We start from the raw sequence: 58,478 nt of genomic DNA, 5'->3' as shown, positions 1-58,478 counted from the left end.
TTCCTCAGTTGTATTGTCAACACCGACAATCTTTAGTTTACCTTGAAGAACTACATGTCTTCCCTCATTATTTCCTAGGTCTGGTGCATAGAATACTTGGACTACATCTTTTGCCCATACAAAAGGTTCTTCTCTGTAACCCATGCTGTTGAGATCCATGGTAGTAACACCATTCTTGTTCTTAGATACCGCTCTAGGTCAAACCCACTTGCACCGGAAAAGTGGGACCTTAAATTCTCCATATTCTAGCACCCATATTTCTTCAAGGATTCCATAGTAGTCCATTTGCTTATTTTGTTCATAACAATCATCGATTTGGACACTGCTATTTTGGTTTGCACTCTTTTTGTCTTGTTTTCTAGTGTAAATGTGTATGCATTTATGTCATAACCTTGGTACATCACCACTGAATTGTTCGGTCCCATGGCCAACGCATCAAGGTTAGGGTCACCGGATGTAACCTCTAGCAAATGTTGATGTAGCCATTTGGCAAACTTTTCTCTGTGTTGCTTGTCGAGCCATGCCTAGGACCTAGAAATGTTAGTTGTAGCTAATTCTTCCTTGTGCTTTTCGACATAGGGCAAAACTACATGTGCTTGTTGCAGGACTTTGAAATAAACTTGCATTAGAACACTGTACTCACGAGCACGGAGATGCTTCTCCCCGATAACCCCCTTTCCTTGTAGCCATCCCTCATGCCATGACATAAGAATGCTGAGCCCAATGTGACCCAAATACTGAATGCAGAACTCTAGTGCTTCCTCTATTGACCATCCTTCTGCCATGCACCCTTCAGGCCTGTATCTATTTCAAACATACTTCCTAAGAACGCTCATCAACCGCTCGAAAGGAAACATCTGGTGCAAGAAAATGGGTCCAAGCAGTTTTATCTAGCGAACAAGATGAACAACGAGATGCATGGACATATCAAAAAATGTTGGTGGCAAATGCATCTCGAGCTGAGTCAGTGTGTGGATCAGATCGTCCTGTAGCTTTTTAAGCTCCATCGGGTCTATGACCTTGTGTGAGATCGCATTGAAGAATGAGCAGAACTTGATGATCAGCTCCCATACCTTCTCTGAAAGAACACCCCTAATTGCCATAGGAAGGAGTTGCATCATGATAATATGGCAATCGTGGGCCTTCAAGCAGCTCATGTTGAATTTCAAATCTTTCATGTTTGCTATCCTCCTTATATTTGATGAGTATCCTATAGGCACTTTTAGTTCATGGAAGAACTGTAAAAGCCTCACTTTCTCCTTTGTTTCTAACAACCATGATGCAACTGGTACTTTCTTTTTGTCATTAGGTAGTGTTAAGGGATGCAGCTCCGCCCTCACACACATAGCTTCTAAGTCTATACGACATTGAAGTGAATCTTTCCCCTTGCTCTTTGATTGCATTAAGGTACCCAACAAGCTCTCTGTGATGTTTTTGGTAATGTGCATCCCACCAAGTGCGTGTCGAACATGCAACGTCCTTAATAAGGTAGTTTCCAAAACACAGATTTTTTTCCATGCAGATTTCACCAGAAGCATGTATGCTTCCTAGTGCCCTTTCCTAGGGCGACCTTGAGTTTGTTTATGATTTTGATGATCTGCCTTCCAGTTTTGAACTTAGGTAGTTCTCGATTTTCTACTATCCCATCGAAGGATTTTTTTGTTCTTGCTGGTACGGGTGCATAGATGGTAGGAACCTACGATGACCCACAGTAAACCATCTTCTTGCTATGTTTCAGAAATTTAGTGAAGTGCCATCCAAGCAAACCACAGCATCCTTTGTAACCCTTTGTCACTTGTCTAGATAATGAACCAAGGCCTGGTAGGTCAGGTGAGTGTTACGAACAGCAGGCACTTTCAATTTGAAGTGCTCTTTCTTGTACTCGTCCCACACTCTCTCACCTTTCATCCATAATTGTAGTAGCTCCTCCATCAATGGCTACAGGAAGGCGTTGATGTCAGTTTCCATGTTGCCTTGGCCCTTGGATCAGTATCAGCATCATAAGGTGCATTGGTTTCATACACAGCCAAGGCAGGAGGTTGTATATGCAAAGAGTCACTGGCCAAGTGATATGATTGCTGCTAACCATGTTAAATGTGTTCATCCCATATGTGCTCAAACCAAACCTTATGTTCCTTATTTCATTAGAAAATGACCACTTATAACTGTGATTAATAGCTCTCCACTAGGCGCCATCAGCCAGGTGCCACAACTTTCCATCATTCACTCAATCTTTCGCATGCCACCTCATCAGTTTTGTTGTCTTTGCTGTGGCAAACAAACGCTTCAAGTGAGGAATGATAGGGGAATACAACATCACCTTCGTGGTCAATCTTTTCTCGTGGCCACCTTGCATCATGGCATCATTGCTAGTTTTGTATCGTGAGGCACGGCACCGAGGACACGAATCCAAGTCTATGTAATCTCCATGAAACAATATACAGTCATTGGTACAAGCCTGTATTTTCTATACTTCGAGTCCCAATGGGTAGATCATTTGCTTGGCCTAGTACATGTTCTGAGGCAACTCATTCGGGGTTGGAACAAACTTCTGCAACAGGGATAAGACATCATTGAACCCAGTGTCTGACATTCCATTCCTTGCTTTCATCTCCAGAAGCAAAATATCAGCTTCCAACTTTGTCACAGTTGAACCTTTGTACAGTGGAGTTTTTGCATTCTTCCTCATGTCCTCCAACTTCTTTCTGTTTTTTTTCATCAAGGAAATCTAGATTCCCAGCATCAATCATCTGGTCTAGAGCATCTACCACTTCATTATATGCCAAACTCTCATTCCCTGGGACGGTGACAGTTTCTTCGACACCTTCATTCACGGTCTATAGGACTGTCTCATTCTCATTCACGTGCCCTGTTTCTCCCACATTTGTATCCTTGTTGTGATTCCGTATACCCGCTGAAGCTTGTTCGTCAGGTGGGTTCTCGCCTTCTTCCCCATGTTTCGTCCAAACCATATAGTTTGTCATGAAACCCCTCAAAGCAGATGACCCCTGATCAGCTCCATGCTATCCCACTGCTTAAGATTTTTGCAATCCCTGCATGGGCAGTTTATGAAACCAAGAGCCTCAACATTATGCTCCTATGTAAGCACTCACGACATTGATAAACAACTCAAGGCCTTGCACGAATGCAACTAAACTACGCTTCATATACATCCATCCATGATCCATCTGTGTACAGCAAAGGTAGATCTTATAGCATGAAGAAATCAAAAATGAACATGCGGAGGTCCCGTTGAGCAAGAACATTGATAACATAGTAAAAAGCACAATAGCAAGAATCAAGTAATTGAATCTGTGAAGAAAATTTTGCGGACCTCGGATTCAGTTAAGTGATGACCCAGGCTTCGATTAGAACACAACCTTCAAAAGATATTAGGGGAACTAGCAATGGTCGAGGAAAGGGGAATAATGGGATTCACTTTGGGTATGACTATGGCAGCGGATGGCTTTAAGTAAGGCAACCTACTGCCATCGACCCTGGTGGTGGAAATCAGCCTTTACCTCCACCTAGATATGCAGTCTAGCGGGGAAATACTCTTTACCATTGGCTTTTGGCATTGGAAAGAACGAACACCACACTAAATGCCATTATATCAGGCATAGGGAATGTATGGAAGTGTGAGCAGCATGGCCCATCAAGCACTGGTCCGTTACAACCCTATTTGGACCAGTTTCGAATTCTTAAAAACTGGCCTATTTGGATCCCACCCAGTTTACAAAGCCAGATTCTTAAAAACTGCCAAAAACTAGAGGGATCCAAATAGGGCCACCAAAAACATTGGTCTAGCGACATGACATAGCACTACGAGTGATGACAGCAAAAGAAAGAAGCATTGGTCGGACTAGAATTTTTGTTTATTACTTTATAAAATATATAGATACATTTCCAACGAGTGGTTGTACTCGTCCACAAAGATAATACACCTAAAAATAATCCTCTTAGAGCAAGGATGATGGTCGCCTTGGTCGCTTTGGAGGAGGCCCATCATCATTCGTCGACATCATCATCCTTGGGCTCATCGTCGTCGTCCTCCTCCGTGGTGTCAGAGCTTCGTCAGGAATCAAATCAGGATCCATGTACTCCCTAGAGGCCTCCTTAGACGATGAGTGCTGCTGGACCTCATCCTCATTGGAGGACGAGTCGTAGCTAGGAATATTGAAAAAACTATCCACTGACATGGTTCTAGTCTGATGGAAGAATGGGATGAACATGGAAGAGGGGTGGTTTTAGAGGGCAGTGGGCTTGAAGAATATGTAGAGCGGGCCAGCGGGGGTGTTGGTAGTTGGGCATTGGGACACACTCTCATTTACTCACCTTCAATATTTACCGCAGGTACACCAAACAGTCATGTAGGTGCGGCGGCCATAACGCATATCTCAATCGACTTAGCGTTCCAAATGATAGTGGAATTCAACCCCACTACCACTGCCGCATTGATGATTTTTGACTGTCGGTTTCATTCCTTATGAGGCCTCCCTATCGGTCCAACCGACGGTGGAAGTATAACACGGACAGTTATATCGCTACGGCAATGAAAGTGGCGATAGTGAAAGATCAATCTGTAGTAGTGAGATAGAGTTGGGCATCCTTGTCATTCATCTCCTCCTCGGTTGGGTGTGCCCAAGAGGAGAAAACCTCAAGTTCTGCATGAGTCAGATCAAGGTCATCGATCCCCGTCCACTTGAGATTGAAATCTCGTCATGCTTGAATACAAGACTTTCAAAGTGAATAGTTAGTGGCATGTTGCGAGATGGTGAATAGATCTAAGGCCCTAAGTGGTAGCCACCCATGATCTCAGATTTGGCTAAAGTAGGCAGTGCCTCGACATCGGAGCATGTCAAATCGGCATACCAAACTCCGCTGATGATCGGCATGATCACTCTTTGAGCAAAACCCCCCTACCAAGCGCACCTCTATCGGTGTTTTAACTAGCAGATATTCAGTTCTTGGAGGAACTCGCTTGATGCAAAGAACACCCACAGTTAGGATACAAGATTTATACTAGTTCAGGGCCCTCTGAGAAGCGAGTAAAAGCTTGTGCATCCAGTTGCTACTTGTTTGTATTAGGATCTTAGTCGAATAGCGAGATGGTGATTACAAGATGGCTATGCCTATGAGCGTTTCAATGATTACAACAGGGCGGATCGCTAGCTATTTATATTCGAGGCCTATTTGCCCTACAAGTTACATAGTCATGCCATTGTCGGGAGTCTTGGCATGATCTTGAGATATCCTTCCTTGAATAGGCGAGCAGTGGACCTTCAGGTCTTCTTCGGTACGGATTCGATAGCCAGCATATCCGATAGATTGGGAATCCTAGGAGTATGGCACCATCACTTTTGGTGTCAGCAAATAAATTCTAGAAAGCAAACACACAAGCATTCGAACACACACCCAAGCAAACATTCAAGCATTCAAGTCAACACACAAGCAGTCAATCAAACATGCAAACATTCCAAGTACAAATGCAAATAATGCGAAGCATTTTTCTAATCTTAGAAAATATTTCTAGTGCTACAACTAAATCCTACGAGGCACAACAATGCATATGGTGGATTTATAAATGTAGAGTTTGGAAATAGACTTTTCAAAAGGGTTATGTCTAAATTTACTAGTCAAGTTTTAATTTGTAGTAAAGTTTTAAAAGTTCAAAATTTTTTAGTGGTTTTTATTATGATGCAAAACACAGGGTGTTACAGCCAATAAAAGACATAGGTCAAAAGTGACATTCAAACAACATATTCTTTACTTATAAGACCCTTGATATAATCTATGGTCCTAAGAAAATATTATTTACAACATCTTCTGCATGGACGATCACTGTGATAGTCTCAGCAGCATCAATGAAGTCTTCAATCAGGTCATCTTGATCTTCTAGCCGACCAGTGTCCAAAAACTAGGTTCCAGGTGATAGCGCTCGTACCCTGAACATAGTTGCGCTACATCTAGAGCGACACCAGCACCATAGCGGATCCCATGAGTTACCACTTCTCCAGGAAATCCTACAGGCGATCTTCAAGGGAAACACCCCAGGCGTTGACTGCTCCAACTGCTCCAAGTGTTGCCCATTGGAGAATCTCTTGGTGATTCTCTAGGTCAATCTCTCAGCGATGAGCCTCCTCGATCTCATGACGAGAAGTAGCTAGTTGTTCCTCAAGATCTAATGAAAATGAAGGGCTATCGGATAAAGTCACGAATATAAAAGCAAAGACTATTCAAAGAAATTTTACCCGCTGCCCTAGCATGAGCTTCATCAGCCTTCATCCGAGCAACATTGGTCTCTCCTTTAGATGTAGAGAGGGCTATTTGAACGACATTGAGACATAGCTTGAGCCAACCTACCTCACTCCTTTCATGAATAAGATTCCGGGCATCCTAACTATCATATGACTCAAAGTATGAAGATGAAGATACCATAGACCTAGCAAGATGTGCTTTGATAGCACACACATTCGAGGGTTCTCCAACCTCCGTCGAAGTTGGCCGATGTACCACAGCATGAGAGATAGCCCTGCATATTCAAAGGATTAATGCAAGGCAGCCATAGAGATAAGAAATCATTCCCTCTAACCCTTGGCGACGAAGAGGGACACAAAGGCACGAAGGTGGAATCATGACTTCTAGAGTTTCCTCCCTTGGACGCTTGCCATGATCCATTGTTCAAAGAAGACTGGAAGGAGGAAAGGAAGAAGAAAAGATATATGTGACAGCACAACAAATGAACACAAGTATTCCTTCTACTCCTCCTTGCCTCCAAATTTATAGCCCAGGGGACCTCTATAGTGGATTCATTGAGTTACGCACGAGATTATTGCAATCAATATGGAATGCCAACCAGCCGAGAGCACAGGAAAAGTATATTTTATACCAAAATTGGGGGGCATGTATTTACACCAAAATTTGGAAAGATGCACAGGAAGCCCAAAACTCAGGGAAGCTTTTGAAAACTCAAGGAAGCTTTTGAAAACTCAGGGAAACCAAGTGAACATGATGAAGCAGCCCTCCATGTAATAAAAAGACTAGTAGACTAAGATACGCGTTATGGCTGTCAGTCCTACACGACCGTTTGATCTATTAGCGGTAATTCAGTGTGAGTGTTCAATGCCCCAACTTCCAACACTGTCTCACCACTACCACCGGGAATCGGCGTACTACCTCATATTTCATGATGCGTATGCGTATATCATGGATCTACTGCTCCTTTTCGCTTCTCCATCTTCAAGGTTGGTCTATTTAAACCGGGTCTAGAGGTACTTCTTGGGCTCATTCCACACACTCTTCCTCCTTCAATCTTTTAGAATAGATACAGAATAGATTCACTCTTCCTCGTCCCCTCCCCCAAATCCCTTAGCATTAGACTGAGTGAGACAGTGGCAACTCCTTTCATCCACCATGGTTCATGGCGTACTTCGGTGGCTCCGCCATGGCTGGGAGAAGGCTTTCAAGATCAGGTTTTGCAGTGGCCTACTAGTGGCCATTCGTCTTGGATGTTAGAGGAAGTTTCGCAAAGATGGGGAGGAACAATACCGTCGGTGGCCTCAATCATCAACGGCGAGGCGACTAGACCTGTACATGGTTAGCGCGCTCGGGTTTCTAGGTGAGAATATTTGTAGGAAATCTTGGAGGCCAGAGGCATCTTAAAGCTTGCTATTGCAGGGAAGCCTTTGAGCCCACAGATCTCGACCTGGGAACCCCCCATGTATTGATTCAGTGTCTTGGAACCATCAAGTCATCGCCATGGGTTCCTCCTCGACATTGAAGAAGATGGTGCGGGCAAGGCTCATCGTGGGGCTCTCAAATGTTAGAGGGAGTTCTACGAGGTGGTTCTTCCCCAGGCTTCTTCGAGGCACCTTCCCTGCTCATGGCGAAGATCTAGAGGCACGGTGAAGGTTTAGTTACACCTTCGTCTGCCTTCTATGCTTCATGAGATGCCCATCGCTGAGTGCGGGGATAAACCTACGCTCACATAGTTTTTGTTACCATAACTGTATTTGCTTTGTATGTTCAAACTGCCATATATATGGTACAACTTTGTTATCGCGTCCATTATTATTGTAGAGATCAGTACCTTGATTATGCAACATCAGCTAACAAACTTGTCATGTTAGTGTCCATTGTTATTGTAAAAAGTACTCTTGTTAGTGGACATGATGTATGGATGTAATTTAATGGTTATATCTATATATGCTATGTCTTCAGTAAGCTATTAAGGCCCAGCTAAATTAGTATCAACATTGTAGAATTCTGTCACCATCGGATATAAGCATTTTTGAAAAATTGTATCATCACCGCTATTCGCATTTGTCAATGTTAAGGGGCCGCTGCTTAGTGCTCAGAAAGGAACGTGCTAGATGTAGAGGACATCATTCACAACGCTCCCCATGAGTACTTGGATTCTAACATGTCTCTACATCCTGCAAAAATAATGTTGATAATATTTAGTTCCTTTCCAACGTTCAATTTCCATATGACCCGTCCGTTGTTAGGTGCTAACATCTTCTGGCTGTGTTTTTCTTGTGATGCCAGCATTCAATTTCCGTATGACACATATGTCATTAGGTGCTAACATCGTCTTTAAGACCCAATCACAACCGTTGGTAGCCTTCACCATCGATGTCGTCAATTTGCAAGCCAACGCAAGACTCCTGCGCATTTTTAGAAATTTTGGCAGAAATTTTTGTTCCCGAAAGTCCTACTTTGTAGTTAGCTTACAATGACTGCTACCCACCCTGTCTATCTCCTCCTCAATGCTGCTATTCCTCATCGCCGCTCCTACTCTCCAGTGCTGAATGGCATGACTACACCTACTCATCGGCATGCAAGCCGCGACTCACCACCGACAAGCTAGTGCTCCACACCAGTATGCCTCACCGGCATGCCTACACAGATCCATCGGTGACCTGGTTGGTACTCATCACTGGCGTGGCTGCTCGAGCTCACTATCGCAAGATCCAAAGGCAAGGGTAATGCTTTCTCACACTTCTCTTATCCATGTTTCTTATCTTTTTATTCCTCTCTTATCTCATCTGAGTATGAATCAATCTTCCATTTGATTATTAAGGAGCTCACAAGCACATCCTCGTAGGCACTCCATCCTACTCTAATTCAGGTGATAGTGTCGCCGCTTCGATTGCCTGCCCCACTCCACCAGATCCTTGTGAAGATGGAGGAGGAGGCCCCCAATAAGAGGAACGAAGTGGCCATCCTCACAGACCATGTCTTGGTCCTTATCCTCCGCTGCCTCACCACCTGCACCTTGCTTATGCAGCTATAAGTGTGTTTGTCACTCCTGGAACCACCTCATCTCAAGATCCAAGTACCGTAAGGAGTTACCCTAGATTGTTGCTGGATTCTTGTATGGCACCTGGAAAAGGCAAACGCTGATTCGCCAGCGTCACCGATGAATACCCCTCCTTTTCCTTCTTGCCCTTCACCATTAAGGATTTAGTCATCTCAGATTGTTGTATAGGCCTCATCCTCTGCTGGTATGTTGGGCTTCGCTATGTTGTCTACAATCCGGTGACTAGCAAATCAGTGGTACTACCGCATAGCAACCATTCTTATGGTTCAGCTCACTTGGGGTTCGATCCGATAGTCTCCTCGCATTTCCATGTGGTTGAACTATCGTTTAGGTCGAATGGGGTGTTAGTTGTCAACATCTACACATCTAAAATGGGAGCATGGATGCTTAAAGATTCTGAATGGGGAGAGGGTATTCTAGTATACAAATTTTTTAAGAACTATATTTCTTAATGGTTTTATGCACATGATGGAGTCATCCTAGATAGTTGCTGTTGATATGGAGGGGAAGATATGGAGGAAAATTTGTAGGCCACATCGTCATGCAATGTCCATCCATGGGGATTAGGGTCAGTTGTGTATATGTATTGCTGATATTTTTAATATGTATGACCTTTCAATCTAGATCCTTGAAGACTATGGTACTAATAAATAGACATTGAAGCATACGGTGAACACACTGTAGCTATTTGGACAGAATAATATTCAATTTGGTTCTGAGGATTACAATGCGGACTACAAAGTGATTGCAGTTCACCTAGAATAAAATTTGATTTTCCTTGCTGGGGAGGATAGAACACTGATGACATATGACATGAACCGCAGAAAAGTTCATGTCCTCCCTACCCAGGTCGTATGCTATCCTAGAAGTACCAGGAGTTTTGTTTGAACGGACCTCACTGTCTGCCTTATGTTCCCTTGTTTATGGAGTCATTAGCATAGCAGTAAATGTGCATATGTTGTATTTTATTGTTAAGATATGTCTTTGTTCAGGTAGGTAGTTGTTTTGAGTTTATATATAGTCCAATTTTGGCTTGGTAACTAAACCAATGGTATGTTGAATATTATTAATTATGCTGCTTTGTGCAGGTTTTGGGTCTCAGTGCTTTTGAACAATTTTTCTACAATGGCTAAAGAAGGAAGAAGAGGGGTTCCATGGTGCATTGGCTACCAAGCTGATCAAGTTAGCTTTGCCTTGTAAGCAGGAGTGCCAATCTCAAGGAGCGGAACACATCTACCTTATTTTCGTTACATAAGTCTATAGGGAGTAGAACCTTTATTATGTTATCTATGTACCGCTTGTGTTAATTCATCAGTTGACATAGTTGTTATGTTAGTGTCGATTATTATTATAACAAGTACTCTTCATTGTGGACATGATGAATGATGTGTAATGATTATATCTTTATGGTGTGTGTTCAGTAAGTTATTAAGGCCCATCTGAATTAGGTGTTCAGTAAGTTTTGTGAACCCCCTTAATCACAAAACTTCCACTAGCACCTAGATCGAGCAGCCCCCGCTGTGCCTAGATGCTGATAGTACCCAATCTTGAGGCCTTCCTCCAAACACCGCTGCTTGCCTGCCGGAAGGAGTTGGAGAAGGAGAGCCATGGCGATGAAGAAAATATAGATGGTTGGCTCGAGATCTTTGTCTGTATCTATCTGTATCTAAGGAGGAAGGAGTGTGTGGATTGCTAAGAAGCGCATCCAGTCCTGGCTTAAATAGGCCAACCTTAAAGATGGAGAAGCGAAGAGGAGCAGTTAAGATGCGTGATCTAGGCATATGCATCAAGGAAGACGAGGCATATGATGGTTTTCGATGGAAGTGGTGAGACGGTCTTGGAAGTTGGGGGACATTCAACACCCACGCTGAATTTACCGCCGGTAGACAAAATGGTCGTGTAGGGCCGGTGGCCATAACACCTATCCCAGTCAACTCGGCTTTTCATATGACGGAGAAAATACCACTGTTACATCTATTATTAACCCATGGGTGGTAAAAGTTTCAACTGGCGGTTTTCTTCCTTAGGAGGCCTCGCTATTGGTCCAACCGACGGTGGAAGTATAACACCGTCGCTTCTATCGCTACGGTAGTGAAAGTGGTGACTGTGGTATATCAATCTGTAGTAGTAGAAGTTCACCTAGACATAGGTGGGTCGTGCTCCAATACGACAGAAACAATGACCTAATCATAGATGGATCATAAGCCAATACAGTGGTGTTAGTACATACCCACACAGGCGGGTCGGGGCCCAATGCGACGGAAATAAGGACCTGATCATGGATAGATCACAAGCCAATACGTCGGTGTTAGTGTATACCCATATAGACGGGTCATGCTCCAATTTGATGGAAATAAAGACCTAATCATGGACGAATCATAAGCCAATACAGCGGTATTAGTGTACACCACAGTTGGTGACAAAGCCGACGGTGAGGGCTATGACCATCACTATCAATAGCTTACTGCCAAGGTCGAAATTCAGCTGTGATGGGAGGTTATGATGTGGCTGTGATAGGTCTAAATGTAGTAGTGGAGGCCAGGTAGGACTCAGCCAAGTGCAAGCCAGGCAACAGGAAGGCAGCCAAGACAGAGGCAAAATCGACTAGCTACTCTGTTGTTTGGAGACAAACCATCATAGTTTTTAGTTTTTTATAGAATGTCTTTGTCTTTTGGAAAAAGCATGTCTTTTTCTGTACCATAGCATACACATGCTTGCTGGTCACTTGTCTCACATGATCTTTGGACTGGTTGATCATGTGTTGTGTAAAATACCCAAGTACCAGTGATGGGTCACATATGTGACAGTAGTAGTGGAAGTATTGTGTAAAATACCCAAGTACCAGTGATGGGTCACATAGGTGACAGTAGTAGTAGAAGTATTGTGTAAAATTCCCAAGTAATAACAGACTTATGTCATGGCAGACAATGTGTTATGTAATATACCCAACTATTCTTGATGTTCATTGTCATCTGTCATATTGGTCTTGATGTATTTGTTAATGTCGACCAAATATGCACAAGTTCATAATGCCTACACACACATTCTGCATTTGTCAAATAGCCAACAGATTTTTATTTCACAGAAACACATTCTTCACATTCAACAGAAACAACAGTTATCTTACATTCAAAAGAACCTTCATTCATCTTACAAACAACCATCATGCCTACTTTGCTCTAACATTCAACTAAACGTGATCTAGAGGCCATCATGTCATCCTAATACCATCATGCCCACCACAAACACATAGATGAAACCACACAAATTAGTGCATCCATTCTTCATTCCCTTCATCTTCACTTGCAATGCCTCCAACTCCTACTTGCCTTGCAGTTCTTCATCTTTCTTGAGCAACTCCTTGTCCTTGGCTTCTAACTGTGCATCCATGTTCAACAACTGCCTTTGCAAGGAACTGGTTCATCTTCTCAACCTCCTCAAAATGCTTGTCTTGCCTTCATCAGCAACATGCTCTCTCCTCTCTTCATCAGCAACATGCTCTCTCCTCTCCCACTTCAACTTAAACACAACATTCTTTAGGCCCATCAGCAACTCCTTGATCCAGTCTGATGTGGGTGGATCGACCCATACAAAGAATCCATAGTCCTACAGCGTCTGCAACCACAAAATCCATAAAACTAACCAAACAATTCATTACAAAAACCAAATTGAGCAAAGAGTTGCTGCCTTACATTGCCCATCTTCACTACTACAGAAAAATTAACCGAGGTGGGCACCACAACCACCTTGGTCTAAAGGTCAAGGTAAATGGATCTTTACTGAGGCGGTTCAAATGCCCACCTTGGTAAATCAAATAAAAAACAAAAAAGAAAACCCCATGGACAGCCCTACCGAGCCTATCCATGCGCCGTCGCTTCTTGCTGGATCTATGACCCGTCACCACCATCGTCATCATGGAGCCTACTCAAAGCCTGGCCACCCCAATGGGCGCACCGCTAAAGAGGCCCTTCCTACCCCCACTGGATCTAGACACGACCTCCGCCGCCGAGGAGCGAGAATGGCTGCCCCTGTGGGTGCATCACCGGAGAGGCCCCTCCTGACCTCATCGGATCTGGATGCGACCCTGCCACTAAGGAGCGAGGTTGGCTGCCTCGGTGAGCGTGCCACCGGAGAGGCCCTCCCACCCTCACTGGATCTAGACACTGTTGTAGCTGCATAGCTTGCCTCTACTAGAGAAGATCATGGTGGATCTGTAGGGGAAGGACCTCCGATGGTGGAAGGGAGGAGCGCCAAAGAGGGGCGGGAGGAGAGGAGCGCCGGAGAGAGAGGGGGGAGGAGCACCAGTGGTTGGGGGAGGGGCGCCGCCGCTGCTGCCTGCTCGGTGGAGGAGAGGCGCCACTACCGCTAGCTACTCGGGTGGAGGGGCGTCGCTGGGAAGGTAAGGGTGGGGCACCGTCGGAAACAGGAGGGGAAGGGTGGGGCGTGACTATGAGAGGGAGGGGCGCGGCTGCACGCCGTGAGAAGGGAGGGCGTGGTTGGGAGAGGAGGACGCGGCTGAGAGAGGGAGCTAACCCTAAGTCATGGTTATATATGAGCCCGGTAGAATAATAGATATGGGTTTTGCCTGGGCTAGGAATTGGGCTAGTATTTTCTGAGGCGGTCCGCCTTCGAAAATAGATTTATAGAGGCGGGTGGTCGTCTTCAAATAGAGTATTTTTGGAGGCAGTTGTCTTAAAATGTTCGCCTCCGTAAATCAATTTTTGGAGGCGGTTGCGTTAGGACAACCGCCTCAGCAGGCGCTAGGTCGGCTACCCTACCACCGAATAATGGAGGCGGGCAACCAACCCGCTCGCCTCGGAGAGCCAAAGCCAAATGCTGCGTAAAAGTTTTTCTATAGTAGTGTTTGCACATGTACTATCTACGCCCAGGATTTTCTCTAGTCCAAAGAAATCCACCTTGGCGCCTTCATTTGGCATTCGCAATAAACTGGGGGAGATAAGCGAGAGGGAAATGCTGTACGGCACCCACGAGCCTCTAACCTCGACGTCAGTGCCGCCACCATGGCCGGTTGAAGCTAATCCCTAAGACGAGCAGCTGCTTGATTCTGCCATGGCAAGAGCCCAAGCCACTACTGATCCACCTCCACCGCCCCTCCGACGACCCCCTAGTCTCGGCGGCAACCCTAATCCCACCGGTGCGATGACGTTTGGGTCTGCGCGGGCGAAGAGGGAGAGAGAGACGGAAAGGGAGGCGAGGGAGGCATATTTCAGTTGAGGGGCACCTGACAGCTGGGGCAACGACCGCCACATTGGACCGCCATGTCTGCAAAACCGGACGCCCAACAGTTCAGGGTTATCTAGACTTTTTTTTTCAAAAAAATTCGAGATTTGGAGTCAATCCTGCGACGAGGCCACGAGGGGAACGAAATGGCCTCGTCGTCCTCCTCTGACTCCGGCCGCATCGCCGGAACCCTAGCCCTGCGTACGAGCTCGGTCTTAGCGGCGGCGTCGCTAATCCCGGGGCTCCCGGACGACGTTGCAACTGTCATCCTTTGCCTGCTCACCTTCCCCGACCAGTCCCGCCTCCGCGCCACCTCGCGCGCGTGGTGCTTTCTCCTCTCCGCGGCCACGCTCCTCCCGCTCCGCCGTAGCCTCCGCCTCCCGCGCCGCCACCTTCTCTGCCTCTTCCCCACCGACCCCTCACTCTCCTCCCCGATCCTGCTCGACCCCGCCGCGCCCACCGCCTGGTGGCCCCTCCCGCCGCTCCCCTGCTCGCCGCAGCTCTACGGGCTTGCTAACTTTGCCGCCCTCGCCGTTGGCCGCCACCTCTACGTCCTCGGCGGGTCTTGCTTCGACGCCCGCAGCTACCCTTTGGGGCAACCCTCCGCCTCGGCCGCGGTCTACCGGCTCGACCTTGCCAACTCTCGACATTGCTGGGAACGCCTTCCCGACATGCAGCTCCCGCGGGGGAGTTTCGCGTGTGCCCACACGCCCAGTGCTGGCGGGCTCCTTGTCGCCGGTGGCGGGTCCCGACACCCCATGTTCCCCTCCAACGGCAGCCGCACCGGCAGCACCGAGTGGTATGATGCCACCGCGCAGTCGTGGCACCTTGGTGCCTTCGATGCCTCGTGATCGGGCTGGGTGCGTGGGGTTCTTGGCACGCGGAGCAGGGGACGGTGGTGAGGATGAGTTCTGGGTGATGGGCGGCTATGACGGGTACACCACGTTGGGAGGCGTGGTGCCAAATGACGTGTACTGCCGGGATGCGGTGGTGCTTGGACTATGGAGTGGTAAGTGGAGGGTGATTGGAGACATGTGGGAGGAAGGGGAGAGGAGGCGTCTTGGCCCCATTGCTTCTTTATCTGCAGATGATGGAAGAATTACTGAGGTGTTCATGCTAGACGGCAATGATGTCTTCAGGTCAGTGGAATTGTCTTTTGCTTTCCTTGCTTATAATTCTTTGTACACACGTTCCTGTTTATTTTATTTGCTTCAACTTAGTAGTTAATTTGATGTAATTTTTTGTATTTGAGTGATTGCTAAGTAATCTACCTTCCATTTTTACTTCTACTTGCATAGTGTAGACTTTTCTTCTGTGGTTGTCATGCTCCAGTTTAGTTACTAATAGGGTGTTTGGTTTGAGGAATGAGTTAGTCCATCATCTACTCATTCTTCACTTTTTTGTTTGGTTTGTGGAATGAATTATGCATCATCACCTCATTCCTCACAAGATAATAATTAGTACTAGTATGAGGAATGGAGTCATCCCACCAAATTTGAGGAATGGACTCATGATGCATCACCTCATGTAGGATGGAGTGGCTCCTCAAACCAAACACACTATAAATTTCACATGTTCGTTACTGAAGAGGCTGAACCATCTGTTTGATTGTTTACCTTTCTTTTCTATTTGATTGTCTAATAATCAAAGTGTCCAAATTAATCTAATCTAGTGGATGTGTGGGGGGCTTGAGGACTGGCAGGGAGCAGCTTGTTGCTTTGCTTGGCTCTAATTTCCACCACCGAGGCGTAGTCTTCCATTATGCTCAGTATCTGATCGTTTTGAGGATGCCCTACCTTTTGTTTGACAAACTATAAATTGACGAAAAAAATGATAATGATACCTTTGTGTTTCTTCCTGTTGTGTTCTGAGATTGTTGTTATTGTTATGCTGGTTCTTATTCTCTGATGCAACCGTGTTGTATTGCGGGGGATATCTCATGGAGAATCATTACATCTCTGTTTTGTTACACTCCCTATTAATGCAAACGAGAATTATGAGCGTTCATTGGAGGAACATGTGAAGCGAACTCTGTTTGATTTCTGGATTTTCATTGTCTGGTGGTTCTATTAGTGTGTAGAAAGCTGATGTGGGATTTCATAGTTTGTTGTCACCATTCCGCTTGTCAAGAAAGACCATTCTGGTATGACCAATTTATCGATGCTTTATATCTTCTCACCTTGAAATTGTCAACTATTTGCAATGGCAAAATAGTTAAAACTACAGAACGTACTATCATCTCTTTTTCTTTTTTTCTGAAATTATGAACAGAGCAGTTACATATTACGGATATTTAAACCTACTAAATTTGATGATCAGAAGTCAATGTGTACTAGTTCTTATCTAATTTGGATTACTCACAATATTTTTGGTGGTTTTACATTTTCTTTGGTTCATAATATTGCAGTAAAGTTGTTTATATGGCTCTTTTTTCATGCACAAGTTTCTACATTTGTCTAGAGAAGGTGACAGTCCTAGTAAATAATGAACTTAAAATACAAGATCTGAGTTTCATTAACTCGGGCAGTTTACCTTGTCAAGTGCCAGCCACATGTGAAAGGGCCTTTAGCTGCGTTGGTTAGGTGGCTTGAGTAGCACTCCTCTGGTCCTTGGTTAGACTCCCCGTGGGAGCAAATTTTTAGGCTGGGGTTAAAAAAATCCCCTCGTCTGTCACACGCCAAAGCACAGGTCTATGGTCCGGCCCCGGTCGTGGTCATTATCCTATAGGCTATGGTGCCCTTGTGTATGGGTGGGGCAGGGGTTTGGGGGTTTTCTCGACCTGCATGAGAAGGTCTTCTTCGTAGGCTGAGTTTGTTTTAGTGCCAGCCACACAATGAGATTGTGCCAGGATTCAGGAATTTCATAGTAGCAATAGCATGTCATAAAGCCTTTTCTGTGGTCAATAAAGTGTAGAGGTATAAGTTCCCTTGAGAACCTACCAGGCCACCACTTAAGACTCTTGCTTACAGGAGTAACTTACATGTGATTATATAACTAACATAAGTCTGACAACTTATTTGCTTCTTTGGAGGCCATCGAAATGAATAACCATTTCATCCTTTGGACTGAGTACTGTGTACACAGACATTCACTTCAGTTTACAGATATCTCCATGTCTGTTCAAATATCTGTTATGCGGGTATTACAGGTATGGAGTAAGCATGTTGTATTTGTGTTAAGAGCACTCCATATCTGTTCAGATATTTGTTACATTGTTCGGTTATTGTTGGTGAAGACCGAAGTTGACTTGGGTAGAGGCAATAAAAGGAGACTTGAAAGGATGGAATATACCCAAAGACTTAGCCTTAGATAGGAGTGCTTGGAAAACAGCTATTCACGTGCTTGAACCTTGATTGCTTCTGCTGGGTTTCAACTCTAGCCTACCCCAACTTGTTTGGGACTTAAAGGCTTTGTTGTTGTTGTTCGGTTATTGTTGGTATAGTGTAAGCACACTGGGTAATTGGCGCATTGATCTGTGTAACAATCTGCATATAGCTCATCGTAATAAGGTCATCACTGCAGATTTTTCCTCCTGGTTCTTAGTACATATCCAAAAATGATTATAGATTGGGGGCCTAGTTGTGGTTGGATCCAAGTGTCCTTTAGTATTTTGATAAGTTGGTTGGTTGGGGTTTGGGGGGGGGGGGGGGGGGGGAGCAAAGAGGCCATGTTAAACTTAGCCACTACCGTGGAACCATCAGACAAAACTTTAAAAGTGAGATAGACAAATAAGAGGGTTGCAAAAAGAGAATAAAAAAAATCACCTTATACAAAAAGATCAACCACGACCTAGATACAAAGATTTTTTATGAAGGTGTTGTTGATGTAGTTATCTATGTTTCAGTTTATATTTTTTTCCCACAAGGTTCGAAACCGAATTTCATTACAAACGTAACGGAATTACAGATTTCAGTGGTTAAACGAAAACGTGGACAAGGCAACACGTCCATGAAAATGATCACCAAGGGATCAACCTCATGAACAAAAGCTACCACCACGAACTAGAAATGAAAGCGCAGCGAGTACCAAAAAACCGCCCGCAGTACAGGGCTCCTGCCCAAACAGCACGCAGGCCACATACAGCTGATACCCTCACAACTAACATAAGGAACCAACTGGCGATCATCTTGAGATTGCATCTCCATGTCCTTGTGGTGGAAGAATAAGGCAATCGTCTTCACAGCTTCCACCCCTTGGATTACCTGCTTCTCCAGATCTTCCTTTAACAGACCTGCCCAGTAAATGATGAAAGAGCAAATCATACAAACAATCTCAGTAGGAGATTTAATTCTCTTGTTATCGAAACACAGAACGTTTCTGGTTAGCAAATAGCTGCCAGCCCCATGGCATACACCTGTTTACCCTGAGGTAAACTGTTACCAATCCAAATCCAATATTGATCAAAATTACCCGGTCTGCGGTTGGACCCAAAAGCATACGCCATTAGACTCCATATATATTTGGCTGTCATACACTCAAAGAAGCTATGCCTGCACACTTTCTTTCTCTGTGCAAAAGGCACAGGAACATTGCCTTTCCATTTGCGTTTAGCCGTTTACTCAAATTGTCTTTAGTGAGGATAGCATCTTGAAAGACCAACCACATGAAGGCCTTGACCTTTAGGGGAATTTTGGATTTCCAAATTTTCTTGCAGCTATGTATTCTTGCAAAGCTGTTTGTATGTCGACTTCACAGAGAGACTTCTCCCATTCCCAACTAGCCCTGTCCTTCTCAATGTTGACATTACATCTATGGACAATATCCTGCAATCTTAATTGATTTTGCCAAATCCTCATGTAACAACCTCCTGAAGGTGAGGCGCCAATTTTTCTGCTTCATTGTTTCAACTGAGCAGTCCCGCTCTTCACTTATAATATAAAGTTGAGGGAACTTATCTGCTAAGGTAACCTGGCCACACCATTTATCATGCCAAAAACTGGTGGCTTTTCCATTACCCATGACCATAGTCCTGCCCCTTAAGTAGATACATGGGCCAAAGTTCAGCTAGGCGCTAGGCGACTTCTAGGCGATGACCCATAGCCTAGAGCCTAGGCGAACTTAAGCGAGCCTAGGCGTTTTAAGGCGTTTTTCTAGGCGTTTTGTATATATACTAATATACATATATTATCTTCTAAAAGAAAAAATAAACAGCTGAAATAGTGGGTTTAGATAGATTGAAAGGCTGGCTTAGAGAGATAGAAAGGCCCAAATGGCAACAGTCCAGCCCATCTCCCACTCCAGGTGTTATGACCGGCATGCATTATGGCCGGCGAAAGGGTATTAGTGGCTAAGTCTAGATAATTTCTATAGAATCAGGGGGTTATTTTCATATTTCAATGGACGAGATAAATACTTGTGATCAGGGACTAATTTGGTAAGCAGAAACAATTATTGTTTCTGGCTTCCTCAGGGAGCCGGGAGAAACCCTAGCCGCCTTCTCTCTCCCGTGAACAGTACCGCGGCACTGGAGCGCCGGTACTGTAGCGCCGCCACCCTCTCCCTTCGCGAGATCACGGCGCCCCGCCGTGCTCCATCGCGGTTTAAGCCTCGATTCCCGATCTCACCCTTACAACCTCCGACCAATGGCCGGTAGGATCCGAAATCCTATCAACCTGGTATCAGAGATGTCAGGTCCCCAGCCCTCGGCCTCGCTTCCTCCGCTGTCCGCGCCGCCGCGCCCATCATCGCCGCCGCCCTCCACCTCGCTCGCTGTCCCCATGACCTCTGGGGCGATCGTCGCCCACTCAGCGGGCGCGAGCGCCCCCGTCGTTCTCCTGTCCCAGGAACAGACCTCGGTGGCCATGGCCGGGCTGAGCCATAACATGGCGGCCATGCAGGCCTCCATGGAGGAGGTGCGGGGCGTCCTCCAGGACCTGCTCCACGCCCAGCGGTCACCACCACAGCCGCCGCTTTCGCACCTTTTCCCTATGCCGCCGCCACCCCCGTCCATGGCCGCGCCAACACCCACCCTCGCGATCACGTACCCGTATGGCATGCCGCCGCCGTCGTCCCACCACCCCCACCCCGCCCGTCATCTGTTCCCATCCACCAAATCCAATTCCCTCGCTCGCCGTCCCCGATCCCGACGTGGGCGATGGCCACGTCGGCCCCGATCTATACGTCCACGTCGCCGCAGCCGTCCCTTCCATACTCGGCCAGCACAGCTGCGCCGGCGTTCCACGCCGCCCCGTCGGTCTCCGGCGTCCTCTACGGCGGCATGGACGGCACTCTCATCCCGGAGGCGTCCCTGGCAGCAACCGACGCTGGAGTGTCTGCCTCGGCCGACGCAGCAGCGGCAGCTGCGGCCGCTGCCGGTGCCGACGCCGTCTCCGACCGGCTACCGCCGAAGTTCTACAAGCTGGAGTTCGCCACATATGACGGCTCTGAGGACCCGCTGAACTGGCTCAATCAGTGTGAGCAGTTTTTTCGCGGGCAGCGCACCTTGGCGTCCGACCGGACGTGGCTCGCGTCCTACCACCTTAAGGGCGCAGCACAGACGTGGTATTACGCCCTGGAACAAGATGAGGGCATGCCGCCGTGGGATCGCTTCAGGTCCTTGTGCAACCTCCAGTTCGGGCCGGCCGTGCGGAATACTTGTATCTCCGAGCTGGCGCGGCTGCCCTTCCTGTCGACGGTTCAGGAGTACTCGCAGCGCTTCAACGCGGTACTCTGCCACTCTCGGAACATCTCCGGACCTCAGAAGGCGGAGCTGTTCGTGGGTGGTCTCCCCGAGCACATCAAGGTGGATGTCGAGCTCCGCGATCCGCAGAATCTCCAGACGGCTATGTACCTCGCCCGGGCATTTGAACGTCGCGCCGCGGCGGTCGCTCCTCCGGCCCCCTTCCGGGGACCATGGCCGCAGCAGCGGCAGGCGCTGCTGCCACCGCCGCGCGCCCCTGGAGGAGGCCACGGCCAGGCCGGGGCTGCCGCGCAGGCCGCGCCCAACACCCAGCAGGCGCCCGCGGCTGGCGCTTGCCCTTTCCGTCGTCTCTCCCCGGCGGAGATGGCTGAACGTCGCCGGCAGGGCCTTTGCTTCAACTGTGACGAACCCTACGTCCGTGGCCATGTGTGCCCGCGGCTCTTCTACTTGGAGGCTGATGATTACATTGACGACGACCTCCTGGCAGCCGACGCGGCGGCTGATGAGCCTCATCCGGCGGAGGAGGAACGGGCCGCCGAACCTGCAGCAGCCAACGCCTTGGTGGTGTCCCTCCATGCGGTGGCCGGCATCCGCACGGAAAACACTATGCTGCTGCCGGTCTCCATCAAGGGCGTGCGCTTGCTAGCGCTTCTTGACACCGGCTCCACCCACAACTACCTTCAGAGTGCCACCATGCGCCGCCTGGGTCTTTGTGCCTCGGGGGGTGCTCAGCTCCGCGTAACCGTCGCCAACGGAGATCGACTTCCGTGTGTGGGCATCGCGCGCAACGTACCCCTCGTCGTCGTGTCCGAGTCCTTCGCCATCACGTGCGTCGGCCTCGACTTGGGGTGCTTCGACTTCATCCTCGGCGTCGCCTTCCTGAAGACCTTGGGTCCTCTCCTGTGGGACTTCGACGCGATGACGCTATCGTTCTGGCGCCAGGGCAGGCGCATCGTCTGGCGCGGTGAGGGTGGCGCCACCGACGCGGCGTCGCAGGCGCCCACTGCGGCAGCGGCGGCTGTCTCCGAGCAGCCCCTGCTGGACCGCCTCCTACAGCAGCATGCCGCCATCTTCCCGAGCCTCAGGGCCTTCCGCCTCCCCGCTCATACGACCACCGCATCCATCTCCTTCCGGGGACGACGCCTGTGGCAGTGCGCCCGTACCGGTACCCGCACCTCCAGAAGGATGAGCTGGAGCGCCAGTGTCGCGATATGCTGGCTCAGGGGATTATTCGGCCCAGCACGTCGCCGTTTTCAGCCCCGGTGCTGCTGGTCCGCAAGGCGGACAATTCGTGGCGTTTCTGCATCGACTATCGCGCCCTCAACGCCAAGACGTCCAAGGACAAGTTCCCGATCCCGGTCGTGGACGAGCTGCTTGACGAGCTCCATGGGGCTCAATTCTTCACTAAGCTCGATCTGCGCTCGGGCTACCACCAGGTGCGCATGCACCCGGACGACATCGCCAAGACGGCGTTCCGCACCCACCACGGGCACTACGAGTTCCTGGTGATGCCCTTTGGCCTCTCCAATGCTCCGGCGACATTCCAGGCCCTCATGAATGACGTGCTCCGACCGCTCCTGCGAAGGTTTGTGCTCGTCTTCTTTGACGACATTCTGATCTACAGCTCATCGTGGGCGGATCATCTGCAGCACATCGCCATCGTCCTCAACGCGCTGCGTGCTCACCGCCTGCACCTCAAGCGCTCGAAGTGCTCCTTCGGCGCAACGTCGGTGGCCTACCTTGGCCACGTCATCTCTGCTGCGGGCGTCGCTATGGACGCCGACAAGGTGGCTGCCGTCGCGGCGTGGCCCCCTCCGCGTGGCGCCCGGGCCCTCCGGGGGTTCCTGGGGCTCGCCGGCTACTACCGGAAATTCATCCGGGACTTCGGCCTCATCGCTGCCCCGCTTACGCGTCTCTTGCGGCGAGACGCGTTTGTGTGGGACGCTGAGGCGGCGGAGGCGTTCCAGGCGCTCAAGCGCGCCCTCACTACCGGACCGGTCCTCCAAATGCCGGATTTCGACCAGTTGTTCATGGTGGACTGCGACGCTTCGGGCGTGGGGTTTGGTGCCGTCCTGCATCAGGGCGCCGGCCCCCTCGCTTTCTTCAGCCGTCCCTTCGCGGCTCGTCACTTGAAGCTGGCGGCGTATGAGCGCGAATTGATTGGTTTGGTGCAAGCGGTGCGCCACTGGCGGCCGTACCTCTGGGGTCGTCATTTTCTCATCCGCACTGACCATTACAGTTTGAAGTTTTTGTTGGACCAGCGCCTGTCGACGGTACCCCAGCACCAATGGATCAGCAAGCTGTTTGGGTTCGACTTCACCGTCGAATACCGCCCTGGCCGGCTGAACACGGTGGCTAACGCCCTGTCCCTCCGCGACACCGAGTCAGTGGCCGACTCGGGCGGGGAAGGGGGCGCCAGTGCATGCGCCATCTCGGGCCCCTCCTTCGCCTTCATCGATGACATCTGCCGCGCGACGGTGACGGCGGCTGATGCGCAGCTGCTGCAACAGCAGTTGGCGGCCGGCGAGCTGCAGGCGCCCTGGCACTCGGACGCCGGGCTGCTTCTCCACGGGCGCCACGTCTTCGTGCCCGACCACGGCGATCTGCGCCACCGGGTGCTCTCGCTGGCCCACTCCGCTGGCCACGAGGGCGTCCAGAAGACTCTCCACCACCTTCGCTCCGACTTCTTCGTTCCCGGCGATCGCACCCTGGTGCAAGACTGGGTGCGGTCCTGTGAGGTGTGCCAGCGCAACAAGACGGAGTCTCTACGGCCTGTCGGGCTGCTGCAGCCCTTGGAGGTGCCGTCCCAAGTGTGGGCGGACGTCTCCATGGATTTCATCGAGGGCCTCCCCAAGGTGGGCGGCAAGTCGGTCATCTTGACGGTGGTGGATCGCTTCTCGAAGTATGCGCATTTCATTGCGCTGGGCCACCCATATACGGCCACCTCCGTCGCTCGGGCATTCTTCGACGGCATCGTCCGGTTGCACGGGTTTCCCACATCCATCGTCAGTGATCGGGATCCGGTGTTTACCGGGCATGTCTGGCGTGATCTCTTCCGGATGGCGGGCGTCAAGTTGCGCCTCAGTACGGCGTTCCACCCACAGACCGACGGCCAGTCCTTGGTGGTTAACAAAGTGATTGCTATGTACTTGCGCTGTGTTATAGGTGATCGTCCTCGCGCATGGGTGGACTGGCTCTCGTGGGCGGAGTATTGTTATAATACTTCCTTCCACACCGCCCTTCGCGCGTCGCTGTTCGAGGTCGTCTACGGCCGCCCGCCACCGCCCATGGTGCCGTACCAGCCGGGGACGGCGCGCACGGAGGTTGCTGACGCCCTCCTCCGTGGCCGCGATGAGATTATCGCGGAGGTTCGTCAACGTCTACTACAGGCCCAGCAGCTCGCCAAGCGGTACTACGACGCTGGCCACCGCGATATCGAGTTCGCCGTCGACGATTGGGTCTGGCTGCGCCTACTTCACCGCACTACGCAGTCGCTGGACCCCCGCGCCAAGCACAAGCTCGGGCCGCGTTACGCCGGGCCGTTCCGGGTCCTGGAACGCGTGGGCGCTGTTGCGTACCGCCTGGAGCTTCCTGAGGGTGCCCGGCTCCACAATGTCTTTCATGTGAGCCTCCTAAAGCGCCATCGGGGGGAGCCGCCAGCACTGCCAGGCGCGCTGCCGCCGACCGTCGATGGCCGGCTGTCTCCGGAGCCGGCTCGGGCGTTACGGGCGCAGCAGCGCCGTGGAGTCTGGCATGTGTTGATCCAGTGGCGTGGGCTTCCGAACGACGACGCTACTTGGGAGCCCTTGGAGGATTTCCGTGTTCACTTCCCCGACTTTCAGCTCGAGGACGAGCTGTTTGCGCAGGCGGGGAGAGATGTTATGACCGGCATGCATTATGGCCGGCGAAAGGGTATTAGTGGCTAAGTCTAGATAATTTCTATAGAATCAGGGGATTATTTTCATATTTCAATGGACGAGATAAATACTTGTGATCAGGGACTAATTTGGTAAGCAGAAACAATTATTGTTTCCGGCTTCCTCAGGGAGCCGGGAGAAACCCTAGCCGCCTTCTCTCTTCCGTGAACAGTACCGCGGCACTGGAGCGCCGGTACTGTAGCGCCGCCACCCTCTCCCTTCGCGAGATCACGGCGCCCCACCGTGCTCCATCGCGGTTTAAGCCTCGATTCCCCGATCTCTCACCCTTACAACCTCCGACCAATCGCCGGTAGGATCCGAAATCCTATCACCAGGTCTCCAACCTTATCCTTCTGTTCGGTCTCCCGCATCCTCTGCTCGACGCCGCTTCCTCTGTTCGGTAGCCCGCATCAGCCGCCGCCTTCGATTCCTCTCCCTCTCCGGCATCTCTCTCTCCTCTAGTGCGTGCCCGCCCCCGCCCGCGCACGCGCCCGCCCCCGCCCCGCAGCTCCTCCTCTACCGGCGACCTCCGCCAGAAGCTCCTCCTCCCCCACCGGCGCTGCCGACGAGCTAGCGCCGCCTAAGGGTCCGCCTACCCCCTAGGCCAGGTAGGAGCCCCCCGCCTGCTGCCGCCCGCACACGCCCACGCCCGCGCCCGCGCCCACCGCCGCTCTCAGCTCCTCCCCCACCGGCGACCTCCCGCTGCGACCTCCCCCACCGGCGACCTACCTCCTTGCGCCTGGATGTCCGCCTACCCCCATAGGCCAGGCGGGAACCCATCGACTAGCGACTAGTCGCGCCTAGGCGCGCCTAAGGCGTCGCCTTTTTGAACAACTCATGGGCGGACCCAGCCTGATTTAAGGTAGTCCGTGGACTACTCTAGATTTTAGCCAAAAATATTATCACTAGTTAGATTTAGAAAGTCTAAATTAAAAGTCTAACATTCTTAAGTATTTTAGTCCCCAGACTATAGCTCGTGTCGACTGGTGCTCGATTGTGCTTGGTATCCGCTAAGTTTAGATTATATCTTAGTCTCTTAGATTATACACCATATTGATTGCGAGATATTTTTGTTAGGCATACCCTAGGTTCAAATCCTGGGTCCGCCACTGAGTAGATATGTCTAATTTTCAACAAATCATTCCACACAGGGGAATGCTTGTTGCTCTTCTTAAGATGTGTTATGCCCCCCCTTCTTCAAGTACTTGTGCACAATTTTCCACCAAATCCCAGTACCATTTTCAACTTTCCACCACCATTTGTAAAGTAGGTTAACATTCATCCTTCTAAGCTCCTTGATCCCTAAACCCCTTCTTTGGGTTTAGTGATCCTGGACCAGACTTCCCCTGCCAGAAAAACCTTTTTTTTCTGACAGTGTCCATCTTATCGTTGACAAAGGCAACAAATACATTGACATAGCATATACAGGCAGATTACTCAAGCAAGAGTTAATAAGTACCAATCTACCCCCAAGACTCAGAGTACTTCCTTTCCATCCAGCCAGCCTTTTGAACCTTTTCCTCAATAGGAAACCAGTCAGTCACATGAAGTCTAGAGCTAGATATAGGGACCCCTGGGTACTTAATCGGCCATTTTCCAATACAACAATTGAGCATATTGGAAAACTCCATACTTTTAATGTCATCTTGACTCACCATGATCACCTCACTCTTAGAGAAGTTGATTTTAAGCCTGACATACAAGAGGAGTTTAAGGTTTGAAGCTTGATCCTGTCATCTTGTAAACAAAGAATGGTGTCATCTGCATACCGTAGAATGGACACCCCTTTATCAATATATTCAGGCGCTAGGCCTTTGATCAAATTATTCCTTTGGGCAAGATTAATCATTTTAGCTAAGGAGTCTGCAACAATGTTGAACAGAAAGGGAGACAAAGGATCTCCTTGTCTGACTCCCTTGCCAGATTTGAAGTAGCTGCGAGACCATCACCAATTTAATCCACTCACACCATTTTGTACAAAAGCCCCTCTGCCTAAGACATTCAAAAAAGAATTCCCAATTGAGTTTGTCATAGGCTTTTTCAAACTTTAGAACCAGCCCATCCTTCTTAATTCTAGTGTCATGCAAAATCTCATGAAGAGCCATGACACCATCCATAATATTCCTATCCTTCCACAAACCAGATTGGCTCTTGTTTATGATTCTGCCCAGTGCCCATGACCCTTATCTTGCCTTAACATCAAAGTCTTGGTGAAAATCTTATATATCACATTTAACAGACAAATAGGTCTGTTGAATTTTATTAGCCTCCTTAACTTTTGGGAGAAGAGTGATGATGCCATAATTAAATCTACCAATGTCCAACTCAAATCATGAAAATCCTGGAAGAGTCACTAAATCATCTTTGATTACTATGTTTCAGTTTACATCAGCATAAGCCGACATTCATAACAACTGTATGCTTTTAAGTTTTTAAGTGGTCAAATGCAATTTGTTTACCTTAAACATGGTAGTTAATTCAGAGGTCCTTTGATGATTGGTGTCCTAGAGCTAATGATGTGGTGGATGGGTAAGCCTGGCAAGGCCCCAACTCTATCATCATCATTGGAGCTTGGCCTATATGAAATCACTGTCATCGTTGTGTCTTTGATGGAGTCTCTCCTATAGTGAACATTTTGTTGTTGGCCTCTGAGATGAGGTTATGTGGTTTGGCAGGAGCCTAGGGGATTTCATACCTGGTTGCCCTACCACGGTGAGGATGTTTAGATGAGGTTCTGGTCATGGTATTTTAAATTTATAACACAGGGCATGAATGTACCCTTCGAATGCAGAAGATTTTGGTGCATAACTACAGCCACCAGTAGTGACAGTATGTGCTCCAGTGAGCATGTAGTAAGCCAATGACTTTGACATGAATCAGAACTGTACTTCTGTACGTCCTTGTTTTGTCAGTGAAAATAAAATATTGTATGCTAACTAATATTCTAATTGCACACTTTCAGTTCATGCTACCATTTTAGAATCTGTGGACTAAAAAACTTGCATGTGCAATGCATGCTTTTAATGTGGTGACGTGATGGAGAATAGGGGCAACACTTTTAGCGTTAATGTTATCAATTAGGCAAGGTGGTGCTGATTAAAAGGACACATTAGTTTTGTTATCAATTAGGGTATGTGGGCTCAACAAGATTTGATTAGGTTAATACATACACTTGATCAGATAGGTTGGATTGACCTATATACGTTAAGGTTAATACATCAGTGGATTGGAAAGAAACCAACTAAGATCTTTTACATACGTACTTGTATGTAGATACTACAGGGCTCGGAAACTCCAGTAACCCCGATGCTAGAATATATAACAAAACTGATTGGTGAATTACATTATTATAGCCTAATACAAGGTTCTCATGATGCCACTTAAGTAGTAGCCTTGTAGGTTGAAAGTGTGAAACATTGTCATATCTTAGTGCCTAGGTGCAACAAACAAGGAGCTGCTGCCTGCTGGTAACGGAATGGACACATATGGGCCTTAGGTTCAAACAAAATCGCTCTAGTGTGACTCAGTGCATGTAATAGGCAAGGATCTGAAAACCAGATTGCAATAAACAAAGTTACCAGCCACACTGTGTTCTATCTGCTCTATCAAACGGCGGACAATAGGCAGCTGCTGTGTCAAGATATTAGCTAATCAGTTTTTTACTGTTTTAATTCATACTGAAGTACCAAAAATATATGTAAACCTGTGGAGAAATTAGTGAAAACAAGCAAAAATTATTCGGCATCACCATTGTCATGTGGCTAGGCTAGCAATCAGGGGCATTAGTGGCCAGGTGTCATGTGGCTAGGCTAGCAATCAGGGGCATTAGTAGCCAGGCTAGCAATCAGGGGCTACAAATTAGGAGAATTATTATCTCAAGTGGTCAGTGGCCTATTTATATCGTGTAATCAGCCTTGGATGATGAATCAAGCAATAACAAACCAATTTCCTAATCTCTCTCCTTCTCAATCTCACCCCCTTCACTGTCCATCCTCCTAGCAATGGTTGTCCCCCAACGCCCAATGATCTAAGGATCCTAGCATCTGGGATCAGCTTGCTTTGGTTTCGATCCATTCCCATGGCTTCTGCTGCCAACAATGCCTTACGGGCCCTTGTTGAGGGGCTCCATAATATGTCCACAACGTTGGATCGTTTAATGGCGCTGCTCGAGGCGAAGGCTGCACGTGAACGCCTGGTGGCAATACGCCTACAGGCAGCAGCACGTCGCTGCTGGCACGCCGGCGGGTGCAGTCTCTCTGTGGGGAACAGCGTCTGGCTATTATCTCCAGGGCCATCATGTGGCCATCATCGGAGGAGTGGGCAGCGGTGCGCCTGCAAGCAGCAGGGCGAGGCTTCCTTGTTCGGCAGATGGTGTGGATGACCGCGCATGCTGCTCAGCCCGTCGCTGCAGCAAATCGCAGCTTGCACGTTCAACCACTCGGGCTCGCCTATACGTCCTGCGGCTCCAGCTGAAGTAGAGATATGGGTATGCGGTCTCCCGGTGCGGCGTATGACCAGCACAACCCAACATCAAGCACCGATGGCGATGGCCATCTCATTTGTTCTGGCACTCACCTTGGTGCTGAGCAGGTCCAGCGTACTAGTGGGCTGGTACATCCTCCACTCTTCATTCCACATGAAGCTAGCGGTTGGGCTCCTTCCTGTTAGTCGCTGAATTCTTACTCTTGGTAATAGCAGAATTCTTACTCTCATCGAGAGAGGATGACACTAGGAGTTGGGGCAATTTTCTGGTTTATTTCTCACACAAATGCCATGCCAACATGAGGGGTTGGGGATACATATTTATAGGCTGCTAGCCAGCCAAGAATATGCCAAGATGCTAGTCTAAGATGCTAAGATGCTGTCCTCTAAGATGCTGTCCTTGTGGCAGCAACAGCCAGCAGCCCCACAAAGACCAGACCAGCCAGACTTATCCATCATTCTCCCCCTAAGTCTTGTGCGTCGTCTTGTGGGAAAGTTGAACCATCCCGGTCCTCGAGCAGAGCTCAAGGAACTTGATCCTCCCAAGGGGCTTGGTGAGCAGGTCCGCAAGCTGGTCCTTGGTGTTGATGTAGCTCGCCTTGATGCTCCCTTCCTCCAAACAGCCTCGGATGAAGTGGTACCTCACCCGGATGTGCTTGCTGCGTTCATGGAAAACAGGGTTCTTTGCCAGGGCCAGAGCGGAGTTGCTGTCCACCCTGAGCTCCACCGCTCTAGTGTCTCTGCTGAGGAGATCACCAAGCAGTCGAGTGAGCCAGAGTGCCTGAGTCGAAGCGGTGGAGGCCGCTATGTACTTGGCCTCGCAGCTGGACAGGGCCACCACCTGCTGCTTGACCGACTGCCAGCTAACGAGGCACTTGCCGAGGAAGAAGAGGATCCCGCTCGTGCTCTTGCTGGTGTCGATGTCGCCGGCGTGGTCGCTGTCGTTGTACCCGACGAAGTGTGCCGCCCCAGGGCACCTAGGGTAGTAGAGGCCGTGATCGAGAGTCCCCGCAACGTAGCGGATGATTCTCTTCACAGCCTGTTGGTGCTCTGTCGTCGGTCGCTGCATGAACCGACTATCGTAGCCGACGGAGAATGCCAAGTTCGGCTGTGTGTGGGCGAGGTAGCGAAGGCTCCCCACAAGACGCCGGTACTGCGTAGCGTCCACCTTCTCCGTCGTGCTGTCGCGACTCAGCTTCAGCCTCTCCATCGGAGTGAGAGCTGGGTTGTAGTCGGTGAGCCCAGCTAGCTCAACGACGCACTTGGCGTAGGTGGTCTGTCGAAGCGTGATCCCAGAGTCATCCTGGTGCACATCGATTCCCAGGTAGAAGGAGAGGCTCCAGGTCACTCATCTGGAAGGTCGCCTTCATCTCTTCCTTGAATGCCGCCACCTCCGCATCCTTGGTGCCGGTGATCACCAAGTTGTCGACGTATACACCCACCAGCAGAGCATTTCCTCCACTGCCCCGTCGGTAGATGGCCGCCTCGTGCGGGCTTTGCTCGAAGCCCATCCCCTTTAGCGTGGAATCCAACTTGGCATTCCACGCCCTCGGTGCCTGCCGCAAGCCATAGAGGGCCTTGCGCAGGCGGAGCACCTTGCCCTCCTTGCCGGGGATCGCAAATCCCGGCGGCTGGTGCACGTAGACCTCCTTCTTCAAGTCGCCGTTAAGGAACGCCGACTTGACGTCCATGTGATGAACACGCCAACCCTCTTGGGCAGCTAGCGCAAGGAGTCGCACGGACTCCATCCGTGCCACGGGAGCAAAGGTGTCTTCGAAGTCGACCCCCTCTTGCTGCACGAAACCTCGTGCCACAAAGCGAGCCTTGTGCTTGACGATGGCGCCGGCTTCTTCCCTCTTCAACTTGTACACCCACTTAAGGGTGATCGCGCGGTGACCACGAGGAAGGTCAGCAAGCTCCTAGGTGCGGTTCTTCTCAACCGCATCCATCTCCAATTGCATCGCGGCGCGCCATGCCGCGTCTCTCGGCCTCTGCAAACGACTGAGGCTCGCCGTCGTCACACGCAAGGTGCAACTGCGCCTCCAGGTCGTGAGGCATCAGTCCCGGCACCGGCTGGTCGCCGAGAAGGTTCTCCATCGTACGGTACCGCAACAGCTCGCCGTCGTGGTACGCGTCGATGCGCTCCTCGTCGTGAGAGAGCGGAGTAGCGAGCTCAACCGGGCTGTGCTCGACACGAGCTGGTGTTGGAGTAGACGTGCCCGAAGAGGTGCCTGTCGGTGTTGGAGTGCGTGGCGGTGCCGGCTGTGGTGGAGCCGGCGAAGAACTCATCGCAGCCGAGGTCCTGGCTGGAGAGCATGGTGCTGTCGGAGTAACAGGTGCCGGGGTCGGTGGAGGCTCGGGGACTGGGGTAGATGCGCTCGCCGAAGAAGAGCTGCCTACTCCCCCAGCTCCCTCGAAGTGGACGTACTCGACAGTGAAGTCATCGTACGTCGGAGCCGAGCCGTAGTCCACCGCCTTGTCCCACGCCCATCCTCGCCCTTCGTTGAACACAACGTCGCGCGTCGTGCGCACACGCTGTGTCTTTGGGTCGAGGATGCGGTAGGCCTTCGAGCCCTCCGCGTAGCCGATGAACACTCCCGGAGTGCTCCTGTCGTCGAGCTTGCTGATGTGGCCAAGTTCCTTGGCGAACGCGAGGCAGCCGAACACCCGCAAGTGGGAGACCGCCGGCTTGCGCCCATGCCAAGCCTCGTACGACGTCCTGCCGTCGAGCGCCTTGGTAGGCGAGCGGTTGAGGATGTAGACAGCCGACACCACCGCCTCTCCCTAGAAGACAGCCGGCATCCCCCTCTGCTTGAGAAGGGCCCGAGCCATCCCCACAACCGTCTGGTTGCGCCGCTCGACGACGCCGTTCTGCTGCGGGCTGTACGGCGCGGAGTAGTGGCGCTGAATGCCCTTATCAGCGCTGTACGACGCGAATTCAACCGTCGTGAATTCGCCGCCGTTGTCGGTGCGCAGCACGCGTAGCTTGCGGCCGCACTCCGCCTCCGCAGCAGCCTCCTCCGCCTGTGTGACGTTGGCCTGGCCGCGTCGTGGCTGTCGACAGTCCTTGGCCCAATGGCCAAGCTGGCCGCAGTTGTGGCAGGCGTCGTCTCGTGCCGGCTTGCGCTTGCCGGTGGCGCCGCCCTGGGCGCCTCTGCGGGCATCACCCTCGGCACATCCTCGCGCCCCGGCCTGGGCGTCTCTGCGCGGCTTGCCACGCTTGCGGCTGCCAGTCGCGGAAGAAGGTTCCCCCTTCCGGTCACCTTGGCAGGCATCCCACTGCTCCCAAGTGAGAAGGAGCTTCCCGCCAGTGGTGATGGGCCCCGAGAGAGACTGGCTCATCGCTGTCAACGACCTTGAGACGACCTATCGCCTCCTCGATCGACATCGTGAAGAGATCCAGCAGGGACTCAATCGAGCGAGCCATCTGCTTGTACTTCTCGGGGACGCAGCGGAAGAGCTTTTCGACAGCTCTCTCCTCGCCGTAGGTGTCATCGCCGAACTGCACCATCTTCTGCAACAGAGTGTTGAGACGGAGAGCAAAGTCATCAATGTCCTCACCTGGCTTGAAGGCCAGGTTCTCCCACTCCTTGCGAAGTGCCTGCAGCGTGGACTTGCGGGTGCGGTCGATGCCGATGCGTGCCGTAGCGATGACGTCCCAAGCCTCCTTGGCAGTCCGCTTGGTGGTAAGCGAGAACTGCATCTCGGGCGGGACTGCAGCGATGAGGGCATCCAGCGCCCGTCGATCTAGGTCGTAGTCGGCGTCGCCGTATCGGACTGCCTCCCACATGTGCCGCACCTGGAGCTTTACCCTCATCACTGCAGCCCACTCGACGTAGTTGGTCTTAGTGAGGGTAGGCCACCCACTGCCGGGGCCGAAGTCCCTGACAACAGCCTGGAGCCCGTGGTAACCACGGTACCGATCCAGGGAGAGAGAGCCACGCTGCCTGTGAAGGCTGCGCTCTCCATCGACCCGTCCGCCACCGTTGCCGTGCGCGCCTCCTCCAGGAGTGCCACCGCCGTGCGCGCCTCCTCCAGAAGCGCCGCCGGCCCGTCCGTGCCTGTCTGGGCTGCCGCCGCGCTCGTGGGCGTGCACGGCTGCCCACTGCGACGCCCGCGCTCGTCCTGCCTCCCTCCCCAGCAGCTCGAGGTCCGCGTCGGCGCTGTCGTCAGCAGAAACGGAGCTGCTGATGCTGCCGCGCAGGGCCTCGACCTCTGCTGCCGCCGCACGCGCTGCATCCGCCGCCGCCGCTGCTTCCGCCTCCGCTCTGGCTGCTGCCAGCTCCGCCGCTGCCAGCCTAGACGCCCTTGCCGCCGCCGCAGCGGTCTCTGCCGCTGCTCGCTCGCGTTCCTCTGCCTCGGCAAGTTCGGCCTCCTGCCGACGCCGCGTGCTCGAGGCGACCGAGCGCTGAGACTGCCCTGCGGACATGACGCGCTATCGGGGGGCTGTTGCGTGGGGAGAGGGCTGCTTCAGACGAGCAGCCAAGCATACTAGTCTAAGATGCTAAGATGCTGTCCTCTAAGATGCTGTCCTTGTGGCAGCAACAGCTAGCAGCCCCACAAAGACCAGACCAGCCAGACTTATCCATCACTTCCATGGGATGCAGGTGAACATAGTTGCAGTTCAAATTTATTTTACATTTTAAATAACAAAGGTAAGCTGAGATGTGAAAGACTTAACCCTAGGTCACGTCAAGTAGGTCTATTTGTTATTATCTCCAGGCTAGCAATCAGGGGCTACAAATTAGGAGAATTATTATTATCTCCATGTGGTTAGTGGCCTATTTATATCGTGTAATCAGCCTTGGATGAATCAAGCAATAACAAACCAATTTCCTAATCTCTCTCCTCTCTCAATCTCACCCCCTTCACCGGCCATCCTCCTGGCAATGGTTATCCCCCAACCCCCAATGATCTAAGGATCATAGCAACTATAATATATTTAGACCTGTGGAGAAATTAGTGAAAACAAGCAAAAAGTATGTAGATTGAGTGCCAATGTGAGGACATGCTCACATAAGGGATCACTTGGGAGTCCGCATCACCATTTTCCTCCCCGGTGCTCCTCGTCAAGAAGCATGATCACAATTAGCGTTTATGCATGGACTACTGCACCATTAACGACAAAACTGTGAAGGATAAATTTCCTATCCCCATCGTGGACGAGCTACTTGATGAACTGAAGAGGGTGCAGTTCTTCACCAAAATTGAACTTCATAGCAGCTACCACCTGGTGTGCATGCACCCTGATGACATCGACAAGACGACGTTCCGCACGCATTGCCACTTCGAATTTCTCGTGATTCCATTTGGTCTCACCAACGCACCGACAACCTTCCAAGCTTTGATGAACGATCTCCTAAAGCCCTTCATCTGTTGTTTTGTACTTGTTTTTTTTTATGATATCCTCGTATATAGCTCCTCGTGGGCTAAGCACTCACACATGTCAAGATTGTGGTGCAACAGATGCGTGGCCATCATCTCTTCGCCAAGTGCTTCTTTGGCGAGCCCTCGGTGACGTACCTTGGCGACATCATCTCGGCCGAGGGCATCACCATGGATCCGGAGAAGGTGGCTGCGGTGGAGGCCTGGCCACAGCCGTGCACAACACGTGCCCTGCCCAGTTTCCTGGGTCTTATCGGGTATTACCAGAAGTTCATCGACGGCTAGGTGGTGTGGCCGGCCCATTGACGACATTCCTCGGAGGCCTTCTCATGGTCAGCGAAGGACGACACGACCTTCATGGCCCTCAAGCAGGAGCTGATGTTGGTGCCCCTCCTGTAGCTGCCCGACTTCGACAGACGCTTCGTCGTCGACTATGATGTGTCTGGCGTGGTGCTGCACTAGGGTGATGGGGTTGTTGCCTTCTTCAGCGGTGTGGTGGCCCCTCATCATTCCAAGCTGCCAGCCTATGAGCGTGAGCTCATCAGCCTCGTGAATGCCATTCGCCATTGGCGGCCTTACCTGGGGCCGTTAGTTCATGGTCTGGAGGGGACCATTGGAGCCTCAAGTTCATCCTTGACCAGCGCCTCATGACAATTCCGCAACACAAGTGGGTCATCGGGCTGTTCGGCTACGACCTCTCGGTTGAGTATTGGCTAGGCAAGTTGAACACGGCGCCTGATGCTCTCTCGCCGGGATGAGGACACCGTGGCTGTGTGTGCGCTTTCGGGGCCGCACTTCAGCATCTTCGACACCCTGTGGGCCAAACTTTAGTCGGGTCCGCAGGCCTAAGACCTCTAGACGTAGTTGGCCATGGGCACGGCGCCGACCAGCTATCCCTGGTCGATGGTCTGTTGCTCTTCCAGGGCTGTCTTTGTCCCTGACTCTGCCCTATGGCCGCAGCTACTGCACGATGCCCATGCCATGAGGTCGGCCATGAGCGGACCCAGAAGACACTTCATCACATGCGTGCCTCCTTCCACAATGCCCATGCCCATTGGCTAGCGCACAACGTCATCCGTGGCTGTGCGGTGTGCCAACGCATCAAGACGGTGCATCTCCATCCGGTAGGTCTTTTGCTGGAGCGACATCGCTATGGACTTTGTCGAGGGGTTTCCTTGGGTGGGCGGCAAGTCAGTCATTCTCACAGTCATGGATTGCTTCTCCATGATCTGCTTCTCCATGCTGGCACAGTTGATCGCCTTGAGCCACCCCTACTCCGCCTGCTCTGTTGTCCGTTCCTTCTTCGACAACACATGCGGCTCCACGACATCCCTTGCTCGATTGTGAGTGACCATGACCCAGTCTTCACCAACTTCTAGGAGCAGCTGTTCACGCTAGTGGGGGTCCAGCTCTTGCTACTCAGCCTTCCATCCTCCGACGGACGGACAGTCGGAGGTGACCAACCGCATCATTGTCATGTACCTGCAGTGCTTGGTCGTTGATCGGCCGCGTTCCTGTCCACGATGAGTTCCTTGCTGAGATACGGGCCAGGTTGCTGCCGGCCCAGGAGCAGGACAAGAAGCGCCGCATGGTGGAGTTTGCTGCGGGAGATTTTGCCTCCAGCCCTCCACCACAGAACGGCGGCTAGGATCACTCCGGCTTCCTTGTCCAAACTGAGCCCTTGCTTCTTTGGGCCCTGTCCAAGATTGTACGTGCTCTTCTCAACCGTGGCCTATTGGCAACACTTGGTCTAGTCAGAGGGTCGTACTGCAGCAGAGGCCACTCGAGGACAAGCTGTTTGTCGGGAAGGAGGGAAGTGTTGCAGCCTCGTTCGTGGGCCGGCAATATCGCTGACGCTCTAGGCGGCAGCCCAGCCCTCATACCGGGAGGGAGCCACACCGGCGGCATGCTGATCAACATGGTGACAACAGGAGGGAATTAAGGAATAATTGTTAGGCAAGTTTGTTAATGTTAGAATTAGCCGTACAGCCCCGTTGGGCCTTGTAGCTGTAGTTGGGCTGGGCCCTCTTTATTGTCGCCCAAGCTACCCAGCGCTGCATATATGTAGATATGATTTGTACCACATTGTCTACTAATGTAGGGTGTTAGTCCTATGCACTGTATATAATCAGCCCATCGGGCTCAATGCAATATATATCTACAATTTGCGTGGCATACCTTCTCTAATATGGTATCTATCACCTTCTCGGTCCTTTGACCTATATTGCTTCCGCTCCTCCATCATGCCTTCCTCCGACACCGAGCTTACAGCCACCTCCGCTCCGCCTCAAGGCAGGAAGCTGCATTCAAGCGCGATGAAGACGCTGCCCGTGCTGCTGCTGCTGCAGACGCTCAGAAGGAGGAAGCCGCGGCCCGCCCCGCCGAAGATGACGCTGCGATCACCGCCGCTCCCTCTGCCCTAGAGCGCGTGTGAGGCTGAATGCGCTCTCCAGGTCGAGCGCGATCTTGCGGCACGCCTCGAACAAGAGGCTGCCGCCGCCCGTGCACGCCGTGCACCTTCGCCGTCTGAACTAGAGGATCACCATGAGGACCAGTACCAGGACGCCGAATGCGAGCTTGCAACGATCGCCCATCTCCATGCTTAGGTGGCTGCAGTCCAGAACATCAAGGCACTCGTCCCCATCGCCCTTGATCTCCTGTCCCCCACTACAACAAGTGGCGTGGCTACATCGTCATGTTCGGTTGCTATGCGCTCTCGGATCATGTGCTCTCCGATGCCGTCGCCCTCCACGTCCCTGCTTGGTGTCGCATGGATTGTGTCGCCCTGTCTTGGCTCTTCAACAGCATCACGCCAGACCTCATGGAGACCGTCCAAGAGTGTGGCAGCACCACTGCACGCTTTGCCTGGCTAGGCATCGAGGAGCAGTTCCTCGGGATAAGGGAGACCTGCGCCCTCCACCTTGACGCGAAGTTCCGCAACTTCGTCCAAGGAGACCTCGACGTCGGGGAGTTCTCGCCGCATGAAGGGCATGGCTGATGCCCTCGGTGATCTCGGTGAGACCATCCATGACCGCACCCTTGTCAAGCTAGTTTGGGATTGTAATCATTGAAGAGAATAAACCTTCCAGTGTGGGGCGTGGGTTTCCTCTTTGACGGTGGCGTCGGATCCTTTTGCCGCCATCTACATCGACCGCGACCCTCCACCAGTTCCTCGATATCCCCTGCTGCCCTGCATTCTTTGCGTCAATCCCATCTCCTACGCTCACCTCTATGCTCTCCTCACTGCTCACGCCGTATCATAGAATGTGAGCGACTTTCTTCTTACTTGGCCGATACTATCTCTTATATCGTTGTGACAATATTTTCTATGGTAAGGGTCCTAGCAGTTGGCCACCTCGTCATTGCCAGTCGATGGCTTCGCATCCCTTCTTTGGAGACGACTTAATTTTATAGGGGAAGAGTAACCACATGTCAACCGAATTTATGTTTGGGCCTTTAACTTCAGCGTTGCTCACTCAAGAGGTTGGAATTGTCTACAACAAATTTCTCTTACCTTCCATTAAGATGAATTGATACTTCCATATAGGGATGATTTAATTGCATGCAGCTAATGGCTTGTTTACTGAAACCATCTTTTTTGTTGTCTTATAATATCTAAATTGTTTTGCTCTTTCTGAAATGTGCATGTTCATGTTTTGCAATTCACAAGCGTTACTAACTTATTATTCAAGCCTCATTCTGTTATTCGGGCCATCCTCTTTGTAAAAAATCTGTGCCATTTTTTGGCTAAAGACTCATGTCACTTGTATTCTCTACATGACTGTGTTCAGGTATGACTTCGCTTCAAACAGGTGGCTGAAAGAGGCAACCACGAGAAGAAAGATCCCAAACACTGAATCTTGCGGTTTCATACCAATGAACGGGGAACTGTACGTGCTCAGATCTGCAAAAGTTCGTGTTGAAGCCTCTGGTCCGTGGAGGCAGCTGAAGAAGAAGCTAGCTATGGAGTTTCAGGTGTACAACCCTGTGACGAAGAAATGGAGAGTGCTCACCACGCATCCACCTGTTGATGCACCCATTGATTTCAGGACTGCAGCTCTGTGTACAGTTGAGTTGTAGATCGATTGGTGGTCACCATTAACTGTAAAGATTCAGGTGGCAAGCGCAAAAATCGATTGCAAATATAGCTGAAAATGCCTAATGCTTGAAGTGCCCCCAGCAGATAGTTGAAGGCTTGTGTGCCAGCGTGTATATACACAGTAGAGGTAACATATATATGTTCTACATCGCAAGAACTGGTGTCTTTGGTGCTGAATGTGATTGCTGCTAACAAGGAAGATAAAAATTGCACCAGCATGTTCTTATTATTCTGTCAGAATCACTGTTTACCTACACGGCTGTTTCGCCTGTTTAACGCCCTGTAAATAGTGTATAGTGGCTTGCCGTGTCCGTTTAATCAGCTGTTTATCATGTTTAATCACCATTTAGTTTGTTTAAATGGCCTTGAATAAAAAAAAGGGCGTACCCAGTGCAGAGAGCTCCAGCACTGGGCGGGGTCTGGGGAAGGATGTTAGTGGCAAGCTTTACTCTCGCCCGTGCAATGCGAAGAGACCGCGACTCGAACCCGGGACCTTTCGGTCACAGGCGGTAAGACTCTACCGTTTGCACCAGGCCCGCCCTTCAAATAGTCTGGGGAAGGGTGCTAGTTTGTTTAAATGGCCTTGAATAAATAGCTAAAAGATAGGTGATCGTTTAGTCTGTTTACAGCCTGTTCGGGAGGCCGTAAACGATCGTGGATTATTTACTGCTGGCTGGTCTGGTGTGAGAGAAAAACACTGTTCCTGGCTGGAAATTTACGATCGTTTACGAGCAAGCGAACAGGCTGTTAAACGTTTAGATTGACACTGGTCAGAATATATTTTTTCTCCTGAGATTGATTGACACTGGTCAGAATATAGTTTTTCTTCTGAGATTTTTAAAAGATTGCTAGTTGAAGTGTCCGTCCGCTGGTACGGGCAAGACACGTAGAATCTCTGATATACAACAAAATAGGCAAAACATATGTGAAATTTAATGACATGCAACAAATATTAGAATTGGATAAATATTAAGCAATCTATCAATTTAGTTAGTGATTTTGAGATGCTATTGGGCCTTGGTCGTAAACTCGTAATTGTCCTAACAGATTTAGTTGTTAGAATAGATGCACAGCAGAGGGCAGAACCCTAATATTTCAATATAAAATCCCATTCATATCATTGCTCATATTTGTTCCTTCAATTCAAAAGTATATATTCAATACGAGCTCAGCGCTCTTCGGTACATCCATTTAGCAGTAGGTTGATCTAAAGCATATTTGAAACTGTAGCATCCTAATTTTTTATACGGTGCTTGGTTGGTGGAATGATTGTGGGCCATCACCATCTTACTCTCTATTTTTTTGTTTGGTTTATGAAATAGAATGAGTTGATTCATGATCGCTCCATTTCTTACTAGCTAATAATTAAGAATAACTAAGGATTGGATTTATGATGCATCACTTCATCTAGAATAAAGTTGATTCTTTAAACCAAACACGCCCTTACAAGACGAATCTTGCACCAAAGTCTCTTGCGTCTCAGTAATCCATGTTGGCCCCGTTCGACTTACCTTATAATCCGTACTATTCAGCTTGTTTTTTCAGTCGGAATAGTATTTTTCTCTTACAACAATTCAGCCAGAACAGAGTTTTTCAACCAATTCAGCTAGGTTTCAGCAAGCCGAACGGGGCGTTGCCTCCTTTTCTCGGACGTTAGATTTTGATCAAGCCGTTCAAAACCGGGCGTTTCTAGATCCTTCTCTAGCGTTGTATCTAGCTCTTATTGGCGTAGCTGACCCTTTTTCCTCGTAGATGAGCCGCTTGAGGTCGCCGAGGACAGCCGCATTATCTAGCCTGGGATCCTCCCTGCTCATCCTACCCACGAGCACCACGCACCTGCCCAACATCGATGGCATGCAATGTTTAAAATAGCAGGCTAAGGTGTTTAGCGGTATATCTCTAAAACAGCTAATAGCGGAGCTATATCGGGCTATAGCGGAATATAGCGGCTAAATTGTACATGAACACAAATAGCGACACCCTGCCTCAAAAGGCTATAGCGGGCTATAGCGGGAGATTTAAAACTATGATGGCAGGGTCCACGGGCATCCACGGCTGCCTCTCGGCTCCCAACCCCCACCACCTGGCTCAGCTGTTCAAACCTACCGCCGAGATGACACATAAGGCCATCTGGGTGGCGAAGCCCATTGTTGACAACCAAAAGTGGCCAAAGTGTATCAAGATAGTCATAAAACATATTTAGATGGTCCCATTTGGAGCCCGGACAAAGAAACAACGATTCGTGGGTGCTAACCCAGCCGAAACTGGCTTGGCCGGTTTCCAAACCAGCCAGGCCGGTTTAGGAAACTTTCTCAAACGCAAGATTTGATTGCACCATTGCATTACTCTTGTTGAGTTAATCAAAATACATATATGGTTCGTCCCGTTTAGAGTCTGAATGAATTAATCATGAATTTCGAAAGGTTTTTTGCCATGCAAGTACACCCGAACTGGCCAGGAACCGGCTAGGCCGGTTTGGGTACAACAGAACCAACCAAGCCGGTTTGCCTGGCGTGTGGCTGCCCAGCCCCGTGGAAACCGGTCGGGCCAGTTTGGAAACCGACTAGGCCGGTTTGCATGTTCAAACTCCTTTATATCTGGATTTGGATGATTTTTTATAGGAAACTTGAAGATTGCGATTTGAGTTCGTTTTCTATTGGGATAAGACCACCCCCACTATATATATATATATGAAAGGATCACGACTGATTGAAGGATCCAACACTCAATCGTCGAAAACACATCTAGAAGCCCCTTTTACCCTCTTTTCTCTCTACCTTGCTATTCGTCACGTCTCCCGGCGAGATTTGACGGCATTGCAGGAAGCCTCGCTGGTCCTAGGACACCCTCCACGTGCTCCTCCCCGACGGGTCTTCCTGAGAGGTGTTCGGGAGTTCTCTACGCGAAGAACAGGCTCAAAATCGGTCTAACCGGTCTCTGGATCGGTTTCGTTGATCCGCTGTGTTCTCGCTGTGTTGTTGGTTGAATTGCAACCTTTGGACGTGCTAACCCCTGCTCGTGTGTGATTCGGATCTCATCCAGAGTCAACACACTTTTTGACGATTCCGCCGGAGGAGAAGAAAGAACAAGATTCAATCTCCTACCGAGACGGGGAGCAAAGGTGATGATGGTGACAAGACCATGGTTATCAATTCCATTCTGGTACCAGCAGGAATGGTCGAAACATCTCGTGCCGGCCACCAAAGCGGCACAGAAGACATAGCATCCAATACCGGCCTGGAGTCCGGGCAATTCCGGCCATTCCAGGCAATCCTGGCCGTTCCGGGTGGAACTATGTGTTTCGTTAATCCCGGTAGCGGTCATGTGCGGTGAAAATTGTTGCACCTCTAAAGTGAGAAATAAAAGAGAAAACAATAGGATTTTCGGTAGAAAGCATGAAATCGACAAACAATTCCTCTTCCAAATACATCTCAAAAAAAAAAAAAAAAAAACATAGGAGACAAGGCCACAAGGGCCGACTGGCCAGCAGCATCTCCCTGCTTTCCCGACAGCAGCAAATCACGAGGACTCGCGGTGGGGAGGAGGCGCGTCGTGAGCACAATGGCGGGGGCGTTGAGCGCAGCGGCGGTGAATGACCACGAGTTTTCACGGAGCGGCGGAGGAGGAGCGTCGAGCACAGTGGTGAGACGTCGAATGCGGCGGTGGCAGCAGACGACCACGAGCTCTCTCTTGGGGAGGCGGGGGCGTGGGGCGTCAACCATACCGGCGAGAGCATTGGGCGTCGCGGCGGCGGCGTCAGTCGTCCGCTATGCCATGCCGAGCAGCCGAGAGGGCCGAGGGACTCAGGGTGTGTTTGGATTGAACCCTGACAGAAATATGCCTCGCTTGTAGCTTGCCTGGAGGCTGACTGTGCGTTGTTTGGTTGCAGCACTGGTGCGTTGCCTGCCCCAAGCATCCGGCTGGACTCCAGGCATAGGAAAACGACCGCCTGGCTGCTGCTGCATGTTTGCCTGGACTAATGACATTCCAATCACCGGTTTAATTGCATTTAATTGCAACAAGAAAATGTGCATTAGCTACTTAATTAAAGCAAATGTGCATTAGCTTTTTAATTAAGGCATGTGCCATTATTAATTTTATTTAATATGAGTAAATATTTTATTTATTTTTTATTAATTTACTAATCTAAAATAAATATATTTATCAAATATAGTTAAATATGTTTGATTAGAGATGATTATCTATTTTATTTAACTTAGAAAACCCATTGATATTACGTGTCGGGGGTACATAACCGGGGTACCCCCAAGACGTGGATACGAGAGTTGCTTAGGACGGCTCAGATGACCGTAGCCCAGCTAGACTGCGGCTCGCCTCGACCTCTCTCCCCGGAGCCGTACGAGGCACGCCTCGACCTCTCCTACCTCTCGACCACACACTGTGCGGTGCCCTAGACCGCCTCCAGCCCTTAGCCACTAGGGAAGGACGGAAGGTGTGGTGGACGCATTAAATGCACCTGCCCAGACGGGACATGCACGCGCATGCATTCAATCGGGTACAAGAAAGATGATCGCCCCTCTAACCGTCCGCTCCTGGGGTAGAGCGTCATCTTGGGCAACACTCCACTGCCGGACAAGACAACATCTCGACTCGGCTACGTCACCCCGTTTGGCCTGGCACCGTCCAAATCTCGTCCAGCCTGATGAACAGGCGTACGATCACAACCACTACGGCATGTGAATCACGACCGAGAGCTAGTTCTCCCATTCTGACCGGCTCCTATGCTCCCGACCTGACCATGGGAGGTCGAGGTAACGAAACCATGACCCAGGGGGCGGGAGGCCCGCGAGGGACACCTGTCCTCCCAGTATGATGACATCACGACTTCATCCCGAAGAAACGGACGCCAGGACGAAGGTGATGACGACTACAATGAGCCCATGCCGTGCAGGGAAGTTGGTGAACAACCACCACTCCCATGGCGCCACCACGGGAGGCACAATGCCGCCACAACCGGCACAGTGCCGCCACCATGTACGTCGTGCCTTAGCGTGGGTAGCAAGCCCTCGATGACCATACCTAGACATACTGACAAGACTGGAAGGATTGCTGACCAAGCTTACTAGCTACTCCCTCCCTCGGGCTCCTGACCACTCGGATTTGGAGAACCCTACACTTCTACATGTAACCTAGCCCCTATAGCTATATAAGGTGAGCTAGGCCTTCTTTCTAGACAATCGATTCCTCCTATATCGAGCATTCTATCTATAGAACCCTAGCTTGCATACCCCTGTTGTAAGCTGTTTGGAGCACTTGAACATTGAGGAACATTGACAAGATCCTAACATAGGGGTATGTTAAGCCTCGGGATCAAAGGTTCCCGACCGAGGGACCCCCACCGACCCTTCCAGGATCGCTCGGGGGCTCTTGGGCTATATCCATTGGGTACGCTCGCGCGCACCCTCCAGCTAAGGAATTGGGCCGAGCCCGAGCACGCCCGCCCCCTCTGCTCGGGACCTGAGAGCTCGCCCGAACCTCAGTTTCCCGATCGATGGATGTCTGGACCAAATCCTTGGCTCCCTCCCAGCCTTCAGCGCTAGCCAAGGCCCGGGCCTAAGATAGGCGCTCCTGAAAGGTCCTAATGGTTAGAGGGGGGTGAATAGCCTACAAAAATTTCTACAACAACACTTAAGCCAAGTGATTAGACAATTATGAAGCGAAGCGAGTGTTGCGCTAGCCTACTCAAAATGCAAGCCTCCTATCCACAATTCTAGTCACTATGATCTCTAGCTCACATAAAGAGGCTATGTCACTACCACTAAGTTAATTAGCTCTTAAAGACTAACTAAAGAGCCTCATAACCACTAGACAAGACACAAGCTAGCTCTCAAAACTAATTACACTAAAGAGCTTAGCTACACTAGGAATGTAAATACAAGAGTGAGGTAGTAAAGATATACCGCCATGGCAAGTGACAATCAATCAATCACAATGAATACCAAGAAATCCTTGGAGACAATGATGACACAAGATTTTTCACCGAGGTTCACTTGCTTGCCGGCAGCTAGTCCCCGTTGTGGCGATCCACTCACTTGGAGGTTCACGCGCTTATAGGCATCACACGCCTAACCCGTAATCGGGTGTCGCACAACCAACACAAGATGAGGATCACAGAAGCCACGAGCAATCCACTAGAGTACCTTTTAGCTCTCCGCCGGAGAAAGGTCAAGAACCCCACACAATCACCACGATCGGAGCTGGAAACAATTGAAGGGTCGAGATGGCGGACTAGAGGGGGGGTGAATAGTCTTTTCTAAAATTAATCGCGTTGGCTAACCGATATAATTGCGGAATTAAAACTATCGGTCTAGCCAAGACTATACCCCTCAATGTATGTTCACTAGCACCTTGCAAAGATAACAATTATGCAACAAAGGTGCCGGGCTAGTTAGAGCTCTCCTAAACAATTCTAGGAGCAAGGTCACACAAACCTATGCCACTAGTACTTTAAGCAACAAGGGAGCTCCTACACATGCTAGTAAGCAAAAGCACAAAACCAACTAAGCTCACTAGCAAAGCTCAATAACAAGGCAACCAATGCCTAATTAGAGAGCGCAAATACTTAGCTACACAAACTAAGCAATGTGACTAACAAGGTTACTAAAACCAAATTAGCCACTCAGGGGAGCTACTTCTATGCTACACAAGCTAGAAGGTAACTAGTGAGCTACACAAGCTAACTAATTACAAGAGCAACTACACAAGCACAAAGTATGTGAAAGTAATTACAAGCTTGTGTAAGGGGGTTGCAAACCAACGGGAAGAACAAAGTTGACACGATGATTTTTCTCCCGAGGTTCACGTGTTTGCCAACACGCTAGTCCCCGTTGAGACAAGCTTCAAGGTTGCCGCCGGTCCTCTTGCTAGTGGTGACTCACAAGTCACACTCTCCCACGTGGAGTGCTTACCACAAGCTCTAGCACTTGACCCGGCCGGACCACTTGTCGCCCTTCGCGTCTCGCTTTACTAGAGTTGCTCTTTATGGCTCCCGCGGGGCGAGCATAATGCCCCTCACAAGCACTTCTCCGGAGCGCCGCACAAGCTTCTTGCGCGCTTCGACGGAGACCACCACCAAGCCATCTAGGAGGTGGCAACCTCCAAGAGTAACAAGCACCACCGGCTTGCAACTCGATCACCTAGTGCCACTCGATGCAACCTCACGATGCAATCGCACTAGAATCGCTCACTCACACAATCGAATGATCACTATCAAGTATATGTGTGATGGAGGGCTCCCAAGCACTCACAAGCATGGACACTAAGTCCCTTGAGGTGCTCAGCACCAGCCATGGCCGAGGGCCACTTCTATTTATAGCCCCAAGGGCTAAACTAGCCGTTACCCCTTCACTGGGCAACGGTCGGGCCGACCGGACGCTCCGGTCCGATCGACCGGACGCTGGACCTCAGCGTCCGGTCACGCGATACTCGCCACGTGTCCCCTGCGTTCAACGGTCATCTTTCGATCCCAACGGTCATCTGCCGACCGGACGCAGCACTTCAACTGACCGGACGCAGAACCCCTAGCGTCCGGTCGTTTCCAGTAAGCTCCCGAGCATGACCGGACGCGTCCGGTCGAATGCGATCGGACGCAGCCAGCGTCCGATCACTCTCCAGCTACTGCTACACTTCACGTCAGCGCGACCGGACGCAGGCAGTCAACGTCCGGTGCAATCAGATCCAGCGTCCGGTCAGTTGACCGACGCCAGCATCTTCGCGACCAACTCGTTTTCACTTCTAACTTCTTCACCCTTGCACCAATGTGCTAACCACAAGAATTTGCATCCGGCGCAATAGAAAATAGGCATTCCATTTTCCCGAAAGCGCCGAATCCCGCCGAGCTTGCGAGGCGGGAGGAAGAGAGGGACCCAAACCCATCTCACCCCTGCAAACACCACCTCCTTTGTAAATGTGCCAACACCACCAAGTGTACACCATCATGTGTATGTGTGTTAGCATTTTCACAATCATTTCCCAAAGGATGTTAGCCACTCAACTTGCCACGCCACTCGATCCTAGCGACAATGCAAAGTTAGATCACTCGAGTGGCACTAGATGACCGATATGCAAACAAGTTTGCCCCTCTTGATAGTACGGCCATCTATCCTAAACCCGGTCATAAACTTCTCTACACACCTATGACCGGTGAAATGAAATGCCCTAGGTTATACCTTTGCCTTGCGCATTCCATTCCATCTCCTTCAATGTCGATGCAACACATGCACCAACACGATCAACAATGATATGATCCACTTCATATCATCACGTGATCATATTGGTTCATCGATCTTGACTTCACTTGCTCTTCACCGTTGCCATCGTCCATCGGCGCCAAGTCTTGCTCAAGCTTCACCGCCACGCGGTCCATCACTCCAAAGCCTTCGACTTGCCCTTCACGCTTGCAACCGGTCCATCAAGCCAAGTCATGTCTTGATCTTCTCCACCTTGATCACATGACTCAATGTCATGTCTCATGTGCAATAAGCTCCTTCATCATCACATGTGTGAGCTTTGCAACATCTCCAAGCCATTTTCACCTTCATGGCATATGTTGCTCACACACATGTACCTGTGGACTAATCACCTGTGTATCTCACATAAACACAATTAGTCCACCTAAGTTGTCACTCAATTACCAAAACCAAACAAGGACCTTTCAACAATCACCTTCCTCCGCTCGACGATCCTCGCTGCACCAAGCCATCTAGTGGCGGAGGCACAGGGTATGCCGGGTATGCACCGGCATACCCTATCTGACCGGCATGTACTAATAACATATTTGTATTATATATCTGTATTTATATTAAAAAAAGGAAAGAAATCACTTGGATCACAGATGATGCTATATCCATCATGGAAGCAGGAAGTTAGAAGGCCCAGGAGGCCAGTTCGCGGCAAGGTTATCCTCGGACCTTCCACTTTTTGGCTGTTATCTCGATCCGTCGATTTGTTAAAAAAATCTCGATTCGTCGATCGGAGCTGAGGAGTCATGGTTCACGGAACATGCCGCCCCCTGACTGACTGTTGACGCCGGCGTGACGGTGACGCCCTGGTTTTGGTGGCCGGTGCCCTGCTGCCTCCGGTCACTCGTGTGCAGTTTGTAGTTTGCACGACCACGCAGTCATAGAGGCTCGCTGATTCACTATTTCTCCCTGGTAAAATTTAATCTTCTACTCTTCGTCTTATTATAGAAAATTATTATCTACTTTCATAGCTACTCCCTCCATTCCAATTTATAAGATATTTTGATTTTTTTTAGATACATTACTTTTATTATGCATAATCTAGACGTAGTGTATATATAAGTGCATAACAAAACTTATGTATCTCGAAAAGCCAAAACGTCTTATAATTTGAAATGGAGGGAGTATTTGCTAACATCACAAACAACAAATTGATTAATTATTTAGCATTGTGTTTTTTAATATTTATGCTCTTCTGAAGAGAAACTCTCTCAGTTAAGCTTTTCGAAATAAAGAGGCATAAAGTGTATCAATGGTTTATGAGCATCTCAAATTGGTGTTGCTTCTACCCGTGGCAACGGCAAGTGTTGAAAGTATTTTCTGCAATGGTTTTAGTGACAACAAAGTTACGAAATAGGGTGGAGATAGTCTTTTAGATGATTGTCTAGTCACTTTCACTGAGCGGAATATTTTCTTTGAAGTTGGTGAAGATGATATAATCAAGATATTTATGTCCCTTCGAAAGCGTCAAATAAAATAGTCAGAAATAGAGTTGTAAGTCTCTTGTACTCTTTTACTCCTATATTTCAATTATTGGTATGACTTTTGAACTATTTATATTGTATTTAGTCGATGGTTTTAACTTAACTAATCCATAAATTTAAGCCTTATTGTGTTATTTAGTGCACTTATACCGAATCATGTAGTCGATTTTACAATTATTATTGAATTACTAATATGGATTTACCGAATTGTATATGAAAATTTTTAGGCGGCATACCCTGATCTAAAATCCTAGATTCGCCACTGAAGCCATCTAGGTGGTGACAACCACCAAGAGAAACAAGCGAAATCCACAGTGAAACACAATCACCAAGTGCCTCTAGATGCAATCACTCAAGCAATGCACTTGGATTCACTCCCAATCTCACAAAGATGATGAATCAATGATGGAGATAAGTGGAAGGGCTTTGGCTCAGCTCACAAGGTTGCTATGTCAATGAAAATAGCCAAGAGGGTGAGCTAGAGCCGACGATGGGGCTTAAATAGAAGCCCCCTCGAAATAGATCTGTTGGGTCACATAAGTGACCGTCGGACTCGCTGGCACGGGGCCATCGGACCGTCCGACATAGGGTTTGATGCCCTGCCGTGGCCACTCCTATGATGCCACACGTCCTAGTCAAACAAGCCGTCCATTGCCGCCAACGGTCAATCAGTTGCGCGTTGATCACCAACGGTCGGACCCAGGCCATCGGACCCGCCGTCGGACTCCACACAGGGAGGGTCCGACGCGGTCTAGTATGGTCCAAAGAGGATAAAAACCCTCGGACCTTGGTCCGACGCAGAACGTTGGACCCAAGCCATGGTCCGACACTGACACATGTCACGTCCTCGCTCACTCACATGCGCGGCACTGAATGAACAGTGCACGCGGTTGGTCCGACACCCCGTGAGCCCCGGTCCAACGTCGCCTCCTCTCTGCGTGCGTGTTAGTGTTAGCCGTCGAACCGTGGTAGAGGCCGGTCCGATGCTCAGTGAAGCAGGGTTCGACGCCCCTGTTTCAACACCTTTTGATTGCCAACTTCACCACCCTTGCTTAAATATGCTAACCACCAAGTGTATCACCTTGTGCATGTGTGTTAGCATATTTTCACAAACATTTTCAAGGGTGTTAGCACTCACTAGAATCTAAATGCATATGCAATGAGTTAGAACATCTAGTGGCGCTTTGATAACCGCATTTCGATACGAGTTTCACCCCTCTTAATAGTACGGCTATCTATCCTAAATGTGATCACACTCTCTAAGTGTCTCGATCACCAAAACACAAAACTCCTATGGATATCACCTTTCCCTTGAGCTTTTTGTTTTTCTCTTTCTTCTTTTCTAAGCCCGAGCACTTGATCATCACCATGGCTATCACCACCATCATCATGATCTTCATCATTTGCTCCACCACTTAGAATTTGCTACCCTATCTCATGATCACTTAGAGCAACGGGTTAGCACTTAGGGTTTCATCGATTCACCAAAACTAAACTAGAGCTTTCAGCCCTGAGCCCCTCAAAGCCTGTGGGCTCCCCAACGTTGCCCTGCAGGTGCGGCACTGTCAATCGCTCCTCCGACATGGTCACGCACGGGGCGTGACGCAAGAAGACAAACTCCTCCGCTAGCTTCAGGGGCTCGGGGGCTTCTGGGCCTGGGCATCAGCCCCTCAAACTGACCGCCTTAGCCACAAAGAAGCATCTAGAAGGCGCACCTGGTGGAGGCCGGTCCAAGCCGACATAGCCTGACACTCAATGTGTTAGAACAGAGCAGCTGGACGACTCCCAAAGCTTCTTTGGCTCCACGACATCGCCAAGGTCCACACGACCCTGCTGTAAGATCCTCCTAGACTCTGGTACATGTAGACCATAGGCTTAACTCCCCCAAACCACCATGTACCCGACCCACCTCAATATATAAGGGGAGGTCAGATCCTAGAGGGGGAAGGGTGATCTGAAATAGATCATTCGATCCCTGTCCTCACCGAGCAGCTCAAGATCTACACCGAGAGCATAGCCACCCCAAGTGGAGTACCAAGAGCTCCTCCCCCACTTCCATCATCTTCCTCCTCTCCGACAAGGGGGAAGTCCTCACCGGCGACGAGGTTTCTTAGGATCAGCACCGAGAAATCCCCTACTAAATCTTTCTTACACTCTGTTGTAACCCCCCTAGATTTTGGGTGCTCTTGAGTATAAGGATCATCAGCTGCTTGATGTAGGCCCCTGATAGCCTGAACCTAGATAAACCGTTGCATCTCCTCTGTGATTTTTGTATTCTTGAATCTACCGGGCCATCGAAGACGCACACTCTGACACCCGACGAACAACAATGCTTACCGCAGTTTTGACCCCATGACAGCTGGCGCGCTAGGTAGGGTAGCGCGTCAAGTGTGACCCTACTCTATGGTGGCCGGAGCCACCCTCCTCGTCGTCAGAGCAAGCGGCGCCGCCCCAGATGGTGGCGTCCGCTTCCCTAGTGAGTTCTCCGTCACGGCCGGTGCCTTCGCTCCGGGCTAGGTCCTTAACTTTGGGAGCCTAGCCTACGTCGCTGACTACTATGGTGAGCTCCACCCGCTCCAGGAGGCTACGTCGACAAGCAACGAGCCCTCGATCCTTCCCTCTCTGTCGGGCCTCGTGGGAGCAGATCTTGAGGTCCTCACCCGGCAGATCCGACGCGGTCTAGGCCTGACCCCCACCTTGTCGGACTGGTGCTAGATGTGCTACACATTGGCTGATTGTCTACTCCCTCGACGCTACCAAGGAGATGGCGTTGTGGCTTGGGCGCACTCTGCCATGGCCGCATTGTGCAAGGGATGACCGTTCTGGCAAAGTGGTTGACACTCACACTAATTGAATAGCTAAGTTCCCAAACTTCTAGACCTCTTTCGATTCACTCTTTGCTTTTTGATGGCCAATCCCCTGGTCCACTGGGGAAGGGCTCGTGTGCGCCACTCAGATTGCTCTGCTTCCAGGAAAAAAACATGGCTCCGGCGGTCCCTCATCTCACCTGGCCGACACCAATATTGGCATTTCTTAGCGCAATCACCAAGTATGGAGATGGAATCCATCCCTGGCAACGGTGCCAAAAATGCCTGTTGGTATTTCTTAGCACCATCACTAAGATTTAGTAAACCTTAGCGACGCCACCAAGAAACACCAACACAATAATTCTTAACGATTACAGAAACAATATCCGCAAGCGTACGGATCTATCGTTGTAGCATTTCACCCGAAAGTATTCAGGGTATCGTTATTTATATTTCCCCAAAGGAAGGCATGGTGTAAAGATTCTAGTACGGATATGAACAAGATTACATGCTTGAAAAGTGAACCAAAGTTTATGATAGGGGTAAACATGGTATTTCTATGATAGTGGACACACACTTGAACCAACCTCAAGGATAAAAGAGAAACAAAGAATAAAAAAATATTCCTAAGTGGAGCAGGCTTGTTCTAATATTGCCATGCAAAGAACAGTTGATGATCATACAAATTACATGGTTAGAGCTAGACCTAAGTGTAAGATGGACGGGGAGATCTTCGAGCACTGGTCTGCCAGCAAGCGCGAGAGACTTTACGAACTCCTACATGAATAACCGAACATGGGGGATTACAAGGGACGGATAGGAATGTCACCACCTACCACCTACCCCTCAACTATGGAGCACCATCATATCCGAAGGCTTCCGTGCACCCGGGCACCACGCTCGTGTACAAAGAAACTACCCATATCCCCTAGGACTCCAACCCTACGGATCGACAAGCATAGGACATGGGCAAACCCAAAGAAACGACGAACTGCCACCTCAACTTAGCTCTACTTCTAATCATACAAGTTATATGAATGATTAAGCATAAAGTTCTACATGTTAAGTTCATAACATAGAAACTATATGGTAGTTCATATGTCAGGATCATAACATGATTACTATACTCTAGTTCATAAGCATAACTATATTGATAGAATGAGAACAAGGCTATAGAAGAACTCTTCATATCATTCATACCAAGGTTGCTCTTCTTCCAAGGAGCAAAGCTCTCCTTGATAGCTTTGCTAGCTCCAAAGACTACTAAAAAGTAAAAGATTACAAGTGGAGATGTGAGGTGTAGAGGCTCAAATGGTGTGTGTGTGTGTGTGTGTGTGTGTGTTGAGAATGAACTCTACCCTCCTACTTATACTAGCTGGAGGTCGGTTTGGCGCTGAAAAATAAGGAAACTAGCCTAAACCGCCTCTAGGAGCATTAATGGCACCGCCTGAGGCAGCTGGGCCTAGGCCGCACCGCCTAAGGTACGGGCACACCCAGGGTGCGGCCACACCCTGGCTGGCTCGCCTGGCCACCGCCTTTGCCAGGTAGGCTGGTGGCTGGGCCTAGGCTCCTCCCTCGTCGGTGCTCGGCCCCGATTTATTGTGTAGGTGGGCCTTCTTTCTTTATTCCATTGCGCATTTCTGTTTTACGCTTTTCGAGTTGCACCTTTTGTCTTGTTTTCCACTTGTATTCAAATATATGTCCTGCAAAACATGAATCTTCCAATACAAGTGGAACTATGTCAATAATAAGTGCATATGTGTTATAAGTTTGTTTATTTCTCCTGTTTTGGATATTAATTGGCGGTCAGATTTGGTCGTTAAGAACCGCCAACAAAATCCCCCAAGCTTAACCTTTGCTCATCCCGAGCAAACAACTAAGTCATTGGTTGTTGATCAGGGGTTGCTACTATGCCGAATATAATTCATAAGTGTCATGCTTATAACAAAGTATTCTTCCGTAATTTAAATAAGTTGGCATTTTTATCGACCCTTTTCCTTGATCCCTGTAGGGCTTATAGCTTTTTCAAGTTTTTGGGCGGTTGCAAGATAGAACGGTTATAATAGAATTACCAATCATTCGTTCTTCGATCAACTGTCTATCCAGAGGTTTTATGAGTTTTGCAAAATAAATGTAAGTTCCTCAAATGATTCACTCGATTGCTCAATATGTATAAAATCTCACCAAGGCATTTTGATATTTTGCCTTCTTTTCATCCTACCACTAATGGCTCTTTTGTGGAGTTTTGGGTAGGTATGAAACTGAGGCATACTTCACTAGAGCAGGACTGGGTTGAAATCTCAGTTGGGAAACTCCTTTTAGTTCCGGTTGTCCAACCGGGATTGTGAATCCAGGACTAAACCCCCCCCCCCCTTTAGTCTCGGTTCTGGGAACTAGGACTGAAAGTGGACCTTTAGTCCCGGTTGCTATTACCAACCCGGACTAAATGGCCCCCCAGACATTGCACCGGGGCTGGCACATTTAGTCCCGGTTGGTGTTTACAACCGGTACTAAAGGTTCCTTTATTTTTTCCATTTCATTCCTTTTCATTTTATGGTTTCTTTTCAATTCAATTCTTTTTTGTTCTGATTAGCTTTTCGTATACAATTCTACGCTGCTAATATACGTCCATATATACATACGTATAAGGTTCCGTTCGGACATTATACATAAATAACACACTAAAATGTATGGAACTATATCTATACAAAAATTTCAAGAGGTTGTGCATGCATGAAATATGTACATATATAATAAAGTCACAAATGTACTCATGTCCTTGGAATTTATTGCAACCTTAATCTTCCGTCGTTTGGCTACTAGGTATGAATTCTTTAGGGTCATAATAGTACGCGCCCTTGGGATCTTTGACCTGCTCCAAAAGAAATCCTGACAATGCCTTTTGAATTGCTTTGATCTGGTCACATCGCAGGACCTTTTGCTTCCTCCATTCAATCTTCAATTCAAATAAAAGCAAAAGTATGAATATATATATATATATATATATATATATATATATATATATCAACACAATGGTAATAAATAAATTATGTACATACTAATCTTTATGATTTATATAAAACAAACACAAGCATTGAAGGACTCATTTGGATTAAGTGTGTAGGCAGTTATTAAACGAGAAATGAGAGGGCACTTCACCACGGCACCACGCTAAAATAGAATCTAGAAACTAAAGTTAGAAAAAAAAGAATCTAGAAACTCAAAATACTCAACATGCAAGGTCAGAAGTGGACCTAGAAAACAATGTTTTCAGTAAAAACCAAGACATCAATTCCGTCATGTGCTACCAGTTTTGCGCTAACTAATCTTAGAAATACCGTAGCAAAAAAATAGTAGAGACCGACCACACTTATCGGTTTGGTCTCGTACCTCGCTCAAGCAGGATGTCGAGGATCTGATGAGAGTTGCTGGAGCTTGCTGCGGAGTGTTTCGGCGCCCACCCCTCCTCGTCCTGCGTGTTCAGCGCGTCACCACCGCACTGCGCAAGCACGAGCACCACCTAAACCCAGGGAAACACCGCAAAGCTGTCAAAAACTCTAAACCCAGTGTTCGCCTAGAGAATAGATAGAAGGCTGTTTGCATGCCTGGGGAATATATATGACCGGGGCAAGGGGATGCGATCGAGCACGTCGTCGTCGCCGAACTCGGTGGCGGCGTGGGATCCACGGCAGACTGCTCGTTGGAGGCGTCGGCAGGGTTCTCGGCGGGGGCCGGCAGGACTTGTGCTCGTTGGCAGCGTCGGCGGGGTTAACGCTATATATGTGATGTGATGATATGTGTGTTGCTTCTCCGGCGAGCGCGAGGGCTAGCGCGAGTGTGTACTGTAGCAATAAATTATTTTTCTCTCTTCTATTAGAACTAGGAGTTGGTAAAGCCACTATTTTTGCTTCACCGGTTCCAGCTCCTCCACGCATTGTGTATGTCACTATTACTGTTTGATGTACATCAAAGTACAATCTTCCTTTCAATTTGTATGCAGCATCAAGGGGTCTATTTGATGTGGCAATTGCTGTAAATCACGACACAAGTATTATTTTCATAATTTGCAATGTGCCCTCTCTTTCCCTGATTCACCATGTTTAGGGCCGTTCCTTCTTTTTAGCAAGGTTAGGGCCGTTCCTATGGCCCCTTGCGATAGAACAGTTTACCTGTGTGCCACAACAGCCCTAAAACTTTAGCCCATCAGACCGAATAGCCCAAGTGTATTTCATTTTCGAAGTCCATGGCGAGTCGTTGTACACCTGTGCTGGGTCCGGGAATTCTTTTGCTTAGATAAAAAAAGGTTCTCCCGCTTTTATTTTTAAATAGAACGTTCATTACCCTCACGGACATTGCTCCCAGACTAAGCATGTGTCCTGAAGCAGATTATTACATCGAAACCACACTCACTCTCTCTCTTAAGGCAAACTTGCAGCGTTGTTGTCTTGTTGAACTCCCGTACTCTCTTCCAACCATTCCCATAGGGCAGAACTAGCGCCCAAACGTCCATCGCTGCAACATTGACGATGTACTAATGAAACATATCCGGATTATTATTGAAACATGTACAATACGTTGCAACATCTAGAAACACAACACCTGCAACATGCGTCTGAAGCACCTTATTGTTGAAACATGTACAATACGTTGCAACATCTGGAAACACAACACCTGCAACATGCACCTGAAGCACCTGAAACATTCAAAACATAGGCTTTCAAGAGCAACTTTTCCATCTACTTGGGCGAATGGAGGCTCGTCGGCACGCAGAGCTCGACGGTTGTGCGTGGGGGTCACTGGCGTGGAACTCAATGGCACGGGGCTCGCTGGTGGCGTGGATCTCAGCGATGTGGAGCTCGCCGGCAATGCGGAGCTCGGCGACACTGTACGGAGTTGTGCGATAACGCATAGAGGGCAGGGTGGGGTGCGGCGACGACGCAGAGGATGGGTGGGACGGCAGCAGCGGCACGTAGAAGACAGGAGCAAGCGCGTTTCGGGACAGAGTCCCTCCGTTAATTCGGACGCTGAGGGCGCCTATGTTCCCATATAGGTTGAACATCATTCGCTGATTGGTGAGACCCGTCAATGCGGGAAAAAAGGAAGTGATAAACGGACACGGTAGTAGTATAGTATGGCACATTGCTTCCGACGTTTAGGCCTTGTTTAGTTCCAGGGTGTAAAGTTTTGGGTGTCACATCGGGTGTTACATGGGGGTGTCGTATGGGACGTTCGGATACTAATAAAAAAACAAATTACAGAAGTCGTCATTAAAACGTGAAACAAATTTATTAGAGAGAATTCCTTATTTGACACTGGGAAAATGAGGCATTCCTTTCTTGGCCCTGAAATTTTCTTTGTTCCCTATTTGACACTCACTTCAACTTTCATCCCTAATTTGACACTACGTCAAATCCGTTAGCTAACGGTGTTAACTGGCTGTTAAAAAGACGTTTTTGCCCTTAGAAAAAAAAGCGGCGAAGCAAATTTGAGAGGAAAAAAACATGCGTCTTTTTTTTTTGCAGCTGGGCACTTGCATCAGAGGCGGGCGCAGGTTTTTTCCCTCTCAAATTTGCTTCGCCGCTTTTTTTTAGGAGCAAAAACGTCTTTTTAACCGTCAGTTAACACCGTTAACTAACAGATTTGACGGTAGTGTCAAATTAGGGATGAAAGTTGAAGCGGGTGTCAAATAGGGAACAAAAAAAATTTTATGGCCAAGAAAGGAACGACTCATTTTCCCAGTGTCAAATAAGGAATTCTCTCAATTTATTAAGCATAACTAATCCGTCATTAGCACATGTGTGTACTGTAGCACTTTATTGTCAAATCATAGACTAATTAGGCTTAAAAGATTCGTTTCGCAAAGTAGTCGCAATCTGTGTAATTAGTTATTTTTTTAGTCTATATTTAATACTCCATACATATGTCCAAACATTCAATGAAACATGGTAAACTTTTGGAGATGAACTAGACAAGGCCTTAGCCGCCGTGAGATCAGCCTTGAGAAGCCCTCAACACCACACCACGTATTGCTTCGCAGTGTACATACATAGCAGAGTCAAAGTCAACACTGTGCTTGCTACTCAAGCTAGCTAGGTTACGCTGGCCAGTGCGTTAGTTCAGATCCACTGACTTCTCTTGGCAAAAGTCGTTATACTGAAACAAATCAATTCCTATAGTTATCCTAATAAAATTTATATAAAAGAGCATCCGAATTTATGGCACCAAATTAATTAGTATCATAAACTATATTTTCATAATGTGTTATTTAATGCCACAAGTATTTATATATTTTTTTTATAAATTTGGCCAAACATTAAAAAGTTTAACTTAAAACAACTCTAGCAATTAATTTATTTAGAGATAAAGGAGTAATATTGTAAGTAGGTTGTTTATGGGAAAAGCTATATCTCATTGTTGATAGTTCATCGAGAGGAGTATTATTGTACTCCAGTTTGGTATCTACTACAACAACAACCACTTGTTCTCAAATCTCACAATATATTCTGCTTCTTTTGGGACAGCACCAGATATATGGGTTTGTTGCTAATAATTCCACAAATAGACGTTTCAACTTAATCTTTCGATGGGAGTGATATGAATTCCATCTTTGGGTATAAATTTTGCTCTTTCAGGTTACTAATAAATAAGATCATTCTATTATCAGCGTAATATAATAAAGCAGTAATCATTGAGTCAGGTAATCAGAAACATCGGAATAATTAATTTCAGCAGAGTAGTTTTATGAAATCAGTAATAAATCTATTTATGTGCATGACACATACAAGCGCAAAAAAAATAACAATTTTTATTTTTATTTTCATGCCAGAAAGTTCCTATAGA

The 58,478-nt window shown here is 49.2% G+C and overlaps 1 pseudogene; it reads left to right on the top strand.

Moving 5' to 3' along the window:
• The first annotated feature begins 14,674 nt into the window (after window positions 1-14,674).
• Window positions 14,675-39,408, top strand: LOC136471685 (F-box/kelch-repeat protein OR23-like; annotated as a pseudogene).
• The last annotated feature ends 19,070 nt before the right edge of the window (window positions 39,409-58,478 follow it).

The sequence above is a fragment of the Miscanthus floridulus genome, chromosome 8, assembly GCF_019320115.1.
Source record: "Miscanthus floridulus cultivar M001 chromosome 8, ASM1932011v1, whole genome shotgun sequence".
Lineage (NCBI taxonomy): Eukaryota > Viridiplantae > Streptophyta > Magnoliopsida > Poales > Poaceae > Miscanthus > Miscanthus floridulus.
This window is presented reverse-complemented; position numbering and strand designations above follow the sequence as displayed.